Consider the following 72,089-nt stretch of genomic DNA (forward strand, 5'->3'; position numbering starts at 1 on the left):
GTGGGTAGCATTATCTTACAAATCTCATTACAGTATGACATTGGTGGGTAGAATTATGTTACAAATCTCATTACAGTATGACATCAGTAGGTAACACTGCGTTACAAATCTCATTACAGTATGATATTGGTGGGTAGCATTATGTTACAAATCTCATTACAGTATGATATCGGTAGGTTGCACTGTGTTACAAATCTCATTACAGTATGATATTGGTAGGTAGCACTGTGATACAAATCTCATTACAGTATGATATTGGTAGGTAGCATTATATTGCAAATCTCTTACAGTATGATATTGGTAGGTAGCATTATGTTACAAATCTCATTACAGTTTGATATTGGTAGGTAGCATTATCTTACAAATTTCATTACAGTATGATATTGGTAGGCAGCATTATCTTACAAATTTCATTACAGTATGATATTGGTAGGCAGCATTATCTTACAAATTTCATTACAGTATGATATTGGTAGGTAGCATTATCTTACAAATCTCATTACAGTATGATATTGGTAGATAGCATTATGTAACAAATCTCATTACAGTATGATATTGGTAGGTAGCATTATGTTACAAATCTCATTACAGTATGATATTGGTAGGTAGCATTATCTTACAAATCTCATTACAGTATGATATTGGTAGGTAGCATTATGTAACAAATCTCATTACAGTATGATATTGGTAGGTAGCATTATGTTACAAATCTCATTACAGTATGACATCGGTAGGTAGCATTATGTTACAAATTTCATTACAGTATGATATTGGTAGGCAGCATTATCTTACAAATTTCATTACAGTATGATATTGGTAGGTAGCATTATGTTACAAATCTCATTACAGTATGATATTTGTAGGTAGCATTATGTTACAAATCTCATTACAGTATGATATCGGTAGGTAGCATTATATTACAAATCTCATTACAGTATGATATTGGTAGGTAGCATTATCTTACAAATTTCATTACAGTATGATATTGGTAGGTAGCATTATCTTACAAATTTCATTACAGTATGATATTGGTAGGTAGCATTATGTTACAAATCTCATTACAGTATGATATTGGTAGGTAGCATTATGTTACAAATCTCATTACAGTATGATATTGGTAGGTAGCATTATGTTACAAATCTCATTACAGTATGATATTGGTAGATAGCATTATGTTACAAATCTCATTACAGTATGATATTGGTAGATAGCATTATGTTACAAATCTCATTACAGTATGATATTGGTAGATAGCATTATGTTACAAATCTCATTACAGTATGATATTGGTAGGTAGCATTATGTTACAAATCTCATTACAGTATGATATTGGTAGATAGCATTATGTTACAAATCTCATTACAGTATGATATTGGTAGATAGCATTATGTTACAAATCTCATTACAGTATGATATTGGTAGATAGCATTATGTTACAAATCTCATTACAGTATGATATTGGTAGGTAGCATTATGTTTTGTATAATATATACAGGGTTATTTTTGCCCTGGTAATTTCCCCCCTTCTACTCACGCAGACAGTTTCACCCTGTCTTGAATTCGCCCAGACACAGATGATTGGAGTTCACCTAGTCTTAAATTTGCCGGCTGGCAATAAGGGCGGATATTTCCCTCTTTATTCACTATAACTTCGAGATATCAAATATTGTGAATGAATTACTTTAAATATCTAGTAAATATTGATGTAAAAAATAGCATTGATATAAATTTTTATCTCTCATTAAATAAAAATAGGATTATGGAATGTAAATTAAAATAATATGAAAGAAGAATATTACTTATATATTAGAAACACATTGTGTTGTTATGTGAAGTACCAGTATTGATAAGTTTGGGATATCCCCAGAATATAAGCATGATAGCCTAGGTTGTTAATTAATGTCTTGTTACAGGGTCAATATTGGATATATAGATATATTGATGTTATGTATGTATGTATATACTTCAGTGCATTCTTCAGTGCATTCAGTGCATAATTTTTTTGAATCAAAACAAAGGTTACAAGATGAAATCCAAGTCTTTAACATGCAATGGATCAAGGCCTGGAAAATGTCTCTATTATTGCACTAAATTCTCAATTCATTTGAATGTAAAGTAATTAATGAGTTAACTGATTTTTTACGTATATTGTTACCTTTTTTAGGTGAAAGAAGCTTGATACAAATCATGGTTTCTTTATGAAACGTTGACAGATGGGTAAAAATGTCAGCTGATATAGAAATGTTACCTATTTATAAACATGTATTTTGTACAATACACAGGAGAAAGCTTACAACTTACATACATGATGTACTCTCACTATTGAGTTATAACAGACATATTTTGTGACTAAGATGTACATTGTGTAATCCTATAAAGCTTGATAAAACAGTGTTCTTAAAAGAGAGACGTAGCACTTTCATACAGTTCAGCTAAGTTACACATTTATAATATCTATATGTTCTATATCCTAGAACAATTGTAGCTGAACAGTCAGGAAAACGCCTAAATTTATACAACACCTAGTTGCTGTTGTATTTGATTGCTTGCTCTCATATACATTGTGTAGCAATTAAGTAATCGAGATCAAGCATTTTGAATTTTAATATACTGTAAAGATGGTAATGTATTCAATATTTTACATAACAAGTTTTAATGAATTTTAATTTTTAGCAACAGCAGTAGAATCGGAAGATTCAACTCGAATCAAATTCTTGACCAGCGGAGAAGTAGGAATTAGAAAGAGATTACATGCCGTTCCTCATGACATGGGTGATCCTGGTGAGTTAAAATGACATCAGTTTATTTTGGGCCTCTTTCTTTTTCGTTTGTCCAATGTCACTTGGTTGGAGATTATTTTCTCTGTACATGACCAATTCTTTCTTGAACTTTACCCTTAAAGTGCCTTCAGTTAAAAATTTTACTGTGACAATGAACCTTTTTCTGATCAGAATCAGATATCATGTAGGTGAAAAAAAACCTTGTTTGGAGCAGATTTATTCCCCCTTGCTTGCAGTATGATGAAGTATTTAAAGATTGTCACCCTCTCATTGAAATCAATTACCGGTAGACTACATTTATTTAAAAGTAGTGGTGGAATAAATTGATCCTTTTCATTTTTTATTCAATATATCAATTTCTATTTAAAAAATTAACATGTTTGGATACATGTATCAGATTATGGGACTCAGATAACTTTGTTCTATAGTTTTCTGATGCACAAATAAAATTTGGTAGACAATAAAATATTTTGTCATCACGAAATTTTTGTCCTTGACCTGTAGAGGACGAGCCATGGAATCGTGTCAACTGTTACGTAATACACCCGACCTGTAACTGGAAGGACCTCAACATGAAGTTTGTACTGCAGACTTATAGAGACTACTCCGCGACAAAGGACGACGCCTACCTCCAACACATGTACCCTGTGGCTAAGGTCGGTGTAGAGGAAGTTACCCCACTGAGATGTTGTTATAATTATTGACAAGCTTTATAAGATGAATGTTTTGTGTATTTTCTTAAATATTGACAAATTAGATTAGTTTGTTTAAAGTTTAAAATGAATTAAATGTGTAACAATAACTGTCAATGTTCTGAAGATTTTATAGTTTTTTATAATGTAATGTATAATCTGACTATTAATTTTACAGAATATACTAAAAATCTATAATTACCGGTAATATAACTATTTTTCATTAGTATGTTATGGAGACAGCCAAGAAATGGGATGTAGACGATGACGGAATCATTGACAATGGTGGATTTGCTGATCAGACGTTCGATGCCTGGACAATGACAGGAGCAAGGTACCATAGTGATTCCGTTGATCATGAGAAAACAGATATCTTGTTCATGTTCTTTTGCTCTGGAGAATTTGTAGAAATCAAAACCTGTCATGTGCGGATCAAGAAAACTTTTCCAAGGGGGTACTACAGTTATTTGAGTTCACTGGGTGGGGGTGGGGTGGGGGGTTTTGGGGGCTTGAGGCATATTTTTGGTAATTTATAAATGTAAATTTAAATTTTATAAGGTAAAAGAAATTTAAATTTGCAGGGGGGGGGGGGGGGTCAGTACCCCCCTGACCCCCCTCTAGATCCACACATGTATGTTTCCATTGTTATTCGAGAGAACTTTTGAACATCTATGACTCTGTAAGTTTGAGATCTTGGCTTCAAATATTATGCATTAAGTTTAATGTTCAGGGCTTTGTTGAATATGCAATTTGTACTTTTCATGATGTAACAAGATTTTTATTTTGTTTTAACTAGGGGGAGGGGGAGGGGGGTATTGACATTTGATTATACTGCTCAGGGATTATTCGATTATCTTTGATTTTGTTGCCAGTGCCTACTGTGGTGGAATGTGGCTGGCCGCTCTACGTATGATGATAGAGATGGCCACCATTCTAAAGAAAGAGGACGATGTTCTCCATTACAAAGAGATTCTGGACAAAGGCAAGGTCTCTTACCAAAACAAACTCTGGAATGGTAAGTTCCACCACTGTGGTATATCATTCAAAGACTACCGGTAGTTATCTTATGGGGAAACCACATACATGTACTGGAATTAATATCTTACTATTTCACAGAGCCTACCAAATATTCACTTAAAATTTTTTAACAAGATTTAATTCAGATTGTTTGAATTTTGTTAAATACTCATTTTTCCCATGATATCTGCAAAAGGGACATTTGTCTTAAAGTACATGTATTGCAGATATTGATTAGTCTTCTTTCATAATTCTGCAGAAGATGCAGTCTGCTATAAGTTTTGTGACATGCTTGTATACAATTTTCTGCCATTGTATTTGAATTATTATCGAAACAATACCGGTATTTGGATTATGTGGAAATGATGAAGTAAGGGTTATTGATAACACTTGTATGGTTTACCAGTAGTGAACACAAATTGAATGAAGTATTCCTGTCTGTTTTCTGTAGGTTCCTACTATAACTATGACTGTAGTTCAGGCGGTCACCATGACAGCATCATGGCGGATCAGCTAGCTGGCCACTGGTTCCTGAAAGCATCGGGGCTGCAGGATGATGATGTAAGTCATTCGTAAGATGCTGTATATTAGATAATTTAAGTCTGTTGCTTTCAGTCTGCCATATATGTAGTCTGTATTCAGCCATCATTAAACAACTATTCTGAGAATATGTGCATTTGTTTAGGATAACCTATTTATGTTTATTTTGTTTATCTCTCAAAGCAATCTAGGAGAAAGAAAATCTATGAGACATCTGGTTATTATGATATGTTTTTAACTAAAAAAAAATACTATAAGAGAAAAAATGCTCAGATGACTATTTTTTGGCCTTGTCTTTCCTTAGATACATGTACAGATATCTTGTATTGTATTTTATCTCTGTAAGATGAATTTGTTTTCATTGATATTTCTAACATGCATAGAACCAAAATTTTTTTTTACTGTATTATTTGATTAGATTTTGGTTTACTGCAGATATTTCCTCCAGATCGTGTGAAATCCTCGCTAAAAAAGATCTTCGAGAACAATGTGATGATGTTTGAAGGCGGGAACATGGGGGCCATTAATGGAACACGTCCTGACGGGAGCAAAGACATCAGCAGCTGCCAGTCTGAGGAATTCTGGGTAGGGGTCACTTATGGGTTGGCTGCCAACATGATTCAAGAGGTGGGTGATTTCACTACATTGTACAATAAGCTAGCTGCTTTGTAAGAAAATGATGTTCAAAGCTGAGTGAAAATATCTTAATAATATCTGTTTTTTTACATTTAATATTTTTTACGGTGAGGTTAAGTTTTGAAAAAGTAATCTTTCAACATGCATGCTTATATCTTAAAAGCTGAAATATTAACTTATAAATATCTAGTTGAATTATTGCTCTTGAACTAATCAAATCATGAAAAACATCTTAGGGGTTATGTTTGTACATATGAGGGCAAAAAATGTAAAAACTTCTTGAACTGACTTGTTTATACCAAAAACTGACCAACAGTTGTCAAAAGATAAAAAGCAATAATTATGAGGTTTTCATGATGTTTTATTTGTAAATTGCACATTCAAGAGAACAATCATATCTTTTTTAATCACTTAGAACTGCCCAGCTGTAGACTTAAATTGAAAATATTAAATGGGGTCATTAGTGTGCACTCTACAACCATTTGTGGAGAAAAAGGTTGAACCTTGTACAATGTTTACATTTTTGGTCAACATATGTTCAAGATGGCTGACATCCCCCTTAGGAGTACTTGTTAGTTTCTGCTTTCTGTGAATCTACAGTATGTGTTGTCAGTGCATTGACAGGGTGTATATGTACATGTACATATTGCTATTTTGTTGGCAGGGTTTATTGGATCAGGCCTTTCAGACTGCCTGGGGGGCCTACCACGTGTGCTGGGAGTGGTACGGGCTAGCCTTCCAGACTCCCGAGGCCTACATGACGGACAACATCTACCGCTCACTTGGCTACATGCGGCCCCTGGCCATCTGGTCCATGCAGTGGGCCCTGGAGAAGTTTCACCAAGACTTGATGTCCAGTTGATGCCTTGACGTTCTGACACTTTGTGATACATATCTGGATTTAAATGCATCCTTTCACATTCATACATATTGGGTAACATTAGAAGAAAAAAAAGAAGGGAATTTTATGGTTTTAAGGGGAAAGCCCTGAGAATTTAAGTTATGGAAATCCAGCTCATTCAAACTCATTCCATGTTTATAGATCCAAGCAGGCAAACACACACTTCTCTCACTACAAAGGTCATGTGATCTGTTTTTTGTGTTCACTTCTGTGTTATTTACGTTCAACTTAAGAATTGCGTTTTCAAATTTTTGTATCCTTTATTAGAAAGATGTCATATTGTGATAAGAATTTGTGCTAGATATGGTATCTTATGTGCAATATTAAACATGTTTAAGTCCCTTCTTTTGTTAAAAATATATTAATATTTTCTTAATTCATTGGAATTTTTTTTTAAGACTTTCATTCTTTAGAAGAGCTTTTATGAAGGACAGTATACTCACTTTGTGAGATCCTCAGTGCACACATTTCAAAGTGCAGTGTGAAAAATCAATTTAATTGAAAAACTTTCATTGAACATCAATGAGTGTTCTAAAGACTTTTTATTAAGTACTCCACGGAGAGGATGTCTGTTTAAAAGATTTTGCATAATCTTCTGTCAGTTTTAAAGTCCCAGATGTACATGTATAAAAATTATGTCAGCTTTGTCCTACATGTACCTTAATTACAGCCAGCCAATCAAAGTCAGAATGTAAGAGATTTTTGATAATGGAACAAAACAAATTTTATGATCTGTCAGAAACGTGATAGATTGTGCATCTATGTTTGTTAGTTTAAGTACATTTGTAATAATATTACTTATTTGAAATTTAATTTGATGTTTTTTAATGCCTGTTAAGAGGAACCTTCTATGATAGAATAAATAAAAAAAGCATTCATTTTTAGGTCACTCAAGTGACCTGTTGCATTGGTCTTTGTCAGTGTGTGTTTTGTGGCATATGTGAACAATTTAACATTTTTAACTTCTTGAAAACTTCAAAACCAATTGTTTACATTTTCTGTTAGAAGCATCTCAAGGAGAAAAGGAATCTAACTTGTGAAAATTATGACTTTACCTTCCACAGAGCCTCATGGACAGGGCCAAATATGCTAAAATGCAATCAATATTCCAAAGTTATCTCCTCTACTCCCACTCATTTTGGGAAAAAAACTAAATGCATGGTTATAAAGTCCATGAAGCCCTCTGCCACAAGTGTAAAAAAAATCATGACCCCTGGGTTAGGGGATCAGGCCCTAGGGTGGGGCCAATGTGGTCAAATAGTGAAATTGCATTAAATCTTTGAAATTCTTTTTTTATCTACTCCCTTATATTACATGCATGGCTATGAATTCCTCCACCAAAATTGTGAAATTCATGGCCTATGGATCAGGGGTTCAGGCCCTAGGGTGGTACCAATATGACTTTCATTTATAGTAAATTTTAAAATGAAAATATTGTATAATATTTTATGTACTTTCAAAGTTAAGTGAGATAAACATAATGCATTGTTACTATGCACATTATGTCGTCTTCTTTAATTGTAAAATTCACAACCCATGGAGAAAGGGTTGAGGTTTTTTATTTGGGGGAATTGGAGTGATTATGGTCATTTAGTGAACATTTATTTATTTTTAGGTCATTTGAGTCTATTTGACAACCTATTGTCACCTGTCATGTGTTGTCCATTTACAATTTCACATTTTAAACTTCATCTTGAAAGCTTTTCCTGTGCATTATATGCCTGTAGCAATACACTGTATACATGTTGTGTGCATTATGTATGAAACAGTGAATATTACAAAAGATTGGCCTGCAAGTCTATTTTTACCAAAAGTTTACAATTTTCCTCCCTGAAGCTAGGGTATAAATAAATAATCCAAGAACCCCCCCCCCCCCCAATTGGGAGTAAGAGTCAGAGAAAGTGTAGTATAAGATCAGGGGTTTGAATCCAAATTGAAGCTTAAAATGCAATCATGGGACTCCCTGACAGGTCCATCTGGGGGTTGCGTTACACAGCTGACTGCCCAGGCCCGTGGGCCCCTTGTTTTAGTTCTCCTCCAAATACTTGTGCACTTTTTATTTTTATGGCATAATAACACTTGGTACATGTAGATGAACCAACGCCCTTCTGAATTGATTAAAGAGGAAAAGTTTACCTCATCTCTTTTCTACAGAGCTTTAGTTCAACAGCTGAGTTAAATATCACTGATTTGTAAATTTTTACATCATTTTATTTCCATATTATGACAAATGTAGTTCTTGTGAGCAGTGACATAAATAAATCTAAAGGGTGATTATTTAGGTCTCTTCTCTGAGATTTCATTTTGAATCCATCAGAGTGCAATGTAGTTGTTTATATCACATTTCAAATTATATACCATGTTACCAAGGTATATACATGTATTAAATTGCATTAAATGTTTACTATATTGAACCACATGATTTTTATTTATAAGCACATTAAACACTTCTTAATTTGTTTGTAATATTCTCTTTCAGTTGGAATTTAAACGAGTTTCTTGGAAGTCACAATATGTTTTATATACCCAACATTCCATTTCAATTTCTGTCAATTTTTTACTAACCTATTTCCTATTCGTGATAATCATGTCATTCGATCTCTAAACTTCATAGTGTAGAAAATTGAATTAAAAGGATTAAATTCAATAGGTATTCAAAGGTCCTGCTCATAACACCATTTTAATGTTGAAATATAATTTTTAATGAATATAGTTTAGATTTTTCAAATTGGATATTTGATAAATTATTGCGCATTTAAAAGAACACAAATGATGTACAAGTATTTTGACATGTTCAAGATTCACTGTAGTCCGTGCTTTTAAGTGATATTGATTAAAGCAAGTTTCAGTGGTTGATGGTCAGCTTAATCAACACTGCATCCTGCTTTGCATAGACTTTGAATTTATAATATTTAATGTCATTTTTTAAAATTTAAACAATCAAAATGTTAATTTAATTTGACAGATTTATAAAATTTCATTCAATAATTTTAAAGAATATAGATGTACAAAATCTTCTGTGATATCACTGCGCATAAAAAAATTATAAATTTAAGTTGGGTTTAGAAATACGGTTGTCTTCTATTCTACCGTGGACACTGCAGCTGTGTGAAAAAACCGTTAACATTTGGCGTGCCATTATTATACATTCACTCCGTGTACGTTTGTTTTAGTAGGACTACGTCGTCGGTCAATCCACGTGATGTTGCAGCATAGTAATGAAATCTCATGACCACGAATTACAAAGCAGCAATCATTTACTTCATTTAACAACTCTTTCGATGTGGAAAGAGAAGGTCGGATTAAATTCCTGGCGCAATGATGCCTGAAACATTTTGATCCTGTACTTAAAAAATGTTAAGTTTCATTAACTAGGATAAACTGTGTTTATGACACAGTAACCTAAATTCATTATAATTTATTGTAAAAATATTACCCAAATGTCGTTTTTGTTTGGAAACGCCATCTCAGCTTCGCAAACCATAAATGACACGGATTTTGTATTACTTTATCTTTTTGTTATCTATTCAATTCACCATGCAGAAGCACTACCACTTTTAACTTTTATGTACACAAGTCACTCCTGGCAGCTGGCTGGTAATATCTTTTTAAAATCAAAGTACTGAAGTACTAACGGGAGCTGATTTCATTGATTATTATTTATTTTGATATCAACGATGTTATTTTGCATAGCTAGTAGTTTCTCAACTCTATTTGAATAATTACACACATTTTTTCTTCTTTGTCAAGAATTCTATGTAGACGAAAATCCAATAAAGACCACGTTGTGTAATATTCAAAGATAGAATCAACACCATCAAACTCTGCGATGTATTATGTATCAGTAATCGAAACATTTCTGGGAAGGTGTATCAAAGCAATTTTTAACAAACTAATGAAGATAAAGTATAGTCTACGCCAGTACTTGTTCTATCTTTAGATTGGATAGTCTGTCCTTTATATTCCAAACGCTATCACTCTAATCGAACTCAGGCGTAGGAATACATACGACTACAAAGAGATATTTAAATTGATCGAACAATTTAATTCTGATTATATTTAAAGTATTTATAAATGAATTTCCTTGAGAAACAGTGCTTCTGAATACATTACAAATATTCGAAATAATCGATTATTTTCAAGTAGTACGTTTTGTCGGCGGCGATGATTTGTGCTTAAACACTGTTTAACTTCCGGTTTGCATGAGTAATTGCATAGGAGTGTTGATTAAAATCAACTCGCAAACATTTTAAAATCAACTCCCAAAAATTATCATACTAAGCAGTTGAGCGTCAATTGCCAAATGAAATACATATATGTGGATTTAATACATATTCCCTACGCGATTGGTCTAAGTTCAAAAACATACATGTAATTACCTTATAATTCATTTTTTAAATAATAACTCTTAAAGGGGCATGGAAACGATTTTGGTCAAAAATTATTTTTTCGAATTCGATGTTTACAATGCTTCAGTAAGGCATTTTAAATAGGCAACCAAAATTTGAGTGTCATTTGATGAGTTACAAGCGAGTTATAGAGCTTACAATTCTTCGATATGTAAAGGAAGCGTTTGTTTACATTTCGAATGTTGAAGTGAAAATTCCAGTTTTAGACCTAAAATAAATGTGTTAATCGTTAGGAACTGTTTATTTATGCTTTAAATGAATAATAAGATAGACAAACCAGCTTTAAAAAAGATTTTTTAATGGTACATTGAACCTATGTAAACAAAAACAGGGCACGAGCCTTGTTTACATGACGAAGAATTGTGAGCCCTGTATCTCGCTTAAAACTCAACGACTGACACCCAAATGTCATTTGTTCATTAGAAATGAATTCCTAAAGCATTGCAAATAATAAAAACAGAAAAATAAAATTTGACAAAAATCGTGACCATGCCCCTTTAAATGGTTACTGAAAACAAGATAGGAATGTCCTGGTATGTCGTTTACCATGATGTACCTTCATGCACCAGACGCATGTCAGCTGGACAATGCTTGCTGATCACATCATGAAGTCATATTGTTTGTTGCTCAACAGAACTGCTCAGTCAGGGTAAATTATGCCGAGTACGTGCATATGTCCTTGTAAGTTAGTCTACGTCCTCTCTGTACTAGACAGGACCCATTCTTCCGCTACTAACATTGTGTATGTGTGTTTATCTTACCGTAAAGAAGGCATATCGAATCATCTTTTTGCATTGTTGCATTGAGTATTCGCATTACAGGGATTAGTGTAAAAGAAAATGTTCAAGCCCTGCAAAATGGTTTCACAGGTCGTCTGAACGTTACATAATTATCTGACTGCAGAAAACGAATTGAAAATGTTTATGTAAAAGCCATCAAGCACCTAATGTTCTAACATTTTTAATAAGATCAAGAGCTTATTGTAGTGGATTATACTAATTACCATATTCCAATAGAACCGGGTAGATTGCGTTGGTCTACCAATCAGTGCCCTACCTTGTCTGCCAGATGTTATCCTGTCGATGTCACTCGGGGTTAAAATCTTGGTCTCAGAAACAGAGACAAATGACACAGAAACCATTGATGTGATTTGGTAAGTTTGATAAACAGTACCATTTCTTACAATAACACATTCTTTTTTCAATGCCATAGACATTTTGACTATAATACACATGCTAATGGTAAATACACAAATTATAGCATACAATTGGCAGTTCAATTAAGTCAAATTTTATACCGTAAATTAAGCAGTTCATTAATACATGATTTGTTTGAGGTTCGTCTTCTTTATGTTATAATAACAACCTAATTTTAAAAGATGTTGGGTTGTTGACCTGTTTTTTGCAACCTCTTTTATGTAAAAAAGAACCTTATGATATTATTCACTGTGGTTTTTTGAATAGAAAATAAAACATGTACATTTACGATGAAAATGAAATGACATTACAATACTGTCTGATGCTATAAATATACCGCTGTTTCGCAAAATCCGATCTGTTTTATTGTACAATTTTATTGCTCGTCATTTTACCAACAATAAAATATATGTCCTATTTCTGCTGTTACCTCGGTTACTAGTAGTTTTGGCAGTGATGCGATCATTGTTAGACAGATTGCTACAACAATTTTGTAAATGAAATCTGAAGTATATGTAATGTATAATTTTATTGTTTATATTCAGTTATAAACTGTGGATGGTTTTTTTAAAGCAATATCAGATGCATTTTTTCTTGTCAACAATTGTTATTGTTAATTTGTGATTTACTACTTGAATTACAAAATTATTATGATTTATAAGCTCATGTAGGTCAAAATGTTGTGGGGAAAACGATTTAGAGGCCCTGATTGAAGCAAAACTATATAATTGTTGTCCTGTACAAAACTGTTGCAACATTTTCGTAGTGGAGAATTAAAAAAAAATTAATCTTATTATTAATATACAAGTTTAACTTAGTTACCTGCAGACTTATTTTAAACGCAGTTTTTTTTGGCAGTAAAATGGAATTGAAAATGTACTATAAAGTAGAATTTTTCAGCTTCCAACCAGACTTGAAAATGTATAATGATATCACAAGAATATTATTAGTTTGATACTTTGTAATATAGTTTTTACAAAATATTTTCTTGATGGCAGTAAATTTTAAATTATTTTTTTTTGGTAATAATTTGGACCGAGACTAATTTTATATAAAAAGGAAATTGTTAAAAATGAAACATAAAATAAAAATTAACGAAAATCAGCGGTTTATTTTAATTTTTAAAATGTTGTTTGTGAAAAATAAAATCTTTTCATTAGGGACATGTATCCTCCGGTTGATAAAATATCTAGAAAAATATTGGCAAGTCTTAAAAATTGTGTTTATTTATTTTACTTATATTAGAAAAAGCAAGAAGTTAAGAATAATCACCTAAACAAACGAAAAGTATTGTATTATACTTGTATTGGGAGAGAGCTGTCGAAGTTTTAGAACTTGTGCCCAATCCCAATTGTAATTTTGTACAATAAAAATATGTCCAAATCAAAAACTTGTCTTAATTTTGTCAGGTTTTCTTAAAAAATAATTAGTTTATTAAACCCTTTTCATTTTGTCGTTGTAGTAGACGGCAGTTATCTCTCACCATACACTACCTATTTTTATAAAATTATTGTAAACAATCTAAAAAGGAACTGAAAAAAGGTATTAGAAAATATAAACAATTTGACGAGAGTACGTTATAGATAAAAATATTTATCATTATTGCACAAAAATTATTCGATCTTTGACTGACAAGATTAATTAACATAGAATATTATATTGACATATATGGTTCATTTTTGACAAATCTATTTGATATGTCCAAAAAAGAAAATAACGAAATCTTATATACAATGAAGAGAGTTGCTTTGTTTGAAATCAAACAGACCAGGCCCCGTCTAAGTGTTTTTTTTATTATGTCATTATAAAACATTCACTTATAGATAAGTATTTGCTTACATTTCCAAATAAAATCAAATCTCCTTTCAAATTTTATGAAAGCTGTGTTTGTGAAATGTAATTATTTTTTAAAACAAAAATCATATTATTACCAGTTAACATCACAAATTAAAAAATAAAATCCATACAAATTCATTTTAAATCACAAGAAAACAAATTCAATCCAAATAATCTTTTTCTCTTTATTGTAGATATTTGAGTTTTGAAAACTTTTTTTTCTTTAAATAAAACGTTTCACGTTATAAAATTTTCTACATTATTGGCTTCATTTACTAGTAGTCATTCTTTGTCTCCTTTACAACAATCGGTAAAACTATTTCTTTGTTTAAAATAATGCTTGTTTTTGTTTTAGTTTGTCAGATTGTTTCCTAGGTAATAGGAGAACAAAGGACGGCGAAGTGTATGAAATTTGTGTTCTAAATCAAAAGTCCAAAAGGAAAAATACAAAACAGGAGCAGAGCGAACACGGACCACTACAAATATTAGCGGTAGGATCAGGTGCCATGAAGGAGTAAGCACCCTCTGCTGACCGGTCACACCCGCCGTGTGCTTTTTGTCGTAGTCGGGATAACGGAAAATCCGTAGACAAAAATCGGTAATTATCAATGGCCTAACAATAAGTATGACAAATGTCAGTCAGCATACGACCTAGCGGAAGATTGTATTTGCTGACAAGATCGTTGTATCATCCATAGAACTTACAAAATGATGTCTTCAGTCGAGACTGTTGATAATCTTGTTTTATTTACTTGTCAGTATACCGCCTGTTTTAGAAATTGTTCATTCGTAGAGCATGCCCTAGCGTAACTAATCAAATATGCAGGTGATAAAGGATATTGCTACATAAGTAAGGAAGGTTTACAATAGAAAAATTCATAGATGTTTATCATAAAGTTTTGTTGTTAGGTTACCATTAATGTCTTTTTCTAGTAAAATATGAAACAGATGACTCAGAATCTGTGGTATCTTTTATTTCAAGTTCACTGGGATATATTAAATTAATGTAATATGATAATACTAAATTAATAACATGCGTATAAAAGGAATATTATTTCTATTGGAACTAAAGGTTTTCCTTTCAGAACTTTAAAGGGGCATGGTCACGATTTTGGTCAAAAATTATATTTTTTCGTTTTTGATGTTTACAAAGCTTTAGTAAGGCAATAGGCAACCAAAATTTGAGTGTCATTTGATGAGTTATAAGCGAGTTACAGAGCTTACAATTCTTCGCTATGTAAACAAAGCGTTTGTTTACATTTCGAATGTTGAAGTGAAAATTCCAGCTTTAGACCTAAAATAAATGTGCTAATCGTTGGGAACTGTTTATTTATGCTTTAAATGAATAATAAGACATACAAACCAGCTTTAAAAAGATTTTTTACTGGTATATTGAACCTATGTAAACAAAAACAGGGCACGAGCCTTGTTTACATGACGAAGAGTTGTGAGCCCTGTATCTCGCTTAAAACTCATCGACTGACACCCAAATTTCATTTGATCATTAGACATGCATTCCTTCCTAAAGCATTTCAAATAATAAAAACAGAAAAATAAAATTTGACCAAAATCGTGACCATGCCCCTTTAGAATAGATGAGGAGTTACCTACTGGTAATCAGATTTTTACTACTGAATTCTAAATACTGAATGATTTTGCTTCAAATCCATCGGAATTGAGACAAGAATATTTTATCGGCCGATTTTAAAAAGTTATTTTCTATTTTGAAAATTAAATAACACCATGACATTGATAAAACGAACTACTACGCTCTATGTTCTTTTTATCAAGGATTTTTCCTGGAAAATTTTATATTTATACGTAGAAAATTGGTTACGAAACGCTAATTAGTAGAGCATATAAATATATATATATATATATATATATATATATATATATATATATATATATATATATATATATATATATATATATATATATATATTTATTTATTTATTTATATATATTTATATTTATATATTTATAAGGGATATGCCCTTGAAATCTATTTTAAGTAAAAGGACATATAAATACCCAAATATTTTGATGTTGAACGACTCCATTTAATAGCTTTGAAATAGGTATGAGAGAAACACGCCTTTGTACTACATGTATGTACTGGTCCATGCGGCAGAATTTGTTAAAGTCGCCACTAACAAGGACATCATTGCATGTTTTAAAAAAATGTTTTTAATCAAATATGTTCTAGACTTAATTATTTTAATCATTGTATTTGTGAAGGTCATATTTGTAGGACGCGGCGTTTATTTATGCTCATAAAAGAATGTCTCGGGTTCCATCAACAGTTTCACAAAGGAGACAAAAGTAGTTCATGCTTGTCATGCAGAGACTTTTCTAAGAACGTAAATTATAAAATATGCGCAGTTTGCTTTTCAAAACAAATGTACTTACATATTACGTAAACAAATTTGAAAAATTTGTTAATATTTGATGCAAGGTAAAACAATTAAAACCTGCATGTTTGTTTCGTCTGAAAAACTCGATATCATCAAAGTCATTGAATTGAAGTCATCAAAGACAATTTTCTGCAAATCAAAACAACCGGCTACGATTTTATCTATTTGGAAAGAAGACGTCCATTGTATTAGATTTAAAAGATAATGTTACACACATTATAAAGTCTCAAAAGAAGGGTAAAGTTCATTGCAAATCTCTAAGACATGTGCAGGTATATGGGAAACACAACAGTGCGACACTTTTGTAAATCACAGACATATCTGAACACACGAATGGGACAGATATGTTAGACACTTTCATATGATATATTCATAAGGCAGAAATAAAAGGCATATCTACAAGACATATCTATAAACCTTATTTACTGACACATTTATTGGATAACTCTGTAGATTATATAGAGAGAGAGAGAGAGAGAGAGAGAGAGAGAGAGAGAGAGAGAGAAAGAGAGAGAGAGAGATAGGATGTATATTATAGTCTGTTCCAAGATATTTTTGCCGCATATTTTCTTATATTATTCGATATTTGTAAATATCTATAGGTTCAGACGATGATCATTCATTAGAATGAAAAAAACACAAGATTTCTCCTTTGAAACGTTTGTTTTCGTTCCTTTGAATTTTTACGGGGAAAAATGACAATGTGTGAATGAAGGTATCTTGGAAATTTTCCTGTTCATCGATTTCAATTGCACTTTTTTCACAGGTCTGTGTATTCGATTAAAAATTGTCCAAATGTGCAGCATAAATATCTTGGGACAGACTATAGACAAATAATGCACATTTATAAGACATACAATTTGGCACACCAACAACACATATCTATTTAACGCATCTATATGATTCATCTATATTGCACATCTATGTGACAACTTCTAAGACACATTTCCAAATATCCAAAAGACAGTCTGGTACATCTGTTAGAAAAATCTATAGTTACAAGACATATTTGTGTCACATCTTTGCAGAAAATCTATTAGACATACATTAAGCTATATGACTAATTTGTAAGACAATTTTATAAGGCCTATCTAAAAGGAATTTCTAAAATAAAACAAATATTTTATAAGAAACATCTATGAAACATATTTATTAGGGATTTCTATAAGTCCAATATATATGGCACATCTGTACGACAATTCTTTTTAATATTCTTTCATGTTAAATACCGAATTCTGATTGGTTTAGACGCGGTATATAATCCGTTCTATTATCCCCAGCGTTAGCAACACTCTTGGAAACGGGTATCAACGAATTACAAGCGCGTAAATTATGTGCGTACGGTTCGCCGTAGAATTCACGTCAAAATTTAAAAGCAGTTTTCTTCAAAATAAAGACATTCAGTATAATTAAATAAATAGTGCCTGTTTGGAAGGGCAACAGTTGAAACTGACACCGCTCGAAACCGCTTCGTGTCGGTTGACAATGGTTTTCTCGGGTATGTCATTTCAACTGTTACCCTCCCAAACAGACATGTCAAGTAACAGGGAATTGTAGACTAATACAAAGATTTGATCAGTAGTTCGGAAGACTCGTCCATTTCCTTTACTTCGTTTATAGCAATTTGGCAAGATTTGTTCAACCTCATTCGTCTCATTGAAGATGATAGTTGAACAAGGTAGTCTGAACAATGTAGCCCTATCACATATATATTTCAGAATTCCATTATTTAATTTAGCTGTTTTACATATTCAACATATAACAAATCAAAATAATTCTATACTTTTAATTTGCAAGTTACTTATGAACTCAATTAAACCTTTAAAGTATTTGTTCGATTAATTTTTTTTATATTGTATATATTTACTTTCTTGCAATACATCTTACACCAATTGAAATACTCTCTGTGGTACAAACCTATTTTTGATAGAAAACTTTTGGCATTTGCTATAAGCTATATGTTTATTAAGGAATATAAGCAAAAATGAGATATTTTGGCGTTTTGAATTGTATTTTATAAGTTAACTTTTATGCTATTCAATACATAGAAAATATTTAGCAAAACTGTTCCTTTAATATGATGAGATAGTATAATTAAGATATATATTGACGTTGTAACTTTTTTTTTTAGATCTCATGAGATCACTAGCCTACATATTACAAATTGAGCATTGTCAAAATTTACATTGCTTGTTTATTTTATCTAATTGGGGCCTTGTCCCTTATTCACTTTGAAATATAATGTATAACACAAAAATGCATTTCTATTATCATACCAAGAGCATGCTACGATTTTTAAAAGTTGTTTTACTATATAGATGATTTCAAGTTGGTACCAAATTTTCTTTACCTTATCAACACATAGATGACGTTGGAAACATAAAGGTGCCTAAAAAGTAAAATAATGGGACGACGCTTGAAGAAAAAACACATGACAGATAAAGTTCTTTTGAAAATTCCAATCGGTTGAGCTAGAATAGACATTCCCCTTTTTCGTTTTATTTTATGTGAGAGTTTCATACAATTTTGAATTGTGAATCTAATAGCATCACCAAGACATTATTTTTCCGACTGAGAGACTAAAATCCAGTTTAAATATTTTCTCTGTAAAGATTCGATCAGTAACAATTTATTACAAAATACGCTATTCAAATATCCATATCCCGTTGAAACGGAGAGAAACTTAACCACATCACATTATAATTTTATATTCCATCTGAATTTAATTACAACTATTAAAGTTTATTTGGATTTATTTTCTTTCGCCGTTAACTTAAGTAAATCGTCAACTACACGTTTGAAGATATTTAAAAGTTGTTGAGTGACAAACGTGTTTCATTATTTAAAGCTTTTGAGTTTCAAGATTTAACAGCAAGGATCAAAGTAGAATACCCCATATAAGCGGTTTTACATTAACTGTACATTAATTCTACATTGCCTGTTTAAATTCAAATACATGCATTTGTTGAATTGATTAAATATGCTAAAATATCTTACATGCTGAAATTAAATCTGTGCTAATTTTCTATTTATACCACGGGCTCAACAGCCCTTGCTCAATTTAAAATGACCCGGTGTAAAACGGTTTACTGATTGAAGAATGGGGATTTGGATTCACATATCAGGACACCTTAAGGTCGAGGAAACAGACCGTGGAGTTCGCCATTGTGTTGCGTCATAGCTACCGACATTTTATGACAAAGCTTTATTAGAAAACAACTTGTGTCAGCCAAGATTGTTAGACCTGACATACTTATCGAAGGTTTTAAGAGGGTTTCATTGCTGTTGGTAGTTATAGGCTGTTTATAATATCTTCATATAAAGAAGAGCTCTTTTTTTCTTCGACTTGAGTTTTTTAAAACTGGTCCTTTCGAGGGAGATTCTTAGAACTTCCGTAGTGCCGATGATTGTAGCTTTTGATCCTACAGGTGATGTATTTTACATACTCTATATTCTCATAACTTTAGTTCTCTGTTTACCAATAAAACATATAATTTCAATATGATCAACACTTTCTCATTGATGGATAAAAAAGGTGAAAAAATTCTGATATTTAATCTCATCTCGTGATCATACACATATATTTCCTGGCCCCTGTTCTTTGATTTCAGAAGGCAGTTTAACTTGTGATCTTAAATTTAGTAATTATAATGACATTGTCTTCGAAATAGGTAAATAGCTATTATCCATTATGTGTTGACCTTGACATTACCAATACGACTATAATTTTTAACAAAACAATAATTTTATATATTTAGTTGTAAATTGAAAAGTTTGAACAACAACACTGAACTTTACATTGTATTTCAGACATAGAATTCATATAAAATATTCCACTAGCATTCTATACCGTGCCTAAACTGATGAAAAATTCTTTTAAACGGAGTTAAGGGATCGAAATGAACAATACATTACACATCGAATCCATTTGAAATAGAACACAAACTATTGCCTAAGTGTCATTTAACTTACTAATATTACAATAAACATGCAGTTACCTCGTGACCTATCAAAAGCTGAAGATTAAACTTTGTCTCAGGTATTTAAAGGGTTGTTAAACGAAGGTCAAATTTGGGAATGGCCATAAACAAAGATGTAAAGAAGATCAAGCTGACATTTTTATACAGTATATCAGTTACAAAAATTATAATAGTTAACTTTCATCATCGGAAACATTCATCCGATGTGACCCCCCATTTTGAATTGTACTTAAGCTGTATCCTCCTGTGCTATGGACCACATCATGCACCTATGATAAATATGACCGTGGCTGCCTTTGAAAATTCCAGGCCATCAAAAGTACACGCAAGGTGATTTTCCAACAAAGATCGAAGCAGGGGTGAATTTATTTATACAGCAGCATTTTTCATTTGAACTACTTCGAATGTATACCTACAATATCACAGCGAACATCAGTAAGAAAGCGGGTGAAAATTTAAATATTGTTAAATTGAATTGAATTGAATTGAACATATTTTTTTGATTAAATCAAATGGATTAGACACAAGTTCTAAATAACTTATGTAGTCTTCTCCTAAATATTGTTCAAAGTGTAGCTATTGTGTTAAGTTTACATTTAAATGTTACGCTTGTAATTTTGGCGAATTTTCAGTTATTCACTTTACTTGTATTACCTTTTGACACTTAAATGTTAGATGACCAGGTATTAACTGCAAAAATATACGTAAACGTTTCTTTTGAAAAGACAACAATATGTTAATCATTTCAAAGCTGTTCATATATTGCCACTAGATGTTATATGACCTTTTCTCATAACAGAACAAGATTAGATACACAGTCAATCCGGATATAAGTTTTATCTTTTAGATTTTGTTTGCGCTACAAAATCACACAGACTTTGACTTTTTCATTACCGGACATAAACCGGCACCATGGGGTCACAGTAATGTTATTGGGTACAATAATGGTGTTTCTCTAACTTTTGTTACAACGTGCTGAACCAGTGTAATAATTCTTTTTATGTTGTCTGAATTGAATTAATTAAACAATGAATTGCTTTCTTTGGTGGTTCATGCGGGATTGAAAGTAGCTGCCTTACAGGAAAACATACACAACCCTCGTTTGCGGATTTTGTTATTTGTTTTTAGCAATGCTACCCTTATACCACCCATGAATTATCAAAGAAAGCATTTTGTTGTTCATATTTATATTTTATATTTTAAACATGATGAAATGATCGTAAAGGTATTTTGAGCAGTTTGTAATTTTCCTTAGGTTGCTGAAGATGTCGACTGATCGATAAACTGGTTAGAATTGGATCGTGTAGATTTTACTCCTGTCAGGTCCCTTAGAGCTGCGAGGTACTGAACTATCAATTTCCGTAAGAAATAGAAAGAATCATAATTAGTGGATTTAAATTAAGTATTTTTACATGCATTTTTATTGCGTTTTAGATTTCAGTTATAGTTTCTTTATAGAATTCAGTTTCGGTTTTGATAAAGCACCTTTCGAGATTATTACAGTTACTGTATATTGTTTTATCATTTTACCATAAAAGATATTAGTAAAATAATTATTATTGTGTTGTCTACCGAGTGTTGGTCAATATTCTTGACCCACCCTGTGTTCACGCGTTACTTTACCTTCGATTTTTTTATACCTATAACAGTAAGAGAATTTTTACTTCTAGTTTAGTGGTCGCCTGCTTTGTCAAGTGGATTTTTTCCGGACATGCGAACACTAATGACCTCCATTGGCATTGTGCTAAGACCCATGCCAACGAGAGATATTTGTTAAAGTCGTCAGAACTTGTTTATCAATCGTTGTGAAATAAATAAAGTTTAGCTTTTCTGTTTTCTTTTCGGCAGCAATTGGGGAAAAATGTTTTTGGAAACAATTGGGATTTTTATCCCTACAAAGTTAGCAAACAAGTTTGATGTAATTTTATTAAACGGACATGTTGCACGGTAATGTTCACACGAAATTGTCTGACCCCAAATAGTTTTGTTGGCCAGATGACACCCCATTGTTTACTTTGTTTAAAGTATATATATATATATATATATATATATATATATATATATATATATATATATATATATATATATATATATATATATATATATATATATATATATATATATATATATATATATAAAGCAATAATCTTCAAAATTAAGACATTCAGTGTGATAAAATAAATAGAGCCTGTTTGGAAGGGCAACAGTTGAAATTGACACCGCTCGAAAACCATTGTCAAACTCCGCTTTGCGTCGGTTGTCAATGGTTTTCTCGGGGATGTCTTTTCAACTGTTGCCCTCCTAAACAGACATGTAAAATAACAGGGAATTGTAGATTAATAAAAAGATGTATTATTTGATCAGTAGTTCGGAAGACTCGTCCATTTCCATAACTTCGTTTATAGCAATTTGGCGAGATCTTTTCAACCTCATTTGTCTCATGAAGATGATAGTTGAACAAGGTAGTCTGAACAATGTAGTCCTATCATATATATATTTAGAATTCCATTCTTAGCTTTTTTACATATTCAACAAATCAAAATAATTTTATACTTTTAATTTGCAAGTTACTTAAGAACTCAATTAAACCTTTATAGTAATTGTTCGATTCATTTTTTTATATTGTATATATGTACTCTTTAGCAATACATCTTACACCAAAATACTCCCTGTGGTACAAACCTATTTTTGATAGACAACTTTTGGCATTTGCTATAATCTATAATAATTTATGTATATTAAGGAATATAAGCAAATGAGATATTTTGGCGTTTTGAATTGTATTTTATAAGTTAACTTTTATGCTATTCCATACATAGAAAATATTTAGCAAAACTGTTCCTTTAATATAATGAGATTGTAAATAAGATATTGAAGTTGTAACACTTTTAGAGATCATGATATCCCAAGCCTACAGATCACAAATTGAGCATTGTCAAAATTTGCATTTCTAGTTTATGTTATCTTATTGGGGCCTGATCCCTTATTCACGTTGAAATATAATGTATAACACATGAAAGCATTTCTATTATCATACTAAAAGCATGCTACGATTGTTTACAGTACATTTCTAATTTAATATCAACTACTGACGGCGGATTTTCCAGTCTAAATATTTTTTCTGTAAAGATTCGAAAAGTATCAAATATCGATATCCCTTTGAAACGGAGAGAAACTTAACCACATCTCATTATATTTTATATTCCCTCTGAATTTAATTACGACTATAAAAGTTTATATGGATTTATTTTCTTTCGCCGTTAACTTAAGTAAATCGTCAACTACACGTTTGAAGATATTTAAAAGTTGTTTAGTGACAAACGTGTTTCATTATTTAAAGCTTTTGAGTTTCAAGATTTAACAGCAAGGATCAAAGTAGAACACCCCATATAAGTGGTTTAACATTAGACTATATTAATTGTACATTGCCTGTTTGAATTCAAATACATGTATTTTTCCTGGTGGAAAGAAAAGGAAGTATTTCAATCTTTTTTTAAAGTTTGCTGATCCACATAGTCTACCATAGCTGTTATTAAGAAATAAGTCAATAATTCATTAGGGATTTCATCATTAATACTTTTTGTTAAAAAAAATGAATTTCAGGGCGTGTGATCATATTTTACCCATAATTCTTTATACATATCATTAATAAAAAAACCCATCAAACATTTGATAGTCGTAGCATAGTTAATTGTACATCTGCTAGATTCTCGTTTTTATAAGGCACGTTTTTGCAACAAATTAAATACCTCATTGATATACCCCCCCCCCCCCAATCCCCCCAACCCCCCCTCCCACTTTGCATGTTATGTAAATGGCTTACGAAATAAAAAAAATACCCTAACATTTTAATAATTGGTTTCGATGTTTAAAAAAACCCTCTTACTTCATGTGCATATGATTCTTGCTTGACGGTTTGTTGAATTGATTCAATTTGCTAAAATATCTTACATGCTGAAATTAAATCTGTGCTAATTTTCTATTTATACCTTGGGCTCAACAGCCCTTGCTCAATTTAAAATGATCCGGTGTAAAACGGTTTACTGATTGAAGAATGGGGATTTGGATTCACATATCAGGACACCTTAAGGTCGAGGAAACAGACCGTGGAGTTCGCCATTGTGTCACATCATAGCTACCGACATTTTATGACAAAGCTTTATTGGAAAACAACTTGTGTCAGCCAAGATTGTTAGACCTGACATACTTATCGAAGGTTTTAAGAGGGTTTCATGGTTGTTGGTAGTTTTAGGTTGTTTTTATCTTCTTATAAAGAAGAGCCCTTTTTTTTCATGGCTTGATTTTTAAAAAAAACCGGTCCTTTCGAGGGAGATTCTGAGAATTTCCGTAGTGCCTATAATTGTAGCTTTTGATCCTAGAGGTGATGTATATTACATAATCTATATTATCATAGCGTTAGTTCTCGGTTTACCAATAAAACGTATAATTTCATTATGATCAACACTTTCTTATTAATGGATAAAACAGGTGAAAAAAATCTGATATTTTAAATCTCATGTCTTGATCATACACATTTACACCCTGATCTCAGTTCTTTGATTTCAAAACGCAGTTTAACTTGTGATCTTAAATTTAGTAAATATAATGACCTTGTCTTGGAAACAGTTAAATAGCCGTTGTCCATTATGTGTTGACCTTGACATTACCAACATGAATATAATTTTTAACAAAACAATTTATATATTCAGCTGTAAATTGAAAAGTTTGACCAACAACACTGAACTTTACATTGTATTTCAGACATAGAATTCATATAAAATATTCCACTAGCATTCTATATAAAACATATTTTATTGATTAAATCAAATGGATTAGACACAAGTTATCAATAACTTAGGTAGTTTTCTTCTAAATATTGTTTAAAGTGTAGCTATTGTGTTAAGTTTACATTAAATGTTACGCTTGTAATTTTGGCGAATTTTCAGTTATTCACTTTACTTGTCTTACTTTTTGACACTAAAATGTTAGATGACCTGGTATTAACTGCAAAAATATACGTTAACGTTTCTTTTGAAAAGAAAAAAAAATATGTTAATCATTTCAAAGCTGTTCATATATTGCCACTAGATGTTATACGGTCTTTTCTCATAACAGAACAAGATTAGATACACAGTCAATCCGGATATAAGTTTTATCATTTAGATTTTGTTTGCGCTACAAAATCACACAGACTTTGACTTTTTCTTTACCGGACATAACCCGACACCATGGGGTCACAGTAATGTTATTGGGTACAATAATGGTGTTTCTCTAACTTTTGTTACAAAGTGCTGAACCAGTGTAACAATTCTTTTTATGTTATCTGAATTTAATTAATTAAACAACGAAATGCTTTCTTTGGTGGTTCATGCGGGATTGAAAGTAGCGACCTTACAGGAAAAAATACATAACCCTTGTTAGCGGATTATATTATTTGTTTTCAGCAATGATCGCTTCCCTTATACCACCCATGAATCATTAAAGAAAGCATTTTGTTGTTCATATTTATATTTTTTCTTTTAAAGATGATGAATTGATCGTAAAGCGTTAAGTTAATGAACTTTTGGTGATGTCTACAGCATGTTAAAAAAAAGGGGGGGTGGGGGGTCCAAGTCCTCTTTTATGGGAATTTGAGTCTGAAGTTTTCTTGATTACCGGTATTTTGTGCATTCTGTAATTTTTCTTAGGTTGCTGAAGATGTCGACTGATCGATAAACTGGTTAGAATTGGATCGTGTAGATTTTACTCATGTCAGGTCCCGTAGAACTGTGAAGTACTGAACTATCAATTTCAGTAAGAAATAGAAAGAATCATAATTAGTGAATTTAAATTTAGTACTTTTACATGCATTTTTATTGCTATTTAGATTTCAGTTATAGTTTCTTTATAGAATTTCAGTTTCGGTTTTGATAAAGCACCTTTCGAGATATTTACTGAATATTGTTTTATCATTTTACCATAAATGATAATTATAAAATAATTATGTGTTGTCTACCGAGTGTTGGTCAATATTCTTGACCCACCCTGTGTTCACGTGTTACTTTACCTTCGATTCTTTAACCTTGAACAGTAAGAGAATTTTACGTTTAGTTTAGTGGTCGCCCGCTTGGTCAAGTGGATTTCTCAGGGAACACTAAAATGACCCCCATTGGCATTGCGCTAAGACCCATGCCAACGAGAGTTATTTGTTAATGTCGTCAGAACTTGTTGATCAATCGTTGTGAAATAATTTAAGTTTAGCTTTTCTGTTTTGTTTTCGGCAACAATTGGAAAAATATGTTTTTGGAAGCAATTGGGATTTTTATCCATACAATGTTAGCAAACAAGTTTGATATAATTTTATTATACGGACATGTTGCACGCTAATGTTCACACGAATGAGTATTCAATGCTTTGTCTGACCCCAAATAGTTTTGTTGGTCAGATGACACCACATTGTTTACTTTGATTAAAGTTATTAATGGTAATATATATATATATATATATATATATATATATATATATATATATATATATATATATATATATATATATATATATATATATATATATATATATATATATATATATATATATATAACATTAGTACTGTATTGACACAAATAGAAGACCATTCAGATGGTTTATTTAAATTAACTTAACTACGACATCCGGGTTAGTGCAACATTTTATCCTCTAGATTAATGTCCATTATCAGTCCTTATGTGCCATTAGTTCAATATTTCTACCCAATAGTCATTATGTACAATATCGAAAGCCACTAGAACTAGTTCGTCTATTTTGTCAAACACACTTTTATTATTCAGGTAAATATATCACAGAATGCCATGATCACAGATATAAAATATATCAAATAAGAAACCCCCTAGACATTATTCCAGCACTATGCAACTCAATAGGAATCGATTTGTTCAATCTTGTTATCATATAGATTACAAATGATAATATTACCTTAGGATAGCCCATAAACGCCTTGTTTAAAAGCTTATTTCCAATGGGGTCCTTAATATAACAGTTAAGTCAATAACAATAAAAGTGCACTACACAATATGTAATATTATTTACTATAGGTATATATAATAATACTATTACATAATGGAATTAAGACAGGATACTGAAAAGGAATATAGCATAATGCTTTGAAATATAACATGTTTCCTTAATTTTTTATAACAATAAATAAGATAAAAATGGACCAAATAAAATAGATTCCGTCTTGCCAAGATGAAGTGACAATTTGTTGTCCACTAACCATGCAGAACACTTTTCCAGAACAATGCCTAGTTTTTGTGCAATAATATTATATCATACGACAAACGTTCGATGTAACTTTTGTACAAATTTATTTCTGGCAAAGGCATGTGTTGGGTTGAGATGGTCGTTTCGCTTTACAATCACGTAGGTTAAGAGGGGGTCATATATGTTGGATTATTCAACATTGTTCGACTGATCATATTCACGTTTGCACCGATGATCGGCTTTGGATTGTTATGGGATTTAATTTTAGGCGGGCGCCAACACAAAACATGGATTCACATGTTTGAAACTATTTAAACAGCTGAATAGCAAGGACTTCACATTTTGTAATACACATTTCTTCACATAGAATCCTTATATTCATATACATTGTATTTTTCCATAGATCCCTTTTTACGAAATGTAAAGGATTTATTATTTAATAATTGCGTATTTTAGAATATATAAAGTATTTTAAAATATCTCTTTATTTTTGTTCACCTTTTCCTTCTCCAGCAATATTTCCTTATTTGAAATAAAAACCCTTTACGAATGCACTGATAGTTTCAAGTTTCAGCTTGTTATAATTTCAGACATGTTTAGTGTTTGTTTGCACGGATATTAAAAATTTTGGAAAATGAAAAACACAACTCTATGTATTAACGTCATCGTAGTTAAATATGCAAATTTTGAAGGTACATGTAGTTCGGATGAAATGCGCATGTCTTTTTGAGGTAATTTATTTAAATGCCAGACTTGCTGAGTGCGCGGCATTCAGGACCAGCTGATCATTAATGGTGGGAGGTGAATCTAATATACAAGTAAGTGTCTTTTCGGAATCTAACTTTGTTGGTTTAACTTTTACAGCATATGTTTTTTAATTAACTTCATCGCTCAATATTTGAACGTGAATATAAAAGCAAAATTATAAATATACTTACTTCAATTGTATCATTTCATGTTAATTTTGTAAAAATGGAGATTTTGTATAACTGATTTTGTTTGTTGATACTGTTGCTATCAGGAGGGTTACACCATCCTTGTTAAGTAGTATATCATAATTGTATTGCTTATCATAGAAATATGAAATTTGTGGGTTTATAAGTCAAAGTATTTAAAGTCATATTCTAAATTGGTGAAATGTGATGATTTAAGATAAAGAAATTGATATGTTAGATTAATATTAAGATTTAAATTGGTAAAAAAAGTAATTCACACAAATAGACATAACAGAAATTATAACCATCATTTATGCTGGTCTTCAATTTTTAAATTTCAAATTAAAAAAATAATAAGAACAAACATTTTCGTATGCACAAACACAATAATAAAAATTAGATGTTAAAATATGTTAGCATGACTTGTTGTTTTTATAGTTTTATTTTTTTATTTTCTTAAACTTGTTTTATTGTACACTTCAATGAATAACTCCTGTAAGAAAAACCTTTTGTGAGATGTGTTATTTAAATTCAGGGATAATTTTAGAATTGAAAAAAAAAATCTTTCAAATGCATGAACATGATTACACTGTAGGAATATCAGAATTACTTTTTTTTGTTTCAGATAACTTTTGCCCACCGTAAGATTTGATCATGGCGTCGGCGGCGAGGATTACGGGGATATTTATCCTGTTTTTCATCACTTTCCTAATAGGCCTTATACCGTTTGCCTTGTTGAGGATATTTGAGAAGAAATTGTCGAAAGAAAATATTAAGAAGTGGATTGGGATCCTGAACTGCTTTACAGGTGGGGTTTTCCTAGCAACAGCCATCTTGCATTTGTTACCTGAATCTCGAGAACTGCTAACAGAGTCTATATCGTTCGAGTATCCTGTGACAGAGGCCATCGCGGGTTGCGGGTTTCTTCTAACGCTTACTTTAGAACATCTTGTCAGTTACTACGGCTTTGGAAATTTTCATATGCACGATCATGGCCATGATAATAAAATTGAGCCAAACGACGCCAAGGACCTAGAAATGGCTGGGTCAAATAAAACAGAGGACACGGATAAAAAGGGCAACGCAGATAAATCGACAGAAGAAGTTATAATAGAGCAGCCTAATTTGAAATTCCTTGTTTTCCGCTCCTTTCTGCTGTTACTAGCTCTCTCTTTTCACATGATATTTGAGGGTTTGGCCGTTGGGTTGCAAAAAGAGGAGGAGGACGCTTGGATTTTGCTTGGAGTTCTCTCTCTTCACAAAATCGCTGTTGCTTTCAGCGTGGGCTTCCAACTAGAAGAAAATCTGAGAAAATTCAAATACGTAATATTATCTTTATTCTTCTTGTCTATTGTCGCGCCAATAGGAGTCGTGATCGGTTACATAGTAACAGAAGTTGGAGATGACGCGCATGGGCAAGACGTAGCTTCCGGTGTCTTGCAGAGTCTTTCCGTCGGTTGTTTCCTATATGTGACATTTTTTGAAATCCTAAACCATGAAATACACATAACCAAAGAGAGGAGTCACTGGAAGGTCTTTTTCACAATAATCGGGTTTGCTATTGTTGTTGGGATTCAGTTTGTGAAGCACGACCACGAAGGTCACGACCATTAGCCGATCCAATCAGAGATTTAAAAGATTGTCTCGTGAATCCAGTGACCAATTATGACACTCTATTTTTGCGTGCTTGTTTAATCTAGTGTTACACATTATGATTATCGTTATTTTGTCCTTTGTCATATTGTTATCACAGTTCATCAATGAATTACACGAATAAAAAACAATATTGTTGGATTGTTATGCACTGAAGTGCATCGAATTCATTTTATGATTTTTTTTTTTTGATTTTGCTGTGTCTTGTAGGTTATTGGCTGACTGATTTTTATGGAACATTAACAATATGTTGGCCGACTTTACAATATGAAATGTATACATGTGTGTGTGTGTGTATATATATATATATATATAGAGAGAGAGAGAGAGAGAGAGAGAGAGAGAGAGAGAGAGAGAGAGCCTTCAAGACATTTTGTCAATCAAATCTGTAGTAAAAAGCAGCACATATATATTCACATTTGAACACAATATGTTGTATCTATGCCCATAAATAAATCTCTAAACAGAACCTGGAGGAAAGCATCTACAGATTTTTAAGTTTCCTAATATTGCAGGGTCTCTATAGACCAGTCGTTTTTAGCCAGGTTATTAATTTTCAAAACCCCTTTTCCTTCTTCTTGAGCACATACTGAACCCAGGGATCAATACATAGTCAGCCCAGTTAATTTCTATATATTCTGTCTGCACCGATCTTTTGAATGTTAGGTAATATTAACTTTTTCTTCCTTTATAAACAGGCAGTTTTTAAATCTGATTGCTTGCAAAGCATTATTTTTTAAGGTGCATTCATTCCAGCGCATTCATTGCGGTGCTTTTATTGCTGACTTTCAGTCGACCAGCTCTTGGCTTGAATTTTCTACGATCAAGGTCATAACTCGAGTTCCGATGATGAAGAGTGACAATGAAGCTTCAATAAAGAAAACAAACTTGACTGACATTGCAATGTGATTTGGTTGACTTTTTTTTGAAAACCATTACTTCGTATAATATGTTTCACGTAAATAAAATAAATAAGGAAAAGCGCTTGAAATACACACAGTGCGGTGGTCGCCACAATTTGTTTCGTTTGTTTGTTTTTTTTTTTTTTGGATTCAGTTACAAATAAAATTCGGATAATAAAAGAATTTGAACATCGTAGCTAAAGGGAGAATTTCGACCTTACATTCAACATGTATCCATATCTATGTATCTAATGTTGACAAAAGTCTTAGTTCTCCAAGGTTTGTTGCGTGGTCGTGTCTTGGCTTACAGACCGGTCAACATGACACGAGGGGTAAAGTCCATATCCGTTCAATTTTTGTAAGCTTGACTACAGTGTTAAGGTGGCTCTATACACCACTTTTTGATGACGCAGTACGCAAAAACATGCAATTCCGGTACTGGCTCATTTAAACTGAGGCGAATTGTATGGGGACCGCTCATTGGAAAAATTTATTAAATGAATTGATTTAATTTAATTGGAAAATTCATTACTTACAAGTAATGTGGTATGTGACATCTTCACGTTGTGTTGTATTATTTATCGAAATATTTAAAAATATTTTCCCCTAAAACTTCAGTTAAAAACTAAAAAAATGTAGAACAAAAAATATCTATTTATTAGCCATAAACACATGACAAAGCAAATTTCTGTCTTAACAGGTCGTCACAAATTAGAAAAAAATCTTATTTTGCCAAAAATTATAAAAAAAAAAAATGACTAAATGCATTAAAAATGTCATGAACTCATGTTTGTAAAATCATTTACGGTGGATTTCCACAAGAAAAGAAATCATAAATGAAATATGCTTTGAAACGAAAATGATTTATATAAATTGATAATGGAGATCAATGTATAACATATTTCAACCGGCTTCAATTGCATGTAATGTGCTTGTAAACAAACATGATGTAAAAAAAGGATACGTTAAATAGTTATGTTTATCAAAAAACAATATGACCTCTTAGAACATCAGTGCGAGAAAAAACCCAAACCTTAATGCTTATATTGTAAATTTCGTTTCTGGCATAGCCCAATGTTCCAGAAAAGAAGTAAATTAGCTGCATACACAAAAATAGGAAAAGGCAGTTGCTAAGCGATACAGTTTATGTCATGTTTGGATAATTCAAATTTCCCGAGTTGTTCTTAACGTGTAAATTGTCAAACTACTACTTATGAGAAAAGAAAAAAACTTTTTATCAAGTAAGCTGAGAATGCATTGGGTTCTCTTTTAGATATGTCGCAGCTATTGAGCTAAACAAGATTAATCCAATTATTTATTGTATATAAAAGTATCAACTATTTCGACCAAACACCGAACATTTATTTTTCAAAGTGCGTTGCCACAAAGCAAGATAGTTTAGAAGAATATTAAGTTTATGTGAGCCATCACATCTGTATTAAAGGAAAACAACAACATTTCGTGTATTAAATGAAATGCAGGATAGTTTGAAGAACCATATACTAGTAATCAGGCGGCCAGGGGAAAGACTATAGACTTCTGCTCCTTGTGTCAGTTAGACACAGTTGCTCAGGTGACAGATGTGACCCAAAGTTCTTTTTTTTTAGTTACTCTGCTAAAACAACTATTAGCACATACACTGACTAGGACAAAGGGGTCACAAACAAAGAATCATATTTATTACGTTTATAAGACATTCTAGGACTGGATCCAAAACCTTACCTTTGTTGCACCGAATGACCCTGTCTAAAAGTTCAATTTATTAAACATTTTCTAAATGCCCGAGACTGATATCGATATGATAGGAAGATGCCCTCAGCTGAACTCAAAGTACCCGGATGTGATAGATTAACGTAGATAATCTCGTAATCTCAAGGTGTAATTTGTCGGCGTGTTTTAATATATGATTACGAGCTTTAAAACAAATAGTTATCGTATAAATTTACAAATGAAAAATTAGATACATCTGAAAATTACAGCTGTATTTTACTTCGCACATTTCATTCATTATTTTTTTTTTATTTCCCCATTTCATTCCCGTTTAAAAAATACTGACAGAACAATTCCATGGATTCGGTTCGTTATTACTGAACTGCTAGACTTCACATTGTACACGCTTGCTAGGAATGCAGGGTTCTAACAATGCGGTGTATAGATTCATACCAGGAAGAGTTGACAGAACGTTTAGTCGTAGAGATTTTCTTTTAAAAAATGAATTCAAATGTACTTCTGCCTCACTAAAGATATTGCATATTTGTCGTTATTATGCTCAGAATGGGTGGATTTTTTTTGACGATACAGGGTGATCCATAAAATTTGACACCATTATAGAATATAATTAAATTGTACGTTTGCTCTAGTTTTTGATCACAATTGTAAGTAGTGGGAACCTTCGAGATGAAAAAAGGGTTATAATGTTCGATTATTGCTGTGGGTTTATCCAAAATGACATTACTTCATCGAAAGGTTATAGAAATTGGACAATCGTAATTTCTGGAAATGAGTGATTGGTACTATCCTCGTGAAAAGAGTGTAAAAGGAACAACACTCTTTAAAGGAGTTGACATTGTTTGCTTATATCAGCAAAAAATCAAAACAAAACATAGTTAAAGAAATTAGACCGACAAAAATTATCTTGGGAAAAATAAGGCTCAAATCAGTATCTTTTTACATTACTTTTAAGGATTAGAAAATAAATATGAGAACGCATCTATAGACTTATTCCTTACAAACGCTAAAAAGAATTAGTGTACAGTAAATATATAAAGAAAATCTCCTGATATTTTAATTCTTGACAAATTTGAAAAATAATAGAATTTAAAGATGATACGCATTGGCATGACGTAATTTCTGGTATCAGGAGCTGTCCTCCCATTCCCATCGGTGACCTTTGGAGTCCTAAACTATGCCTCTGGAAGATTTAATTAACAATAATTGATTTCGCTATTGCTGTAAAGATTTTGTTGGTGAAGCACGGTTTCTACGAGGTTGTAAGATGATCCTATCATAATCCAGTTATACAAACATTGCACAAGCTAAACAATTTATGAATATTATTACGCAATCCATTCAAAAAGCAATGTTTAGAGGGTATTTTGAAGATGTGGACTTTTGTCTTCATTACGATTGTATAACTTAAACAAGTAAACAGCATTATCGCATAGAAAAAAACACTCCCAGGCAAAGGCAAAGGGTCCGCAGGTTTTTGTGACCATCCTTTGGCAGGAAAAGCTTACTTTAGTTTTAATTTAAACAATATTATGTTTACTTTACTGTACATGCATGAATGTTTTAAAGGTCAGTAATCTATACTAATAGGGTGCGTTAAATTATGATTAAATTAATGTAAATCTTAAAATATTCACCTTCATAATTGTTGCAGGGCGGCGTTACGAATAAGGTGTAAAAAGACAGTTTTTTGATGTTTGAAATTGGGGTACGGCGCTATCTCCCTTTACCGCAGTGTTGCGGGAAATTCATAATTTACACCTGGGTCAAAATACGGATATCTCCTTTTCAAGATCACGCCTTTAATTCAATTCTATACCAGAGAGTACGAGATTTCAGTTGAACTTGAAAATCCGGAGAGGAAAACTAAATTTATATAATTTATTCCATATTTTTGCAGATAATATTCAAAGTGCAGATTTAAGCAAAACGTTTGGAACTTGTGCTTTTTTATCAATATATTGACGTTCATTAAAATGTTTATGCAATGCTATTTCTGGTTGAATGATATTATTTTCATTGGAAAGTAAAGTGATCACTCATCCAAGAGTAACAATAAAATCTCAGAAAAATGATCTTTAAATCAAACTGAAATCCAAAACTCCTAACTAAATGATGTTTTGTAGAAATTTATCGCCGCAACATCATTAACTCGTTTTTATTTGTTCACAAAAATAACATTTATAAGGTAGTTGAAATAAAATCACAGGGAAATGATCTGTAATAACACCTAAACTTTTATACTATAATAATAATATTAGTCTATCCCCATTTCTTAAAAAGTTAAACAAATCATGGTTATATTTCTTGTGACATCAGTATGTTGCAATATCTTGTTACATCAGTATGATGTTTTATCTTGTTACATCAGAACGTGCTGTATCTTGTTACATCAGTATGTTGCTATTGCTACATCAGTATGTTGTTACAGGTGTATATCTTGTTACGTCAGTATGTTGCTGTATCTTGTTACATCAGTATGTAGTTATATCTTGTTACATCAGTATGTTGTTATATCTTGTTACATCAGAATGTTTCTATATCTTGTTACATCAGTATGTTGTTGTATCTTGCATTCAAGAGAGAACATCTACAATTGCATTAAAGCGTCGATAAGGAGATCTCGCCCCTCCCTTATAATGAATTTGAATGCATTGATAAGTATACCAAATATCTGTATAAAGTAGTGATATTGAAACTCTCACCTTTTTGCATTACAAAATATATTCTTTGATATCCTAAAAATTGTTATACTATTTCTTTAAACATTTTCGTTATGTATTCTTTTCTTATTGTCGGTTTCTAAACCAGGATAATATCCATATAACATAAACTTAAATATGAGAAAAAAATTAAGGGATACGGAATCATTCTTTGAGCATGAGGTGATAATTTCGGTCGGGGCGTGATCAAATCCAATAAAGCCCGAAGGGCTGGATGATAAATTTCGATTTAGATAAGAATGATTCCTTATTACTTATACTCATATAATTTCAAGCCATCGTGCGATTAAATACAGTCGCACCTGCTGTTACGGCCATCATTAATCAGCGGCCACTCGCCATGAGCGGCCAGTATCAATCCCGCCCGTTTAGTTTTGTACCTAATCTCCTCCACACACTGGTTCAGTACCAAATCTCCTCCACACACTGTTACAGAACCTAATCTCCTCCACACTGATACAGAACTAAATCTTCTCCACCCACACACTAAAACAAACCCAAATCTCCTCCACACAATGGTACAGAACGTAATCTCCTCCACGCACTGGTACAAAACCCAGTCTCCTCCACACACTGGTTAAGAACCCAGTCTCCACCATACTTTAGACGGAACCTTATCCCCTCCACACACTAGTACAAAACCTAGTCTCCTCGACACACTGATACAAAACCTTATTTTCTCCACACACTGGTACAGAACCCAATCTCCTCCACACACTGGTACAGTACCCAATCTCCTCCACACACTGGTACAAAACCCAATCTCCTCCACACTGGTACAGTACCCAATCTCCTCCACACTGGTACAGTATCCAATCTCCTCCACACACTGGTACAAAACCCAATCTCATCCACACACTGGTACAGTACCCAATCTCCTCCCTACACTGGTACAGAACCTAATCCCCTCCACACACTGGTTCAGAACCCAATCTCCTCCACACACTTATACAGAACCCAGTCTCCTCCACATACTTGTACAAAATTCAATCTCCTCCACACACTAGTAAAGAACTTAAATCTCCTCTACACTCTGTACTGTAATATAAATAAGCAAACCCCACTGGCGCCTGAATTTGGCATCATTTGAAGTTATGGGTAATATCACAGGCAAAGACACTGATAAATGTAACTATTCCAGTCATCCGGACTGCTCCTCCCTGAGATCGAGTTTTAGAAACCAAATATCCTCCACACACTGGTACAGAACGCAATATCCTCCACACTGGTAAAGAACCAGAATCTCCTCCACACACTTGTACAGAACCCAATCTCCTCCAAACACTGGTACAGTACCTAATCTCCTCCACACACTGGTACATAACCCAATCTCCTACACACACTGGTACAGAACCCAATTTCCTCCACGCACTGATACAGAACTAAATCTTCTCCACCCACACACTAAAACAAACCTAAATCTCCTCCACACAATGGTACAGAACGTAATCTCTTCCACGCACTGGTACAAAACCCAATCTCCTCCACACACTTGTTAAGAAGCCAGTCTCCACCACACTTTGGTACAGAACCTTATCCCCTCCACACACTGATACAAAACCTTATTTTCTCCACACATTTGTACAGAGCCCAGTCTCCTTCACATACTGGTACAAAAGCAAATCTCATCCACACACTTGAAAAAAACCCAGTCTCCTCCACACACTTGTGCAAAACCGAATCTCCTCCACACACTATCAAAGAACCCAAATCTCCTCCACACATTGGAACATAACTTAGTATCCTCCACACACTGGTACAGAACCTAGTCCCCTCCACATATTGGTACAAAACCTAATCTCCCCCACGCACTGGTACAAAACCCAACTTACTCCACACACTTGTACTTAACCCAATCTCCTCCACACACTAGTAAAAAACCCAAATCTCCTCTACACACTTGTACAGTACCCAATCTCTCACTCACACTGCTACAGAATCTAATTTCCCACACACACTTGTACAGAACTCAATCTCCTCCACGCACTGGTACAAAAGCAAATCTCATCCACACTCTGATTCAGTAACCAATCTCCTCCACATATTGGTTCAGTACCCAATCTCCTCCACACACTGGTACATAACCTAGTTTCTTCCACACACTGATACAGAACCTAATCTCTCCCACACACTTGTACAGAACCTAATCTCATCCACACACTTGTACAAAACCCAGTCTCCTCCACACACTGGTAAATAACCCAGTCTACTCAACACATTGGTACAGAACCTTATTCCCTCTACACACTTGTACAAAACCCAATCATCTCGGCACACAAGTACAAACCTAATCTCCCCTACACACCTGTACTAAACTTAATCATCTCGACACATTAGTTCAAAATCCAATCCCCTCTACACACTGGTTCAGAACCCAATCTCCTCTACACACTGGTACAGTACCCAATATCCTCCACACACTGGTACAAAACCCAATCTCCTCCACACACTAGTAAAGAACCCAAATCTCCTCTACACACTTGTACAGTACCCAATCTCTCACTCCCACTGCTACAGAATCTAATTTCCCACACACACTTGTACAGAACTCAATCTCCTCCACGCACTGGTACAAAAGCAAATCTCATCCACACTCTGATTCAGTAACCAATCTCCTCCACACATTGGTTCAGAACCCAATCTCTTCTACACACTTGTACTGTACCCAATCTCCTCCACACACTGGTACATAACCTTGTATATTCCACACACTGGTACAGAATCCATATATTATAGTCTGTTCCAAGATATTTTTGCCGCATATTTTCTTATATTATTCGATATTTGTAAATATCTATAGGTTTAGACGATGATCATTCATTAGAATGAAAAAATCCCAAGATTTCTCCTTTGAAACGTTTGTTTTCGTTCCTTTGAATTTTTACGAGGGAAAAATGACAATGTGTGAATGAAGGTATCTTGGAAATTTTCCCGTTCATCGATTTCAATTGCACTTTTTTCACAGGTCTGTGTATTTGTATTAAAAATTATCCAAATGTGCAGCATAAATATCTTGGGACAGACTATAGACAAATAATGCACATTTATAAGACATACAAGTTGGCACACCAACAACACATATCTATTTAACGCATCTATATGATTCATCTATATTGCACATCTATGTGACAACTACTAAGACACATTTCCAAATATCCAAAAGACAGTCTAGTACATTTGTTCGAAAAATTTATAGTTACAAGACATATTTGTGTCACATCTTTGCAGAAAATCTATTAGACATACATTAAGCTATATGACTAATTTGTAAGACATTTTTATAAGGCCTATCTAAAAGGAATTTCTAAAATAAAACAAATATTTTATAAGAAACATCTATGAAACATATTTATTAGGGATTTCTAAAAGTCCAATTTATAAGGCACATCCGTACGACAATTTTTTTTAAATATTCTTTCATGTTAAATACCGAATTCTGATTGGTTTAGACGCGGTATATAATCCGTTCTATTATGCTCAGCGTTTGCAACACTCTTGGAAACGGGTATCACAAGGAATTACAAGCGCGTAAATTATGTGCGTACGATTCGCCGTAGAATTCACGTCAAAATTTAAAAGCAGTTTTCTTCAAAATAAAGACATTCAGTATAATAAAATAAATAGTGCCTGTTTGGAAGGGCAACAGTTGAAACTGACACCGCTCGAAACCGCTTCGTGTCGGTTGACAATGGTTTTCTCGGGGATGTCATTTCAACTGTTACCCTCCCAAACAGACATGTCAAGTATCAGGGAATTGTAGACTAATAAAAAGATATGTTATTTGATCAGTAGTTCGGAAGACTCGTCCATTTCCTTTACTTCGTTTATAGCAATTTGGCGAGATTTGTTCAACCTCATTCGTCTCATTGAAGTTGATAGTTGAACAAGGTAGTCTGAACAATATAGCCCTATCACATATATATTTCAGAATTCCATTATTTGATTTAGTTTTTTTACATATTCAACATATAACAAATCAAAATAATTCTATACTTTTAATTTGCAAGTTACTTATGAACTCAATTAAACCTTTGTAGTATTTGTTCGATTCATTTTTTTATATTGTATATATTTACTCTCTAGCAATACATCTTACACCAATTGAAATACTCTCTGTGGTACGAACCTATTTTTGATAGAAAACTGTTGGCATTTGCTATAATCTATATGTATATTAAGGAATATAAGCAAATGAGATATTTTGGCGTTTTGAATTGTATTTTTTTAAGTTAACTTTTATGCTATTCCATACATAGAACATATTTAGCCAAACTGTTCCTTTAATATAATGATATAGTATAAATAAGATATATATTGACGTTGTAACTTTTTTTTTTTAGAGATTATGAGATCACTAGCCTACATATTACAAATTGAGCATTGTCAAAATTTACATTGCTTGTTTATGTTATCTTATTGGGGCCTGATCCCTTATTCACTTTGAAATATAATGTATAACACAAAAATGCATTTCTATTATCATACCAAGAGCATGCTACGATTTTTTAAAGTTCTTTTACTATATAGATAATTTCAAGTTGGTACCAAATTTTCTTTACCTTATCAACACATAGATGACGTTGGAAACAAACAGGTGCCTAAAAAGTAAAATAATGGGACGACGCTTGAAGAAAAAACACGTGACAGATAAAGTTCTTCTGAAAATTCCAATCGGTTGAGCTAGAATAGACATTCCCCCTTTTTATTTTATTTCATGTGAGAGTTTCTGAAAAAAAAACGTAATACACAATTGTACTTACTTCAAAAGAACAATTTTTTTGCTAAATTTTTTTTTGTAAAATGAATTTTCATACAATTTTGAATTGTGAATCTAATAGCATCACCAAAACATTATTTTTCCGACTGAGAGACTAAAATCCAGTTTAAATATTTTCTCTGTAAAGATTCGATAAGTAACAATTCATTACAAAAAACGCTATTCAAATGTCCATATCCCATTGAAACGGAGAGAAACTTAACCACATCACATTATAATTTTATATTCCATTTCAAAAAAATGAATTTCACGGCATGTGAATTACTTTTATACACAATTCTTTATAAATATCATTAATAAAAAAAAATCAAACATTTGATAGTCGTAGCATAGATAAATTTACTTTGCTTGATTCTCGTATTTATAAGGCACGTTTTTGCAGAAATCAAATATATCATTGATCACCCCCATCACCACCCCACCCCCCCCCCCCCCCCAAAAAAAAATTACCCACTTTGCATGTTATGTAAATAAGGCACAAAATAAAAAAAATCCCTTACATTTATAAAAAAATTGATTTTGATGTAAATAAAAAAAACAACTCTGGCTTCATTGGCATATGATTCTTGCTTGACGGTTTGTTGAATTGATTAAATATGCTAAAATATCTTACATGCTGAAATTAAATCTGTGCTAATTTTCTATTTTTACCATGGGCTCAACAGCCCTTGCTCAATTTAAAATGACCCGGTGTAAAACGGTTTACTGATTTAAAAATGTGGATTTGGATTCACATATCAGGACTCCTTAAGGTCGAGGAAACAGACCGTGGAGTTCGCCATTGTGTCACGTCATAGCTACCGACATTTTATGAAAAGCTTTATTAGAAAACAACTTATGTCAGCCAAAATTGTTAGACCTGACATACTTATCGAAGGTTTTAAGAGGGTTTCATTGTTGTTGGTAGTTTTAGGCTGTTTATATCTTCTTATAAAGAAGAGCTCTTTTTTTCTTCGACTTGATTTTTTTAAAAACTGGTCCTTTCGAGGGAGATTCTTAGAATTTCCATAGTGCCGATGATTGTAGCTTTTGATCCTACTGGTGATGTTTATTACATAATCTATATTCTCATAACTTTAGTTCTCGGTTTACCAATAAAACATATAATTTCAATTTGATCAACACTTTCTCATTGATGGATAAAAAAAATGATAAATCTCATCTCGTGATCATACACATTTATTTACTGGTCCCAGTTCTTTGATTTCAAAAGGCAGTTTAACTTGTGATCTTAAATTAAGTAATTATAATGACCTTGTAAATAGCCATTATCAATTATGTGTTGACCTTGACATTACCAACATGAATATAATCTTAACAAACCAAAATTTTATATTTTTAGTTGTAAATTGAAAAGTTTGACCAACAACACTGAACTTAACATTGTATTTCAGACATAGAATTCATATAAAACAATCCACTAGCATTTTATACCGTGCCTAACTGATGAAAAATTCTTTTAAACGGAGTTAAGGAATCGAAATGAACAATACATTACACATCGAATCCATTTGAAATAGAACACAAACTATTGCCTAAGCATCGTTTAACTTACTAATATTACAAAAAACATGCAATGACCTCGTGACCTATCAAAAGCTTTGTCTCAGGTATTTAAAGGGTTGTTAAACGAAGGTCAAATCTGGGAATGGCCATAAACAAAGATGTAAAGAAGATCAATCTGACATTTTTATACAGTATATCAGTTATAAAAATTGTAATAGTTAACTTTCATCATCGGAAACATTCATCTGATGTGATCCCCCGTTTTGAATTGTACTTAAGCTGTATCCTACTCTGCTATGGACCACATCATGCACCCATGATAAATATGACCGTGGCTGCCTTTGAAAATTCCAGGCCATCAAAAGTACAGAAAGGTGATTTTCCAACAAAGATCGAAGCAGGGGTGAATTTATACAGCAGCATTTTTCATATGAACTACTTCGAATGTATACCTACAATATCACAGCGAACATCAGTAAGCAAGCGGATGAAAATTTATATAATGTTAAATTGAATTGAATTGAATTGAACATATATTATTGACTAAATCAAATGGATTAGACACAAGTTCTAAATAACTTATGTAGTCTTCTCCTAAATATTGTTCAAACTGTAGCTATTGTGTTAAGTTTACATTTAAATGTTACGCTTGTAATTTTGGCGAATTTTCAGTTATTCACTTTACTTGTATTACCTTTTGACACTTAAATGTTATGATGACCTGGTATTAACTGCAAAAATATACGTGAACGTTTCTTTTGAAAAGACAACAATATGTTAATCATTTCAAAGCTGTTCATATATTGCTACTAGATGTTATATGACCTTTACTCATAACAGAACAAGATTAGATACACAGTCAATCCGGATATAAGTTTTATCTTTTAGATTTTGTTTGCGCTACAAAATCACACAGACTTTGACTTTTTCATTACCGGACATAACCCGAACCATGGGATCACAGTTATGTTAATGGGTACAATAATGGTGTTTCTCTAACTTTTGTTACAACGTGCTGAACAAGTGTAATAATTCTTTTACTGTTGTCTGAATTGAATGAATTAAACAACGAAATGCTTTCTTTGGTGGTTCATGCAGGATTGAAAGTAGCAACCTTACAGGAAAACAATCACAACCCTCGTTAGCGGATTTTGTTATTTGTTTTCAGCAATGATCGCTACCCTTATACCACCCAAGAATCATCAAAGAAAGCATTTTGTTGTTGATATTAATATTTTACCTTTTAAACATGATGAAATGATCGTAAAGAGTTAAGTTAATGAATTTTTGGTGATGTCTACAGTATGTTAAAAAAGGGGGGGGGGGGTAGTGGTCCAAGTCCTCTTTTATGGGAATTTGAGTCTGAAGTTATCTTGATTACCGGTATTTTGTGCATTCTGTAATTTTTCTTAGGTTGCTTAAGATGTCGACTGATCGATAAACTGGTTAGAACTGGATCGTGTAGATTTTACTCCTGTCAGGTCCCGTAAAACTGTGAAGTACTGAACTATCAATTTCCGTAAGAAATAGAAAGAATTTTAATTAGTGGATTTAAATTTAGTATTTTTACATGCATTTTTATTGCTTTTAGATTTCAGTTATAGTTTCTTTATAGAATTTCAGTTTCGGTTTTGATAAAGCACCTTTCGAGATCTTTACTGAATATTGTTTTATCATTTTACCATAAATGATATTTGTAAAATAATCATGAGTTGTCTTCCGAGTGTTGGTCAATATTCTTGACCCACCCTGTGTTCACGCGTTACTTTACCTTCGATTCTTTTATAACCTATAACAGTAAGAGAATTTTTACTTTTAGTTTAGTGGTCGCCCGCTTTGTCAAGTGGATTTTTTCTGGACACCCAAACACTAATGACCTCCATTGGCATTGGTTTGGGAGGGCAACAGTTGAAATTGACACTGCTCGAAAACCATTGTCAAACTCCGCTTTGCGTCGGTTGTCAATGGTTTTCTGGGGATGTCATTTCAACTGTTGCCCTCCCAAACAGACATGTAAAATAACAGGGAATTGTAGATTAATCAAAAGATGTATTATTTGATCAGTAGTTCGGAAGACTCGTCCATTTCCATCACTTTTTTATAGCAATTTAGCGAGATTATCTCAACCTCATTTGTCTCATGAAGATGATAGTTGAACAAGGTAGTCTGAACAATGTAGTCCTATCATATATATATATATATATATATATATATATATTTAAAATTCCATTCTTAGCTTTTTTACATATTCAACAAATCAAATAATTTTATACTTTTAATTTGCAAGTTACTAATGAACTTGATTAAACCTTTATAGTATTTGTTCGATTCATTTTTTTATATTGTATATATTTACTCTCTAGCAATACATCTTACACCAAAATGCTCTCTGTGGTACAAACCTATTTTTGATAGAAAACTTTTGGCATTTGCTATAATCTATATGTATATAAAGGAATATAAGCAAATGAGATATTTTGGCGTTTTGAATTGTATTTTTTAAGTTAACTTTTATGCTATTCCATACATAGAAAATATTTAGCAAAACTGTTCCTTTAATATAATGAGATTGTAAATAAGATATTGAAGTTGTAACACTTTCAGAGATCATGATATCCCAAGCCTACAGATCACAAATTGAGCATTGTCAAAATTTGCATTTCTAGTTTATGTTATCTTATTGGGGCCTGATCCCTTATTCACGTTGAAATATAATGTATAACACATGAAAGCATTTCTATTATCATACTAAAAGCATGCTACGATTGTTTACAGTACATTTCTAATTTGATATCAACTACTGACAGCGGATTTTCACTATATAGAAGATGATTTCAATCTGATAACAAATCTTCTTGACCCTATCAACACATAAATGACCTTAGAAACATAAAGGTGTTTAAAAATGTAAAATAATGGGAAGACATTTGAAGAAAAAACACGTGACAAATAAAGTTTTTTTGAAAATTCTAATCGGTTCAGCTAGAATAGACATTCCCCCTTTTCGTTTTATCTTATTTGAGAGTTTCTGAAAAAAAAACAAAACGTTATACACAATTTTACTTTCTTCAGTAGAACAAATTTTATGCTAAAATGTTCAAATTGGTTTTTTTTTGTGTGTAGTGAATTTTCAAACAATGTTGAATTGCAAATCTAACAGCATCACCAAGACATTATTTTTCCGACTGAGAGAATAAAATCCAGTTTAAATATTTTCTCTGTAGAGATTCGAAAAGTATCAAATATCGATATCCCTTTGAAACGGAGAGAAACTTAACAACATCACATTATAATTTTATATTCCCTCTGAATTTAATTACGACTATAAAAGTTTATATGGATTTATTTCTTTCGCCGTTAACTTAAGTAAATCGTCAACTACACGTTTGAAGATATTTAAAATTTGTTTAGTGACAAACGTGTTTCATCATTTAAAGCTTTTGAGTTTCAAGATTTAACAGCAGGGATTAAAGAAGAATACCCCATGTAAGTGGTTTCAAATTAGACTATATTAATTGTACATTGCCTGTTTAAATTCAAATACATGGATTTTTTCCTGGTGGAAAGGAAAGAAATTATTTCAATCTTTTTTTAAAGTTTGCTGATCCACATAGTCTACCATAGCTGTTATTAAGAATTAAGTCAATAATTCATTAGGGATTTCATCATTAATACTTTTTGTATAAAAAAAATGAATTTCACGACGTGTGATCTTATTTTACCCATAATTCTTTATACATATCATTAATAAAAAAAGTCAAACATTTGATAGACGTAGCATAGTTAATTGTACATCTGCTAGATTCTCGTATTTATAAGGCGCGTTTTTGCAACAAATTAAATACCTCATTGATATATCCCCCTCCCCCCAAAAAACCCACTTTGCATGTTATGTAAATAGTTTACGAAATAAAAAAAAATACCCATAAATTTTAATAATTGGTTTTGATGTTTTAAAAAACCCTCTTACTTCATATGCATATGATTCTTGCTTGACGGTTTGTTGAATTGATTCAATTTGCTAAAATATCTTACATGCTGAAATTAAATCTGTGCTAATTTTCTATTTATACCTTGGGCTCAACAGCCCTGGCTCAATTTAAAATGACCCGGTGTAAAACAGTTTACTGATTGAAGAATGTGGATTTGGATCCACATATCAGGACTCCTTAAGGTCGAGGAAACAGACCGTGGAGTTCGCCATTGTGTCACGTCATAGCTACCGACATTTTATGACAAAGCTTTATTGGAAAACAACGTGTGTCAGCCAAGATTGCTAGACCTGACATACTTATCGAAGGTTTTAAGAGGGTTTCATGGTTGTTGGTAGTTTTAGGCTGTTTATATCTTCATATAAAGAAGAGCTTTTTTTTCTTCGGCTTGAATACTGGTCCTTTCGAGGGAGATTCTTAGAATTTCCGTAGTGCCTATGATTGTAGCTGTTGATCCCACAGGTGATGTATATTACATAATCTATATTATCATAGCTTTAGTTCTCGGTTTACCAATAAAACATATGATTTTATTATGATCAACACTTTCTCATTGATGGATAAAAAAGGTGAAAAAAAATCTGATATTTTAAATCTCATCTCGTGATCATACACACCAGTTCTTTGATTTCAAAAGGCAGTTTAACTTGTAATCTTAAATTTAGTAATTATAATGACCTTGTCTTCGAAACAGGTAAATAGCCATTGCCCATTATGTGTTGACCTTGACATTACCAACATGAATATAATTTTTAACAAAACAATTTATATATTTAGTTGTAAATTGAAAAGTTTGAACAACAAGACTGAACTTAACATTGTATTTCAGACATAGAATTCTTATATAACAATCCACTAGCATTTTATACCGTGCCTAACTGATGAAAAATTCTTTTAAACGGAGTTAAGGAATCGAAATGAACAATACATTACACATCGAATCCATTTGAAATAGAACACAAACTATTGCCTAAGCATCGTTTAACTTACTAATATTACAATAAACAATGACCTCGTTCTATCAAAAGCTGAAGATTAATCTTTGTCACAGTTATTTAAAGGGTTGTTAAACGAAGGTTAAAATGGGAGTGGTCTTAAACAAAGATGTAAAGAAGATCAAGCTGACATTTTTATACAGTATATCAGTTACAAAAATTATAGTAGTTAACTTTCATCATCGGAAACATTACAGGGAGGCATTCATCCGATGTGATCCCCCATTTTGAACTGTACCTAAGCTGTATCCTACTCTGCTATGGACCACATCATGCACACATGATAATTTCTAGGCCATCAAAAGTACACGCAAGGTGATTTTCCAACAAAGATCGAAGCAGGGGTGAATTTATACAGCAGCATTTTTCATCTGAACTACTTCGAACGTATACCTACAATATCGCAGCGAACATCAGTAAGCGAGTGGGTAAAAATTTATATACGAGTATTGTTGAATTGAATCAAACATATTTAATTGATTAATTCAAATGGATTAGACACAAGTTTTAAATAACTTAGGTAGTCTTCTTCTAAATATTGTTTAAAGTGTAGTTATTGTGTTTACATTTAAATGTTACGCTTGTAATTTTGGAGAATGTTTAGTTATATTCACTTTACTTGTCTTACATTTTGACACAAAAATGTTATGGTGACCTGGTATTAACTGCAAAATTATACGTAAACGTTTCTTTTGAAAAGAAAAAAAATATGTTAATCATTTCAAAGCTATTTATATATATTGCCACTAGATGTTATACGGTCTTTTCTCATAATAGAACAAGATAACATACACAGTAAATCCGGATATAAGTTTTATCATTTAGATTTTGTTTGCGCTACAAAAACACACAGACTTTGACTTTTTCTTTACCGGACATAACCCGACACCATGGGGTTACAGTAATGTTATTGGGTACAATAATGGTGTTTCTCTAACTTTTGTTACAAAGTGCTGAACCAGTGTAACAATTCTTTTAATGTTATCTGAATTTAATTAATTAAACAACGAAATGCTTTCTTTGGTGGTTCATGCGGGATTGAAAGTAGCGACCTTACAGGAAAAAATACATAACCCTTGTTAGCGGATTATATTATTTGTTTTCAGCAATGATCGCTACCCTTATACCAACCATGAATCATCAAAGAAAGCATTTTGTTGTTCATATTTATATTTTTCCTTTTAAACATGATGAAATGATCGTAAAGCGTTAAGTTGATGAATTTTTGGTGATGTCTACAGCATGTTAAAAACAAAAGGGGGGGGGGGTGGTCCAAGTCCTCTTTTATTTGAATTTGAGTCTGGTTATATTGATTACCGGTATTTTGTGCATTCTGTAATTTTTCTTAGGTTGCTGAAGATGTCGACTGATCGATAAACTGGTTAGAATTGGATCGTGTAGATTTTACTCCTGTCAGGTCCCGTAGAACTGTGAAGTACTGAACTATCAATTTCCGTAAGAAATAGAAAGAATCATAATTAGTGAATTTAAATTTAGTATTTTTACATGCATTTTTATTGCTATTTAGATTTCAGTTATAGTTTCTTTATAGAATTTCAGTTTCGGTTTTGATAAAGCACCTTTCGAGATCTTTACTGAATATTGTTTTATCATTTTACCATAAATGATATTTGTAAAATAATTTTGTGTTGTCTACCGAGTGTTGGTCAATATTCTTGACCCACCCTGTGTTCACACGTTACTTTACCTTCGATTCTTTTATAACCTATAACAGTAAGAGAATTTTTACTTTTAGTTTAGTGGTCGCCCGCTTGGTCAAGTGGATTTTTTCTGGACACCCGAACACTAATGACCTCCATCGGGATTGCGCTAAGACCCATGCCAACGAGAGATATTTGTTAAAGTCGTCAGAACTTGTTTATCAATCGTTGTGAATAAATAAAGTTTAGCTTTTCTGTTTTCTTTTCGGCAGCAATTGGAAAAAAATGTTTTAGGAAACAATTGGGATTGTTTGCGCTACAAAATCACACAGACTTTGACTTTTTCATTACCGGACATAACCCGACACCATGGGGTCACAGTTATGTTAATGGGTACAATAATGGTGTTTCTCTAACTTTTGTTACAAAGTGCTGAACAAGTGTAATAATTCTTTTAATGTTGTCTGAATTGAATTAATTAAACAACGAAATGCTTTCTTTGGTGGTTCATGCGGGATTGAAAGTAGCGACCTTACAGGAAAACATACACAACCCTTGTTAGCGGATTTTATTATTTGTTTTCAGCAATGATCGCTACCCTTATACCACCCAAGAATCATCAAAGAAAGCATTTTTTTGTTCATCTCTATATTTTTTTTCTTTTAAACATGATGAAGGATCGTAAAGAGTTAAATTAATGAATTTTTGGTGATGTCTACAGCATGTTAAAAAAAGGGGGAGGGGGGGAGGGAGGGGGTGGTCCAAGTCCTCTTTTATGGGAATTTGAGTCTGAAGTTATCTTGATTACCGGTATTTTGTGCATTCTGTAATTTTTCATAGGTTGCTGAAGATGTCGACTGATCGATAAACTGGTTAGAATTGGATCGTGTAGATTTTACTCCTGTCAGGTCCCGTAGAACTGTGAAGTACTGAACTATCAATTTCCGTAAGAAATAGAAAGCATTATAATTAGTGAACTTAAATTTAGTATTTTTACACGCATTTTTATTGCTATTTAGATTTCAGTTATAGTTTCTTTATAGAATTTCAGTTTCGGTTTTGATAAAGCACCTTTCGAGATCTTTACTGAATATTGTTTTAACATTTTACCATAAATGATATTTGTAAAATGATTATGTGTTGTCTACCGAGTGTTGGTCAATATTCTTGACCCACCCTGTGTTCACACGTTACTTTACCTTCGATTCTTTTATAACCTATAACAGTAAGAGAATTTTTACTTTTAGTTTAGTGGTCGCCCGCTTGGTCAAGTGGATTTTTTCTGGACACCCGAACACTAATGACCTCCATCGGGATTGCGCTAAGACCCATGCCAACGAGAGATATTTGTTAAAGTCGTCAGAACTTGTTTATCAATCATTGTGAAATAAATTAAGTTTAGTTTTTCTGTTTTGTTTTCGGCAAAATTTGGAAAAATATGTTTTTGGGAACAATTGGGATTTTTATCCAAACAATATTAGCAAACAAGTTTGATGTAATTTTATTATACGGACATGTTGCACGCTAATGTTCACACGAATGAGTATTCAATGCTTTGTCTGACCCCAAATAGTTTTGTTGGCCAAATGACACCACATTGTTTACTTTGATTAAAGTTAATAATGGTACTATATATATATATATATATATATATATATATATATATATATATATATATATATATATATATATATATATATATATATATATATATATATATATATATATATATATTAAATTGGAGACCTATCAGATGGTTTATTTAAATAAACTTAACTACGACATCCGGGCTAGTGCAACTTTTGTCCTCTAGATTAATGTCCATTATCAGTCCGAATGTGTCATTAGTTCAAAATCTCTACCCAATAGTCATTTAGGTACAATATCAAAAGCCACTAGAACTAGTTCGTCTATTTTGTCAAACACATTTTTAATTCAGGTAAATATATCATAGAATGCCATGATTACGGATATAAAATATTTCAAATTAAAAAAACAGACAATATTCCAGCAATTGACAATTTGTTGTCCACTAACCATGAAGAACACTTTTCAAGAACAATGCCCAGGTTTTTTGCAATAAAATCAGGATCTCTGTGTGCACAGAAATAGCACTTTATACATCATTAACACACCCAATATATCATACGACTAACGTTCGATGCATTTTTGTACAAATTTTGGCAAGGGCAGGTGTTGGGTTGAGATGGTCGTTTCGCTTTACAATCACGTACATTAAGAGGGAGTCATATATGTTGGATTTGTCAACATTGTTCGAGATCACATTCAATCTTTTAATAGACGTTTGCACCAATAAACGGCTTTGGATTGTTCCGGGATTTAATTCTAGGCGGGCTCCAACACGAAACATGGATTCACATGTTTAAAAACAGGTCAATAGCAAGGACTTCACATTTTGTTATACGATTTTCTTCACATAGAATGCTTATATTCATATAAATTGTATTTTTCCATAGATCCCTTTTTACGAAATGTAAAGGTTTTATTATTTAATAAGTGCGTATTTTAAAATATCTTTTTATTTTTGTTCTCCCTTTCCTTCTCAAGCAATATTTTCTAATTTGAAATAAAAAAAACCCTTTACAAATGTATTGATGGCTTCAGGTTTCAGCTTATCATAATTTCAGATATGTTTCGTGTTTGTTTGCACGGATGTTAAAAATTTTGGAAAATAAAAAACACAACGTCATTGTAGTTAAATATGTAAATTCTAAAGGTACATGTAGTTTGGATGAAATGCGCATGTCTTTTTGAGGTAATTTATTTAAATACCAGACTTGCTGAGGGCGCGGCATTCAAGACCAGCTGATCCTTAATGGTGGGAGGTGAATCTTATATACAAGTAAGTGTCTTTTCGGAATCTAACTTTGTTGGTTTAACTTTTACAGCATATGTTTTTGATTAACTTCATCGCTCAATATTTGAACGTGAATATAAAAGCAAAATTTTAAATATACATACTTTAATTGTATCATTTCATGTTAATTTTGTAAAAATGGAGATTTTGTATAACTGATTTTGTTTGTTGATACTGTTGCTATCAGTAAGGTTACACCATTCTTGTTAAGTAGTATATCATAATTGTATTGCTTATCATAGAGATATGAAATTTGTGGGTTTATAAGTCAAAGTATTTAAAGTCAAATTCTAAATTGGTGAAATGTGATGATTTAAGATATAGAAATTGATATGTTAGATTAATATTAAGATTTAAAATGGTAAAAAAAGTAATTCACACAAATAGACATAACAGAAATTCTAACCATCATTTATGCTTGTCTTCAATTTTTAAATTTCAAATTCAAAAAATAATAAGAAAAAACATTTTCCTATGCACAAACACAATTATGAAAAAACGGGTTTTGTGTTATTTATTAGATGTTAAAATATGTTAGCATGATTTGTTGTTTTTTTTTATAAGTTTTTTTTTTTCTTAAACTTGTTTAATTGTACACTTCAATGAATAACTCCTGTAAGAAAAACCTTTTATGAGATGTGTTATTTAAATTCAGGGATAATTTTAGAATTCAAAAAAAAAAAATACATGAACATGATTACACTGTAGGAATATCAGAATTACTTTTTTTTTATTTCAGATAACTTTTTCCCACCGTAAGATTTGATCATGGCGTCGGCGGCGAGGATTACGGGGATATTTATCCTGTTTTTCATCACTTTCCTAATAGGCCTTATACCGTTTGCCTTGTTGAGGATATTTGAGAAGAAATTGTCGAAAGAAAATATAAAGAAGTGGATTGGGATCCTAAACTGCTTTACAGGTGGGGTTTTCCTAGGAACAGCCATCTTGCATTTGTTACCTGAATCTCGAGAACTGCTAACAGAGTCTATATCGTTCGAATATCCTGTGACAGAGGCCATCGTGGGTTGCGGGTTTCTTCTAACGCTTACGTTAGAACATCTTGTCAGTTACTACGGCTTTGGAAATTTTCATATGCACGATCATGGCCATGATAATAAAATTGAGCTAAATGACGCCAAGGACCTAGAAATGGCTGGGTCAAATAAAACAGAGGACACGGATAAAAAGGGCAACGCAGATAAATCGACAGAAGAAGTTATAATAGAGCAGCCTAATTTGAAATTCCTTGTTTTCCGCTCCTTTCTGCTGTTACTAGCTCTCTCTTTTCACATGATATTTGAGGGTTTGGCCGTTGGCTTGCAAAAAGAGGAGGAGGACGCTTGGATTTTGCTTGGAGTTCTCTCTCTTCACAAAATCGCTGTTGCTTTCAGCGTGGGCTTCCAACTAGAAGAAAATCTGAGAAAATTCAAATACGTAATATTATCTTTATTCTTGTTGTCTATTGTCGCGCCAATAGGAGTCGTGATCGGTTACATAGTAACAGAAGTTGGAGATGACGCGCATGGGCAAGATGTAGCTTCCGGTGTCTTGCAGAGTCTTTCCGTCGGTTGTTTCCTATATGTGACATTTTTTGAAATCCTAAATCATGAAATACACATAACCAAAGAGAGGAGTCACTGGAAGGTCTTTTTCACAATAATCGGGTTTGCTATTGTTGTTGGGATTCAGTTTGTGAAGCACGACCACGAAGGTCACGACCATTAGCCAATCCGATCAGAGATTTAAAAGATTGTCTCGTGAATCCAGTGACAATTAATGACACTCTATTTTTGCGTGCTTGATTAATCTAGTGTTATATATTTATGATTATCGTTATTTTGTCCTTTGTCATATTGTAATCACAGTTCATCAATGAATTACATGAATAAAAAACAATATTGTTGGATTGTTGTGCACTGAAGTGCATCGAATTCATTTTATGATTTTTTGGGGGATTTTGCTGTGTCTTGTAGGTTATTGAGAGAGAGAGAGAGAGAGAGAGAGAGAGAGAGAGAGAGAGTGCCTTCAAGACATTTTGTCAATCAAATCTATAGTAAAAAGCAGCACATATATATTCACATTTGAACACAATATGTTGTATCTATGCCCATAAATAAATCTCTAAACAGAGCCTGGAGGAAAGCATCTACAGATTTTTAAGTTTCCTAATATTGCAGGGTCTCTATAGACCTGTCGTTTTTAGTCAGGTTATTAATTTTCAAAACCCCTTTTCCTTCTTCTTGAGCACATACTGAACTCAGGGATCAATACATAGTCAGCCCAGTTAATTTCTATATATTCGGTCTGCACCGATCTTTTGAATGTTAGGTAATATTAACATTTTCTTCCTTTATAAAAAGGCAGTTTTTAAATCTGATTGCTTGCAAAGCATTATTTTTTTAACGTGCATTCATTCCAGCGCATTCATTGCGGTGCATTTATTACTGACTTTCAGTCGACCAGCTCTTGGCTTGAATTTTCTACGATCAAGGTCATAACTCGAGTTCCGATGATGAAGAGTGACAATGAAGCTTCAATAAAGAAAACAAACTTGACTGATATTGCAATGTGATTTGGTTGACTTTTTTTTTTGAAAACCATTACTTCGTAAAATATGTTTCACGTAAATAAAATAAATAAGGAAAAGCGCTTGAAATACACAGTGCAGTGGTCGCCACAGTATGTTTCGTTTGTTTGTTTGTTGTTGTTTTTTTTTTTGGATTCAGTTAAAAATAAAATTCGGATAATAAAAGAATTTGAACATCGTAGCTAAAGGGAGAATGTCCACCTTACATTCAACATGTATCCATATCTATGTATCTAATGTTGACAAAAGTCTTAGTTCTCCAAGGTTTGTTGCGTGGTCGTGTCTTGGCTTACAGACCGGTCAACATGACACGAGGGGTAAAGTCCATATCCGTTCAATTTTTGTAAGCTTGACTATAGTGTTCAGGTGGCTCTATACACCACTTTTTGATGACGCAGTACGCCAAAACATGCAATTCCTGTACTGGCTCATTTAAACTGAGGCGAATTGTATGGGGACCGCTCTTTGGAAAAATTTGTTAAATGAATTAATTGGAAAATTCATTACTTACAAGTAATGTGGTATGTGACACCTTCACGCTATGTTGTATTATTTATCGAAACATTTAAAAATATTTTCCCCTAAAACTTCAGTTAAAAACTAAAATAATGTAGAACAAAAAATATTCTATTTATTAGCCATAAACACATGACAAAGCAAATTTCTGTCTTAACAGGTCGTCACAAATTAGAAAAAAATCTTATTTTGCCAAAAATTATTTTAAAAAAATGACTAAATGCATTAAAAATGCCATGAACTCATGTTTGTAAAATCATTTACGGTGGATTTCCACAAGAAAAGAAATCATAAAAGAAATATGCTTTTGAACGAAAATGATTTATATAAATTGATAATGGAGATCAATGTATAACACATTTCAACCGGCTTCAATTGCATGTAATGTGCTTGTAAACAAACATGACGTAAAAAAAGAATACGTTAAATAGGTATGTTTATCAAAAAACAATATGACCTCTTAGAACATCAGTGCGAGAAAAAACCCAAACCTAAATGCTTATATTGTAAATTTCGTTTCTGGCATAGCCCAATGTTCCAGAAAAGAAGTAAATTAGCTGCATACACAAAAATAGGAAAAGGCAGTTGCTAAGCGATACAGTTTGTGTCATGTTTGGATAATTCAAATATCCCGAGTTGTTCTTAACGTGTAAATTGTCAAACTACTACTTATGAGAAAAGAAGAAAACTTTTTATCAAGTAAGCTGAGAATGCATTGGGTTCTCTTTTAGATATGTCGCAGCTATTGAGCTAAACAAGATTAATCCAATTATTTATTGTATATAAAAGTATCAACTATTTCGACCAAACGCCAAACATTTATTTTTCAAAGTGCGTTGCCACAAAGCAAGATAGTTTAGAAGAATATTAAGTTTATGTGAGCCATCACATCTGTATTAAAGGAAAACAACAACATTTCGTGTATTAAGTGAAACGAATGCAGGATAGTTTGAAGAACCATATACTAGTAATCCCGCGGCCAGGGGAAAGACTAGAGACTTCTGGCTCCTTGTGTCAGTTAGACACAGTTGCTCAGGTGACAGATGTGACCCAAAGTTCTTTTTTTTAGTTACTCTGCTAAACAAATATTGGTACATACACTGACCAGGACAAGGGGGTCACAAACAAAGAATCATATTTATTACGTTTATAAGGTATTCTAGGAGTGAATTCCAAAACCTTACCTTTGTTGCACCGAATGACCCTGTCTAAAAGTTCAATTTTTTAAACATTTTCTAAATGCCCTAGACTGATATCGACATGATAGGAAGATGCTCTCAACTGAACTCAAAGCACCCGGATGTGATAGATTAACGTAGATAATCCCGGAATGTCAAGGTGTAAATTGTCGGCGTGTTTTAATATACGATTACGAGCTTTAAAACAAATAGTTATCGTTTTCCAAATGAAAAATTAGATACATCTGAAAATTACAGCTGTATTTTACTTCGCACATTTCATTCATTGGATTATTTTTATTTCCCCATTTCATTGCCGCTTCAAAAATATTGACTGAACAATTTCATGAAATCGGTTCGTTATTACTGAACTGCTAAACTTCACATTGTACACGCTTGCTTGGAATCCATGGTGCTAACAATGAGGTGTATAGATTCATACCAGGAAGAGTTGACAGAACGTTTATGATAAACATTTAAAGGAATAACACTCTTTAAAGGAGTTGACATTGCTCGCTTTTTTTCAGCAAAAAAAAAAACAAAACATAGTTAAAGAAAATTAGACCGGCAAAAATTATCTTGTGAAAAATAAGGCACAAATTAGTATATTTTTACATTACTTTTAAGGGTTTGAAAATAAATATGAGAACGCTTCTATAGACCTATTCCTTACAAACGCTAAAAAGAATTAGTGTACTGTAAATATATAAAGAAAATCTCCTGATATTTTGATCCTTGACAAGATTTGACAAATAATAGAATTTAAAGATGATACGCATTGGCATGACGTAACTTCTGGTATCAGGAGCTGTCCTCCCATTCCCATCGGCGACCTTTGGAGTCCTAAACTATGCCTCTGGAAGATTTAATTCACAATAATTGATTTCGCTATTGCTGTAAAGATTTCGTTGGTGAAGCACGTTTTCTACGAGGTTGTAAGATGATCCTATCATAATCCAGTTATACAAACATTGCACAAGCTAAACAATTTATGAATACTATTACGCAATCCATCCAAAAAGCAATGTTTAGAGGGTATTTTGAAGATGTGGACTTTTGTCTTCATTACACTTGTATAACTTAAACAAGTAAACAGCACTATCGCATAGAAAAAAACACTCCCAGGCAAAGGCAAAGGGTCCACAGGTTTTTGTGACCATCCTTTGGCAGGAAAAGCTTACTTTAGTTTTAATTTAAACAATATTATGTTTACTTTACTGTACATGCATGAATGTTTTAAAGGTCCGTAATCTATACTAATAGGTTGCGTTAAATTATGATAAAATTAATGAAAATCTTAAAATATTCACCTTCATGATTGTAGCAGGGCGGCGTTACGAATAAGGTGTCAAAAGACAGTTTTTTGATGTTTGAAATTGAGGTACGGGGCTATCTCCCTTTACCGCAGTGTTGCGGGAAATTAATAATTTGCACCTGGGTCAAAATACGGATCTCGCCTTTTCAAGATTCCGCCTTTTATTCAATTCTCTACCAGAGAGTTCGAGATTTCATTTGAACTTGAAAATCCGGAGAGGATAATTAAATTTATATAATTTATTCCATATTTTTGCAGATAATATTCAAAGTGCAGATTTAAGCAAAAATGTTTGGAACTTGTGCTTCTTTTTTTTTATCAATATATTGACGTTCATTAAAATGTTTATGCAATGTTATTTCTGGTTGAATGATATTATTTTCATTGAAAAGTAAAGTGATCACTCAGCCAAGAGTAACATTAAAATCTCAGAAAAAGATCTTTAAATCAAACTGAAATTCAAAACTCCTAACTAAATGCTGTTTTGTACAAATTTATCGCCGCAACATCATTAACTCGTGTTTATTTGTTCACAAAAATAACATTTATAAGGTAGTTGAAATAAAATCACAGGGTAATGATCTCTAATAACATCTAAACTTTAATGACCCTTTTCACAACAACATTTTAAAATGTTGGCTGATTTAAAACATTTTCGGGTAAAAAACGAATTTAAATTTGCAGATTATTTTTCCTTTAACATCTCTGTTTATTATACTTTACTCCAAACTGTAAATTTCCTAATACTATAATAATAATAGTAGTCTATCCCCATTTCTCAAAAAATTAACCAAATCATGGTTATATTTTTGTTACATCAGTATGGTGCTATATCTTGTTATCAGTATGTTGCAAAATCATGTTACATCAGTATGTTGCTGTATCTTGTTACATCAGTATGTTGTTATATTTTGTTACATCAGTATGTTGTTATATCTTGTTACATCAGTAAGTTGCTATACATGTATCTTGTTACATCAGTATAATGCTTTATCTAGTTACATCAGTATGTTGCTATTTATTGTTACATCAGTATGTCGCTATACATCTATCTTGTTACATCAGTATGTTGCTTTATCTTGTTACATCAGAATGTGCTGTATCTTTTTACATCAGTATGTTGCTATATCTTGTTACATCAGTATGTTGCTATATCTTGTTACATCAGTATGTTGTTATATCTTGTAACATCAGTATGTTGCTGTATCTTGTTACATCAGCATGTTACTATATCTTGTTACATCAGTATGTTGCTATATCTTGTTACATCAGTATGTTGCTATATCTTGTTACATCAGTATGTTGCTGAATCTTGTTACATCAGTATGTTGCTATATCTTGTTACATCAGTATGTGTTGTATCTTGTTACATCAGTATGTTGCTATATCTTCCCACATCAGTATGTTTTAATATCTTGTTACATCAGTATGTTACTATATCTTGTTACATCAGTACGTTGCTATATCTTGTTACATCAGTATGTTGCAATATCTTGTTACATCAGTATTTTGTTATATCATGTTACATCAGTATGTTGCTGTATCTTGTTACATCAGCATGTTACTATATCTTGTTACATCAGTATGTGTTGTATCTTATTACATCAGTATGTTGCTTTATCTTGTTACATCAGTATGTTGCTATATCTTGTTACATCAGTACGTTGCTGTATCTTGTTACATCAGTATGTTACTATATCTTGTTACATCAGTATGTTGCTGTATCGTATCTTGTTACATCAGTATGTTGCTATATCTTGTAACATCAGTATGTTGCTATATCTTGTTACATCAATATGTTGCTATATCTTGTTACATCAGTATGTTGCTGTATCTTGTTACATCAGTATGTTACTATATCTTGTTACATCAGTATGTTGCTGTATCTTGTTACATCAGTATGTTACTTTATCTTGTTACATCAGTATGTTGCTGTATCGTATCTTGTTACAACAGTATGTTGCTATATCTTGTTACATCAGTATGTTGCTATATCTTGTTACATCAGTATGTTGCTGTATCTTGTTACATCAGTATGTTGCTATATCTTGTTACATCAGTACGTTGCTGTATCTTGTTACATCAGTATGTTGCTATATCTTGTTACATCAGTATGTTGCTATATCTTGTTACCTCAGTACGTTGCTGTATCTTGTTAGATCAGTATGTTGCTATATCTTGTAACATCAGTATGTTGTTATATCTTGTTACATCAGTATGTTGCTGTATCTTTTTACATCAGTATGTTGCTGTATCTTGTTACATCAGTATGTTGCTATATCTTGTTACATCAGTATGTTGCTTTATCTTGTTACATCAGAATGTGCTGTATCTTGTTATACATCAGTATGTTGTTATATCTTGTTACATCAGTATGTTACTATATCTTGTTACATCAGTATGTTGCTGTATCTTGTTACATCAGTATGTTTTAATATCTTGTTACATCAGTATGTTACTATATCTTGTTACATCAGTACGTTGCTATATCTTGTTACATCAGTATGTTGCTATATCTTGTTACATCAGTATTTTGTTATATCATGTTACATCAGTATGTTGCTGTATCTTGTTACATCAGCATGTTACTATATCTTGTTACATCAGTATGTGTTGTATCTTGTTACATCAGTATGTTGCTATATCTTGTTACATCAGTACGTTGTTGTATCTTGTTACATCAGTATGTTACTATATCTTGTTACATCAGTATGTTGCTGTATCGTATCTTGTTACATCAGTATGTTGCTATATCTTGTTACATCAGTATGTTGCTATATCTTGTTACATCAGTATGTTGCTATATCTTGTTACATCAGTATGTTGCTGTATCTTGTTACATCAGTATGTTACTATATCTTGTTACATCAGTATGTTGCTATATCTTGTTACATCAGTACGTTGCTGTATCTTGTTACATCAGTATGTTGCTATATCTTGTAACATCAGTATGTTGTTATATCTTGTTACATCAGTATGTTGCTGTATCTTTTTACATCAGTATGTTGCTGTATCTTGTTACATCAGTATGTTGCTATATCTTGTTACATCAGTACGTTGCTGTATCTTGTTACATCAGTATGTTGCTATATCTTGTAACATCAGTATGTTGTTATATCTTGTTACATCAGTATGTTGCTGTATCTTTTTACATCAGTATGTTGCTGTATCTTGTTACATCAGTATGTTGCTATATCTTGTTACATCGTTATGTTGCTTTATCTTGTTACATAAGTATGTTGCTGTATCTTGTTACATCAGTATGTTGCTATATCTTGTTACATCAGTACGTTGCTGTATCTTGTTACATCAGTATGTTGCTATATCTTGTTACATCAGTATGTTGCTATATCTTGTTACCTCAGTACGTTGCTGTATCTTGTTACATCAGTATGTTGCTATATCTTGTAACATCAGTATGTTGTTATATCTTGTTACATCAGTATGTTGCTGTATCTTTTTACATCAGTATGTTGCTGTATCTTGTTACATCAGTATGTTGCTATATCTTGTTACATCAGTATGTTGCTTTATCTTGTTACATCAGAATGTGCTGTATCTTGTTATACATCAGTATGTTGTTATATCTTGTTACATCAGTATGTTACTATATCTTGTTACATCAGTATGTTGCTGTATCTTGTTACATCAGTATGTTTTAATATCTTGTTACATCAGTATGTTACTATATCTTGTTACATCAGTACGTTGCTATATCTTGTTACATCAGTATGTTGCTATATCTTGTTACATCAGTATTTTGTTATATCATGTTACATCAGTATGTTGCTGTATCTTGTTACATCAGCATGTTACTATATCTTGTTACATCAGTATGTGTTGTATCTTGTTACATCAGTATGTTGCTATATCTTGTTACATCAGTACGTTGTTGTATCTTGTTACATCAGTATGTTACTATATCTTGTTACATCAGTATGTTGCTGTATCGTATCTTGTTACATCAGTATGTTGCTATATCTTGTTACATCAGTATGTTGCTATATCTTGTTACATCAGTATGTTGCTATATCTTGTTACATCAGTATGTTGCTGTATCAAGTTACATCAGTATGTTACTATATCTTGTTACATCAGTATGTTGCTATATCTTGTTACATCAGTACGTTGCTGTATCTTGTTACATCAGTATGTTGCTATATCTTGTAACATCAGTATGTTGTTATATCTTGTTACATCAGTATGTTGCTGTATCTTTTTACATCAGTATGTTGCTGTATCTTGTTACATCAGTATGTTGCTATATCTTGTTACATCGTTATGTTGCTTTATCTTGTTACATAAGTATGTTGCTGTATCTTGTTACATCAGTATGTTGCTATATCTTGTTACATCAGTATATTGCTTTATCTTGTTACATCAGAATGTGCTGTATCTTGTTACATCAGTATGTTGTTATATCTTGTAACATCAGTATGTTGTTATATCTTGTTACATCAGTATGTTGCTGTATCTTGTTACATCAGTATGTTGCTGTATCTTGTTACATCAGTATGTTGCTATATCATGGTTATGTTTCTTGTTACATCAGAATGTTGTTTCTTGTAACATCAGTAAGTTGTTATATATTGTTACATCAGTACGTTGCTGTTTCTTGTTACATGCTTCTTTTTACATTAGTATGTTGCTGTATCTTGCATTTAAGAGAGAACATCGACAATCGCATTAAAGCGTCGATAAGGAGCTCACACTGCTACAGAATCTAATCTCCCCCACACACTGATACAAAACCCAATCTCCACACACTGATACAGTAACCAATCTCCTCAACACACTGGTACAAAACAAATCTCCTTCACACACTGGTACAAAACCTTATCCCCTCCACACACTGGTAAAGAACCCAGTCTCCACCACACTTTGGTACAGAACCTAATTCCTTCCACACACTGGTACAAAACTCAGTCTCCTCGACACACTAATACAGAACCTTATTTTCTTCACACACTTGTACAGAACCAAGTCTTGGAAGTTTTAGAAACCAAATATCCTCCACACACTGGTACAGAACCCAATCTCCTCCAAACACTGATACAGAACCTAATCCCCTCCACAAAACCCAATCTCCTCCAAACAGTTGTAAAAACCCCGAATCTCCTCCCATACTTGTACAGTACCCAATCTCCTCCACGTACACACTTGTACAGTACCCAATCTCCCCACACACTAGTACATGATCCTAATCCCCTCCAAACACTTTTACAGAACTCAATATCCCCCACAAACTGGTGCAAAAACCAATCTCCTCCACACACTGGTGAAAAACTCATTCTCCTTCTTACACTGGTACATAACTTAGTATCCTCCACACACTGGTACATAACTTAGAATCCTCCACACACTGGTACAGAACCTGATCTTCTCCACCCACATACTTGTACAAAACCCAGTCTCCTCCACTCATTTGTAAGAACCCAATATCCTCCACACACTGGTACAGAACCTAATATCCTCCACACACTGGTACAAAACCTAATCTCATCCGCACACTTGTACAGAACCCAATATCCTCCACACACTTGTACAAAACCAGAATCCCCTTCACACATTGGTACAGAACCTAGTCTCCTTCACATACTGGTAAAGAAGATAAGTTGCTTGTGACCGATGAAATCACAATAGAGATACATTGTAAATCAAAACTCTGTCCTATAGTCCTTAGACATTTCCTCCACAACAGGTAACAACAGATTGGAATAATTATGAACATTTGCATCTTATTCAAAACACAAATGCAGATGATATAGCCCAAGGGAACTAACGCTAAGAAATTTTAAATTTCTGACAATGTCCATATGTGTAAAGATGGTTTTATCATTACTTTGCACAGAGTTATTCACTATTTTATTGTCAAAAACTGACAAAGTGTGTTATGTGAGCTTTTCCAGGTGTGATCTTATTCAAAACTAGTTTACAGACTTTAAGACACGACACACTTCATTACGGATGTACAGTTTTTTTTCATCACAACGAGAATCTCGGTCATAAACGTCACGAAATACAGATATTATGATTAACCGGGATGGAAGGATTTATACGTAAGCTAAACCCTTTAAATCATTATCGGTGAAAATCTACACCTTCAATAAATATCAACGGTTTTTTACGTCAAAATGTAGAATACATGAGTAGCAGTTGGGGCTATATGGTCCACGAATATAGGCCTGGGTAGCTCAGTGGTAGAGGAACTGACTAAAGTTGCATGGGCCCTGGTTCGATTCCTGGTCCATCTATATGTTTTCAATGTGTTATATGCCCATTCCTTCTTTCCTACTACATTTGGTGCTGTGACCAACCCCTGGAAATAACAGGTGAACACCTGCCAGGGGAAAGAGCATGGGTGATCTTCCAGGGCGAAGAGTTTTTAGGGAGGGAGGAATGTAGTATTTGGGGCTATATCGCTCGTGGATATCGACTGGTTAGCTCAGTAAAGTTTCTGACTAGAGTTGCTGGGGTCCCGGGTTCGATTCCCGGTCCATCCATATGTTTTCAATGTTTTATATGTTAATTCCTCCTTTCCTTTTACATGTGCATATATATTTTTCTGTATTTACAATTCATGTAACACCTAAAATTGCTGTCGATTTCATTTACGTACTTTGTACAAGATTCTTTTCAAGATATTTTAACATGTTTATGGTTTTTTGTTCTCTTTATACAGAAAACAAACGTAGAAATAAGCGATATAAAGTAGTTTTGTTTTTAAATCCTCGTAGGTTTCGTTTGTAAACCCGTGGATTTCTTTGATCTCGATTTAACAGACTTCAACTGTTACTTCTTCGAAGTTGGCGCATTGAACAGCATTGTTATTCATGTACATGTATTTCATTTTGAGATATTGGTTTTCGATACAACTCTGTCGATCCCAAAGTGATAATGAGGTCTCATTTATCAATTTCCAAGAACATACGTTATATTCCCGTATATGGTAAATTCAGCAAGTAGTGCAAGTATTGGTTCTTCGCGCACTTGTGCACCAATCAACTATACAAGAATGATTTTTCTTTTCCATTGTGGGAGAAACATTGTGGAAATTTCCCAAACATCATATTTCTACTTCTAACCAGTCGAGGACCGAGTCAAAGCCTTTCAGTTTCCATGGAGCCTTTATTAGGGTAATGTAAATATATTTTGTTTGTGCTTGTCAAAAAATATCCGAACCACCTTCTCTTGGTGCGTTTATTTATCGGAACACTACAATTTAATGTAAGTTATATGTAATTGTATTTCATTTGAAGGTTGCCATATTTCTTTATAGGGGATATAATGTATAAATGAATTAACAAATTCGCGGTAACATCCGTGCCAACGAGAGATATAAATAAAAGTTGTAGAACTTGCTTATCAATCGTTGTAAAATAAATAAAGTTCAGTTGGTTTTTTTTTAACAAATTTGTTCACAGATCGCAAGTTTACATGCATCGCTACTGCATTAATAATAATTAAGCACAATGTGAAATCTGATGGAAAAATAAACATTAATGATAGGGGAAGAAAAAAATGATCTGTATTCTTGCTCTTTCTTTGTTTTTTCTCAAAACATGTCATTGGTACGTAAGGTACAGAACGGACACTTACAGGAATGTATACAAAGTCCAATGAAGAGGAGTACAGGTAATAAACATGTAAGTAAAGCAAGTTAATATATCTATCACAAATGTAGACAACTTTTTCAATGATGATAAAAAAGTATACTTGCACAATCATCCTGGTCAAGTCCAGTTACTTACCTGTTAATTACCTGTTAATTATGTTTTGTATAGCTAGGTGGTCTACTATTAACGTCTCGTCACCGATTTACCACGTGCGGATATTGGTCTCGTGTGTAAAACACCTAAAGTAAAAAAAGAAAGGGATTGTTGAATTTATGATGAATAGACTCTATAGTAAATTTACAGGTAAAAGTTTTCCACGACCTTTACGTGATATTTTCGGTCCGTTTCCTCCTCTGTGTTTTCTTTTTTCTAAGATTGGTCCGGAATGCAATACACATACATGTGAATATATATCTACATAGATAGGTATATCGTTTTATCAGGCAAGACAGAGTTGATAATGAATACTAATGAACGCGCCTGTAAAATAAAGGGCGAGAAAGATGTTATCAAACGTAAACGATGAATATCGATAGGGATTACTTACCTGTGAATAACATGATACATTACTTATATTCGCCATCAATGTACACCTGAGCTTCGTTGCTGAAGTAATGTTCATAAGCGGTATGTAGAGAGAGAGAGAGAGAGAGAGAGAGAGAGAGAGAGAGAGAGAGAGAGAGAGAGAGAGAGAGAGAGAGAGAGGGAGGGAGGGAGTAATTGTTATATAATTTTATTTATGTTTACCTTTACAGGACAGAGGACGATTTATGGCATGCACTAATCGACTCTGATTACCTCAAGGAAAAGAATCTAATTGATAGTGATGAATGGAAGGAAAAGATTTTGAAATAACCGAAGCGTGTACATAAATTGCTGAACTGCACACGGTTCACAGTTTGTCGTGAATGACGAATTGGAGTATTTTCTGTTCCTATAAAAGCTGCTAATAAGATAACAGTTTTATGCCATTAACCTGCCGTCGCTGCTCAAAATGGCATCAGTAGCAAAGATAGCAGCCATTTTCATCCTTTTTGGTGTTACATTTCTGTTCGGGATACTGCCCTTGGTAGTTCTTAAACTATTTGAGAAGAAACTCGCCTCGAAATGTAATCTGAAGAAGTGGATCGGACTTCTCAACTGCTTTTCTGGCGGCGTTTTTTTTGGAACGTCCTTCTTGCATTTGTTGCCAGAAACAGTTGAACTGATTGAGGAGTCTTTTTCTTTCGATTACCCGATTGCTGAAGCGTTGGCGGGTGTTGGATTCTTTCTGATATTGTTTATTGAAAACATGATCGGAGCGTGTGGATACGGACATTCCCATAACGGACATTCCCATCACGGACACTCCCATCACATGCATGATTCTGGACACGAGAACCCAGCTCAAACGTGTATTGAGGACAAAGGACATGAGGAGACCAGTTCATTCACTTCAAAATCCTGCGTGAATGTAGTGTTAGAACAAAACGGCATTAATGGGATAGCTCCATCTCATAAAGATCCAGATAAGACTGAAGGCGATGGACAGTCGAGAACCGTCGATTCCAAATTGGCGGAGAAAATCAAACTGGAACAAAATGGCGAGTGTTCGGCAAACCTTGGATACGGAGCCATTTCGCACAATGATGCTAAAAGAGAGGAACTCAACATTACTCATAACGAGGCGGAGCAGCCCCAAGTGGTCATCGAGAGCCACAACCCAGAATCCCTTGCGTTTAGGTCAGTGGTTTTGTTGTTCGCCCTGTCTTTTCATATGATTTTTGAAGGTCTATCGGTTGGATTACAGAAGACAGACCCCGATACGTGGAGAATCATGGGGGTTCTTGCTCTACACAAATGTATAGTGGCGTTCAGTGTCGGTTTGCAGTTGGCTGAGGGATTCAAGAGGCTTCGAAACATAATCTCCTCCCTTGTACTACTGTCGATTGTCGCCCCTATTGGTGTCATGATTGGTTATATCGTCACGGAAACAGGCGAAGATAGCCGAAGTGAAAACATTGCCGCCGGAGTTCTGCAAGGACTTTCTATTGGCTCTTTCATCTACGTGACGTTTTTTGAAATACTGAACAAAGAGCTCGAGAAAGGTCGGAACGTTTGGAAAGTGTTGTCGACAATGCTCGGGTTCGGTGTTGTTGTAGGACTGTTGTTTATCAGGGACGGTCACCACGGAGAAACGTGAATGTAAACTGATGTGAACAAGTCTGACAGTCGTCAGAGTAACTTTGTGCAATATGGACTTGTTTTATATGCAGAGCACGTTCTATCCAGACTCTTGTGTTATTCAAACGAATAGGTTGTACATACTGTATATACAAATGTATGTAAAATATGAAACGTTGTATTAATGTGATATTATTGTCCAGTTTTATTGTTTGATCGTATTTCAAGACTTACAAATTGTATATGTTTGCTGTTGCTATCAAACTTAAAAAAAAAAACAAACTAAAACATCGGCGTTACATGTATAAAACTATGTTTGTTTGCCTTAGCAACCACCTTTCAAAGTCATGAGCTTCTGACCTGCTACTTTTTCACAATGATAAAAAGATCAGAAACCGTAAATCCTAGATTGGAAGATGCCAATTTAAGTGGATCTTTAGTTGACACACTTTGATTTCATATATGATTATTTAGCTTTTTCCGGTCATCCCAAATAATGCTAGCAATGAGCATCCACTTCCCTACAAATGAGGCGAACACGGAAACCAACTTTTTAACGTTATAATTGATATCTCGATACATTAATCATTTGTTTACATCACATAGTTTGCATATGGAAAGTTAAATAGTTTGGCTCTCTGCCTCTCTTGTTTTTTTAACAATCATTTGAGTTCCAAACTCTATAAACGTAATTGTTTAACTAAATTTTTAAATTCAAATTAAAAAAAATATATATAAACAGAAGAGTAAATAACAATAATCAGGTGACCATAGAAATATGAACTATTCACATTGGATAACCATCGTTATACCTGCAGTTTCTGACGCAATGTTTACTATTATACATTGCCTGTTTTTATTCCCAACTGATAAAAATAAATACCAAAATGTATGTGATTTTCTTTAGATTATGGTCAAATATTCAAATCTCAATCTCTCTCTCTCTCTCTCTCTCTCTCTCTCTCTCTCTCTCTCTCTCTCTCTGATATCCTCAAGTGATCTATCATTACAAGAAGACACATTGCTTACCTGTTATACATCTTGCACGGTTAAATTATCTGTAGGAAATTACAATAATCACTAACAAAACAATACATGCATGAGAGTGCCCATATAAGCCTTGGGTTCACAAACTGCGTTTTATTCAAATAATTTGGCTTTTATTTTTAGTTCTTTGTTTTTGTTTTAAAGTGCATAATATATATAGATGTATGCCTTTAAATTGTAAAAAAATAAAAATAAAAGACGAAATATTAAAGTGTTTTTAAAAAATCCCAAAAATTTGCGTATCGGTTGGTATTATTTTGCTTGCTGAACGATTATTATGTTCCTTAAAAGTTCAAATCCAATCTAAGATAAACCCATTTTGCGCACCTCAAGACATGTAATTTTGTGGTAATACTGCCCATGTCAATAAACTTATTTATATGCGTATCAAGTTAACGTTTAAATGCTTTCTTAACTCATTTTATAAAAAGAGACAAAGTTTAGGAATGGCTTTTACATAAACCGGGTTCAATTTTCGTCGTCAAATTCTGCTTTTTCAGCATAAACACTTATTGTGCCGACCATATCCGGGTGAAATCCACACAATGTCAGGTAATTGAGATCATGATATTGAGTCACGTCTTGACGTTAGAATTATGTCGGTCATGAAAACTTGGGAGATTTGACGATATCATAAATGCGTAGGATATGCAAAAAAGAAAAGAATTTCGATTTAACGACTGCAACTAAGCTAGATATATTTACATGCTTGTAAAGTATAAAACAGCAAGGGGGGGGGGGGGTGAATTTATGGAGAGTTAAAGCAGGAGGTTTATCTGCAGCTATTTTAAACCTTATTCTCTCAAATAAAAAGATACTTTTAAAATTCCACAGAATAATTGAAGCCTTTTATATTGTTAAAGTGCTCGTTGTTAAGACGTTTACTCCATCAATACTGAGATAAATACATGACCAATACATGATAAGTTAAATAAACAGTCAATTACTAGTATTTGATACTTTGTAGGTATTCAGATAAAACATATCCATGGTAACAATGAGATCTATTCGCATATATAAATAAAATGATAAATTCCTGCGCATAGAAGCAAATGCGGTATGCACCAGGAAAAAAATTACAGTATTAAACAAGAGCAGAAATACAATATTTTCCGGGACCATATTTTTTCTTTACTGAGGTGTGGGCATGATGGCGTGAGCTGCAAATGCCAACCAGAACTAGGAATTTCAGCTTTTCTTGTATTTGCATAACAATGCTGCTAAAGGATGATTTATGTTAACAAGTTGGTCAAGACGTATCTTTTCTAGGACACCAAACCATAATTCTACAACATTATGCGTAGAATAACACTTTCAAGCAATTTTTCTTTTAAAGCTTAAAAAATCTTAACATTTTCAAAAAAAATTGATGCTCGTCTGATTGGGTACTATATCTTACAAATAAACAACTTTCCAAAATGAAAACATTTTTTTTCTTATCGTGACGGATACCACAGTCATGCGCGGATCTAGAGGGTGGGGGTTATGGGAGTCCAGACACCTGCCAAAATTCAAATTTCTTTAAATTACATTATAGAATTACCAAAAATATGCTTTTGCCCCTCACCCCCTCCCGGCAAACTTAAATAACCGTTTGACCCCATCCCCCGAAAAAAAAAAATCTGGATCCGCCCATGACAGTTTCTACAATTGTAGCCTAATTAATTTCTAACGCCATATCACAGAGATTCAGGATAGGTATGAATATATATGATTTAAACGTTTACAAAGTAGTAAAACAAATAAAAACTTAGGATTTTTCAATTTCTTTTAAAATGTTGATCTATGGCGACATTCCAACACCAACGTTCATATTTGGCAGTTACAGTATAAAACTACATGTATCTTCTGTAAATCGCTGCTTCATTAGTAGTGATCACATATTTATAATATTTCTTACAGACAAGACTATGCATATGATATATTATGAAGACATTACACTGATCGATGTGCACCCCCGGGGTGGCGGGGTCTGTCGTGGCGGTCTGGTGACTCACCTCTTTTAACACGGCGGTGAGTGTCCGCCGTCAACTGCAGGTAGCCCTCAGAGAAATACTACAGGTGTGTCACGTAGTCAGCTTGTTCTCGTGTGAAAGATGATAGGAATATATCAAATTCAGGATTCGAAGATGAATTGAAGGATAATAATATATTGCGCGGATCAACAAATCCGTGTAAAATTCATTAATGATAAAAAATTGATGAATCATATAATCAAATTTTGTAGGAACATCACAGATAAACCAAAATTTTATGTTCATTATCTCTTAAAATTTTAGCTCCAGTCCAAGGTCACATTGCAACGCTAATGATATTTTCACCATTAAAATAAGCGGCGTTTTATCATTAGAGGTTGATATGATATATGTACATGTACATGTAGATCGGATTTATCGAGAGTAAAATTAATGAGTGTGTACCACGTAATTCCCTTAAGGAGGCCGACTTTAGTTTGCATTGCGCATGTTTTTGCGCATTCTAATATAATACAGTTGATTTATACTTCTTATGAGTTTTTTTCGATATCATTTATAAAATTGAACACAATAAACAAAATACAGATAAAAATATTTAGATTTTTAAAGGTAATTTTTATTTTTAACATGATTTTTACGTTGTGCGGTAGGGGAGCATTGCCATTGCGCTTTTATGATGTTATGATAAAATGAAGCTTTGTAGGAGTACGTTATAAGAAATGACATAAAAGAAAAAGTAATAATTGTACGCTGTTGAAATTTTATATACAAAATGATGCTATCTTCGAGGACATTTTCCTTATTTTTGGAATGAATCCATTATACCAATCATCATTCGTGATGATCCAAATATATAGCAAAATTTGGTACATTTTAATATTTTGAGATGGCCCCTACTAAAAACCAGACGATAGAATTTTGTTTTTTTTACATATAAGGTAGGAAATGATATTACTAATCATATATAACAATTTGAGAAAAAAAGCTATTGTAGTATATTTTTAAAACTGCTTTGATGTGCGGAAAATGACAGTTTCCTATATATTCCTATAGTAAATGTACCTCTATTTTGAGATTGTCCCTAAAAAGAACCAGACGGTCGATTTTCATGAACCTTCGCAAATAAACTAGAGTTGGTTTATATTACATATGGTTAAAAAATAAAGAGTTATGCTATTGTAGTTTTTCCGCAAAAAAACCCAAATCGGCCTCCTTAAATTACCTTGCTTAACTTCATTAAAGGGCTCTATGTTCAGTGTAAAAATGAATTCTTGGTTTATACATGTATTTACATTTCATCTCTCTGGCTCCAATCTTTCGTGCTAACTTCGTCATTTCCGGTTATCGATCTTTTCTTAAAGAATATGCTTACTGTTTAATTTAACTAGACAGCATATTTATTTAGCACTAAATGATGTTTCAATGATGTTAGTTGGTGCTAATTGTTGATAATTTGTTTTTAATCAGTCTTACTCTACGAACTATATTTGTCTATATATGCTATCGTATATACACATGTAGTTACGATATTCATGCGCAATTATTTTATGTACGAATAAAAATTGTACAAATGAAAACAAAAAAAACATATCTAATATGATTTTATAATGATTGTATAATTGTATAAGTTGACATGATACAAAATAATATCAATTATATCTATAATGATTTTATAATGATTGTATAATTTTATAAGGTGACATGATACCAAATAAACCTATCTATAATGATTTTATGATATGTGATATTAATTAAATTATGTAATAATATAATGAGTTCATCGCTAAACGAGTGATTCATAAATGGTTAATTATTTATCATTTGGCTTTGTATGGAAGCCCTGTGTGGTAAAAGAAGTTCAGTGCGGGAACTTGTGTGGGAACTTCCCGTACCGACTACTGATTGGTCGATAGCTTGTACGGCAATTTTTTATTATCTCTTTTTAGTGACCGAAAATAGGAGGTTATTCAAGGTAGGGTATACTTAAGACAGTTTTCAGCTAGATGTACGGAGACAACATTTGAAAAGTGTATCCTGTCTACATAGAAAATCTGTTGTTATTATATTGTGCCATACAGTATAACAGATATGATGCTGAAATGATATGCATTAATAAATGGGTATGACTGATCATTCATTTTGACTAGTCTTGGACAAATAGACAGCGAAATGTAGAATGTGGCCGACATATATTTAAAATAATTAAACAATTACTACTCCTGACAAAGATAAATTATTTAGTTGAAGAAATTATCATCATTATACATGCTAAGAATTCAGAGATACTAGCCAAGA

The 72,089-nt window shown here is 32.8% G+C and overlaps 4 protein-coding genes and 1 long non-coding RNA gene across 9 annotated transcripts in view; all 5 read left to right on the forward strand.

The window, feature by feature from the left end:
* The window catches only part of LOC128175313 (non-lysosomal glucosylceramidase-like), a 34,851-nt gene extending 25,826 nt beyond the window's left edge, over window positions 1-9,025 (forward strand). The window contains exons 26-32 of the mRNA XM_052840843.1: window positions 2,674-2,781; window positions 3,285-3,436; window positions 3,700-3,806; window positions 4,345-4,487; window positions 4,941-5,050; window positions 5,465-5,656; window positions 6,330-9,025. Of these exons, the coding sequence (XP_052696803.1) occupies window positions 2,674-2,781; window positions 3,285-3,436; window positions 3,700-3,806; window positions 4,345-4,487; window positions 4,941-5,050; window positions 5,465-5,656; window positions 6,330-6,527 (1,010 nt within the window). The 3' untranslated portion in view covers window positions 6,528-9,025. The remainder of the gene's footprint in view (window positions 1-2,673; window positions 2,782-3,284; window positions 3,437-3,699; window positions 3,807-4,344; window positions 4,488-4,940; window positions 5,051-5,464; window positions 5,657-6,329) is intronic.
* A 19,349-nt stretch (window positions 9,026-28,374) lies between these two features.
* On the forward strand, window positions 28,375-30,369 carry LOC128177264 (zinc transporter ZIP1-like). Its single transcript, XM_052843919.1, has 2 exons — window positions 28,375-28,461; window positions 29,204-30,369. Exon 2 carries the CDS (start codon window positions 29,233-29,235, stop codon window positions 30,190-30,192), a length of 960 nt encoding a protein of 319 aa, XP_052699879.1. The 5' UTR covers window positions 28,375-28,461; window positions 29,204-29,232; the 3' UTR covers window positions 30,193-30,369.
* A 14,754-nt stretch (window positions 30,370-45,123) lies between these two features.
* On the forward strand, window positions 45,124-50,081 carry LOC128178305 (uncharacterized). Of its 2 annotated transcripts, none has more exons than XR_008242937.1 (6): window positions 45,124-45,353; window positions 47,052-47,278; window positions 48,204-48,309; window positions 48,611-48,908; window positions 49,356-49,461; window positions 49,763-50,081. It is a non-coding gene; the product is annotated as an uncharacterized LOC128178305 (long non-coding RNA). The 2 variants fall into 2 exon arrangements; XR_008242936.1 differs by lacking the exon at window positions 45,124-45,353 and adding an exon at window positions 46,097-46,321.
* A 1,215-nt stretch (window positions 50,082-51,296) lies between these two features.
* On the forward strand, window positions 51,297-53,317 carry LOC128177002 (zinc transporter ZIP1-like). The gene is made up of 2 exons (XM_052843511.1): window positions 51,297-51,378; window positions 52,133-53,317. The coding sequence occupies exon 2, from the start codon at window positions 52,162-52,164 to the stop codon at window positions 53,119-53,121; it is 960 nt and encodes a 319-aa protein (XP_052699471.1). The 5' UTR covers window positions 51,297-51,378; window positions 52,133-52,161; the 3' UTR covers window positions 53,122-53,317.
* A 10,645-nt stretch (window positions 53,318-63,962) lies between these two features.
* LOC128178847 (zinc transporter ZIP1-like) lies at window positions 63,963-68,029 on the forward strand. 4 transcript variants are annotated; one of them, XM_052846222.1, is made up of 3 exons: window positions 63,963-64,128; window positions 64,573-64,638; window positions 65,364-68,029. In XM_052846222.1, the coding sequence occupies exon 3, from the start codon at window positions 65,603-65,605 to the stop codon at window positions 66,788-66,790; it is 1,188 nt and encodes a 395-aa protein (XP_052702182.1). In that variant the 5' UTR covers window positions 63,963-64,128; window positions 64,573-64,638; window positions 65,364-65,602; the 3' UTR covers window positions 66,791-68,029. The 4 variants fall into 4 exon arrangements, with proteins under 4 accessions (XP_052702182.1, XP_052702180.1, XP_052702181.1 ...); XM_052846220.1 differs by lacking the exon at window positions 64,573-64,638; XM_052846221.1 differs by lacking the exon at window positions 63,963-64,128 and having other exon boundaries at window positions 64,561-64,638.
* The last annotated feature ends 4,060 nt before the right edge of the window (window positions 68,030-72,089 follow it).

Source organism: Crassostrea angulata, chromosome 3 (genome assembly GCF_025612915.1).
Source record: "Crassostrea angulata isolate pt1a10 chromosome 3, ASM2561291v2, whole genome shotgun sequence".
Classification (NCBI taxonomy): Eukaryota; Metazoa; Mollusca; class Bivalvia; order Ostreida; family Ostreidae; genus Magallana; species Magallana angulata.

Excerpts from the sequence above, each read along its gene's own strand:
- LOC128177264 (XM_052843919.1), top strand. The coding sequence starts at position 29,233 with ATGGCGTCGGCGGCGAGGATTACGGGGATATTTATCCTGTTTTTCATC.
- LOC128177002 (XM_052843511.1), top strand. The coding sequence starts at position 52,162 with ATGGCGTCGGCGGCGAGGATTACGGGGATATTTATCCTGTTTTTCATC.
- LOC128178847 (XM_052846222.1), top strand. The coding sequence starts at position 65,603 with ATGGCATCAGTAGCAAAGATAGCAGCCATTTTCATCCTTTTTGGTGTT.